The 72,089-nt window shown below is 39.8% G+C and overlaps 3 protein-coding genes across 3 annotated transcripts in view; all 3 read right to left on the bottom strand.

Moving 5' to 3' along the window:
- The window catches only part of LOC140943961 (uncharacterized), a 1,546-nt gene extending 1,341 nt beyond the window's left edge, over positions 1–205 (bottom strand). The window contains exon 1 of the mRNA XM_073393071.1: positions 1–205. This exon is cut by the window's left edge and continues 1,341 nt beyond it. Coding sequence (XP_073249172.1) covers positions 1–129 — 129 coding nt within the window. The 5' untranslated portion in view covers positions 130–205.
- Positions 206–26,464: 26,259 nt separating this feature from the next.
- Positions 26,465–50,784, bottom strand: LOC140943978 (uncharacterized). The gene is made up of 19 exons (XM_073393086.1): positions 50,149–50,784; positions 48,686–48,907; positions 46,668–46,820; positions 45,858–46,001; positions 44,781–44,951; positions 44,138–44,187; positions 43,442–43,571; positions 42,691–42,828; positions 42,320–42,429; positions 41,945–42,045; positions 39,674–40,128; positions 38,022–38,713; positions 37,411–37,660; positions 34,990–35,793; positions 34,193–34,229; positions 33,026–33,268; positions 32,216–32,347; positions 30,598–30,768; positions 26,465–28,652 (listed from the first exon to the last, which is right to left on the bottom strand). Exons 1-18 carry the CDS (start codon positions 50,638–50,640, stop codon positions 30,614–30,616), a joined length of 4,479 nt encoding a protein of 1,492 aa, XP_073249187.1. The 5' UTR covers positions 50,641–50,784; the 3' UTR covers positions 26,465–28,652; positions 30,598–30,613.
- A 1,330-nt stretch (positions 50,785–52,114) lies between these two features.
- LOC140944428 (uncharacterized) lies at positions 52,115–63,522 on the bottom strand. Its single transcript, XM_073393572.1, has 5 exons — positions 63,390–63,522; positions 54,821–55,222; positions 53,592–53,970; positions 52,823–52,926; positions 52,115–52,128 (listed from the first exon to the last, which is right to left on the bottom strand). The coding sequence occupies exons 2-5, from the start codon at positions 55,203–55,205 to the stop codon at positions 52,115–52,117; spliced, it is 882 nt and encodes a 293-aa protein (XP_073249673.1). The 5' UTR covers positions 55,206–55,222; positions 63,390–63,522.
- Between the last annotated feature and the right edge of the window lie 8,567 nt (positions 63,523–72,089).

Below are 72,089 nucleotides of genomic sequence, written 5' to 3'. Positions count from 1 at the left end.
GTGTCCTGCCTGGCTAAAACACTTGCCACAATGTTTACATTCGTAAGGCTTTTCCCTAGTGTGAACTCTTTCATGTTTCCGTAGGTTTCCTGCCTGGCTAAAACACTTGCCACACTGTTTACATTTCATGAATCCTGCAACTTTCTTCTCGTGTAAAACACTTGCTACACTGTTTGCACTTTAAGGACATAGAGTGCAACTGCCTTTCATAAATCCTATTGTCATGAAATAAAAACAGTGTTTCTTTTTTATTTAAACGCTTTACTTTAAAAAGAAAAAGTCCAGCTACATAAAATGGCCACTGTCACGAGGTTACGGCTACTAGTGCAAAAGAAAAAAAGACCTCACTAAAAAATTTAACAAAACCTAAGAGACCACCTCGTCCCCAGTCACTCGTGATCGCGTATTTAGGGGTATTTAAGTGCATATCACCACAAATTTAGTACAATTTTGACGAATTCCACGCGCTTTCAGCTTTAAAACGAGTCAGGTACAATTTGCGTGAATCAGATAAAACCAGCGGTCTCCATGATCGTCTAAAAAATACCAAATCTATGAGTTTGAGCAGAACGGCCGCGTTGATAGTTCTCTGGGTCGAAGGAAAAGATGACGTATTTTAAGGGACGCCTGCCCTAAGAGCCGGTGTTTTTGCATAACGCCCACCATTTCCCCACTGATCCGATAACGTCGACTGGTAATAATGAAAATTCCATAATTCGCTTCTCAGACTAGGAGTGTTCTGTTTCTACGACCGCTATTCAGGCAAGACCATAGTCTTGTTTATTCAAATGTCGCGTTTGCTGAGCAAATCTAACTCCGAAAACGGTAAAACTGTTCTGACTTGGTCGAATATAATTTCCGGTTAACAAAAGGATGTCTGATGTTTTACCCACGATTAGGAGCGCTCCCTCCTTCTGATTGGTCACGTATTGTCTAGCCTGCTAGCAAGCTCTCCCTTCCCCCCCACCCCTGGGGACTTACTTACTTCCGGCGGTAACATGTATTTTGCTCTTTATGTGGTTCCTGAGCCAATTTATAGCCAATATTATTATGGTTATAAGATATATTTAAAATGAAAAGGGTGTCCAAAATGAAACGAAAAAAGATTTCTCGAACTAAACTGGTCCCAGAGGTTTTTCTTGATATTTTTCTCTACAAGAGAGAGTCGCGAGAGCGTCACGAGTCACGTTTGCCGATTCTCGGCTCTCTCATACAGAGAAAAAAAAATCAAGAAAAACCTCTGCGACCAGGTTGTCTCAAACTTGACTAGAGACTAAAAATTGACTCGGGCTCGAACTTGACTCATGCTGCAAGAAAACTCATTCCAACCCGTTTTAATTGTGCAGATCCACAGAGTTTAAATTTAGGAGAAATTTTGATGATCCTAGAAATTTAAAAATTCAGTGGATTACTGATTTATCAGAAACATTGTGAAATAATTGAACCCAGGAGTCATGTCAGTGAGTGTTGTCCTGAATGGGACTGTTCGTGACTCTGAAGACGACTTTCACACAGGTTGTCGGAACGCCAGTCACTGTCACCAACAGTACTAATCATTACTAATAGTCAACTATTATCAATGCTGCGTTCTGATTAGTTAACTACTACTAGGCTATATGTTATAGCCTACTAGTAGCGAAAAGCGTCCGCTTTTTGGCTGCAAAAAAGGATTAAAGTCTAGCTTTAACTAGCTAAAGTTGTTTTATCTCGATATTTTTGACCAACTAGTTGGATTTTACTAAAAAAAATTATTCCTCTCGCCCTCATGGCCTCTTAGTCAATAGCCCCTCTGCCTTCGGCCTCATGGGCTATTGACTCAGAGCCAATTCGTGCTGGAGGAATAATTGTCTCATTAATTAAACTACAATCACCTGGACAATCATATTTCACAAAAACTATAATTTATCAGTCTTTTGAAGTTTGGTTTAGCAGGGTGCAAAGAAAGTCATTTTAAAAGCATGCCATTCGGGCAAGCTGAAGCTAGCATATACTGCCCCAAATGTCATATTTCAACTAGCCGAAAACATTTTGATTAGCAGAATTGGTTTTTGCAGTTCTTCTGTGTTTTGAATTCCTCAATAAACTTCAATTGCCTGTTGGGCAAGTTAAGAACAAAATTCACTAGCCCAATAGCAAAATCCACTAGCTCCGGGCTATCGGACATTATTTTCTTTACGCTGGTTCAGGCCATGTTGCAGCGGTGATGGGGTTTAGGGCGGGGGATGGACTTCAATATGACAAAGACAGGGATGTGTGAAGTCAGAATATTAGAATTAAACCCCTAAAGAGACCAATCTGGATATCACTCAAGCTTTATTTCACACCTAAATAAGTCTATAATAAAATAAGTCATAACCAAAATAAGAACTAGTGTTGGTGTTAAAAATCAGTGCTAGAGATGCGGGCATTGAATGCAGTCTTCAACACAGTACAAATGTATTAAATCCCTTAGTTTGTTTTGTATAAATACCTTTTTATGTAAAACCCTAACAATACCTTTATGGGTAAAAATATTGGATTTCTGTCCTGAAAAGTTTATGTGAGACCAAAAAGGAATTAAACAAAATCCACACCCCCAATTGAGGTGATATGAATCTCCGTCTTTTTCATATGGTGCCCTCCCACCAGGGGTTAGGCTATTCAGGTTTCGCCACAGTCAAATAATCCTAAAAAAATGAAAAATGCTGCGGGTAAATCTTACTGATTCATGAATCTTCTAAGGGAGTTTATTTGTTTTAGGCGATGTTGCAATGGAGAGGTTGTGGTATTGGGGTTTGACATACTGCGGTACAAATAGCCTGCATGGCAAGCTTTTGACTGGAAATGGAAAAGGAGGAATTAAGGTACAGAAATACATGAAGAATGAGGGAGGAGGGAAGGAAATGCCTGCAAAAACTCTATTGTTTTTGCCATTCAGCCTATTATTGAATCCACAAATTTAGCTATCTGTGTAAAGCCTACAGTTGTTACATAACGTCCAATCTTAACCTTGGGGCTCACCTCACTTGGGGTTGTAAATTCATTCAAATTCCTGCCAACCAGGCCACGGCAAAACAAGAGACGATTGCAAAAGCTATGCAAAGTACTTCAGACCTAAAGTTGTTACTTTTGCTGTTCCTAGATTAATATATTGTTACTAATATGCAGGGCCCAAAGTTTATTTTTCGCTTTGGGAGCAACTGTGCTACCAGGTGTAAATTTCTGGGTGCACAGCTAAAAACTGTTAGGAGCACAGCTTAAAATACTGGTGGTGTCAAAAAGAAAAATCGGAAAGCCTCAGACATTGTATAAGTAATCATTTTTCTGTAAGTTTTCTTTTATTTGAATCCCTTGTTTGTTCCATTTGGGCTCTTACTGTAGGTTGACGATAATGGTAATATTGTTATGTTTTTAAGCCAACGAAAGTGGTTTTGCTTTTCTCATTTCTGTCAAGAAGGTACATGAAATACGAGATGTGGTTTGTATGCTGTAATATTTCCACAAAGAAACTGAAGGTTTTGATTGGATGATATGTGACCACTAGGCATAATTTACACAGATAGTTATTAAATTTGTGGATTCAACGAGGGGTGGAATGGTGATAACAATAGAGTTTTTGAAGTTATGAATATATGAAAATCATCTATGTGAACTGTGGAGTAAAGAATTATATAAAGGAAGATCATCGCAGTTATATACGCAACTTTTGCAGTTGCAAAAAGAAAGGCTGAAAAAAAAATTCAGGCTTGTACCGGATTCATACTCTTGAGCTCTGCGATACAGGTGCAGCGCTCTACCAATTAAGCTAACAAGCCAACTGGGAGCAGGTCATTGAATTGGTTCATTATAAACCCATGAAAAGATGATGATGAAGTTATGAATATATGAAATTCATATATCATAATAAAGTTTTTGCAGGGGTTTTCTTCCCTCCTCCCTCATCCTTTATGTACTCCTGTGTCTTAATTCTTCCTTTTCCTTTCCCAGTCAAAAGCTTGCCACGCAGGCTAGTTACAATGCAGTATATCAAACCATAATACCCCAACCCTCCCCCCCCCCCCACCCCTAATTGCAACACCAACTAAAACAGACCCATACAGGTATTGTTATAAGGTTTTACATAAAAAGAAACTAAGGGCCTTAATAGTGTGTTGAAGACTGATGATAATGACAATGACCGTCATGTTATGAGAAACAACAGAAGTGTCCACTTTACATGTGCGAAGTAGGCTTGGACGTCAGCTTATTAAAGGTGCCACTGGCTGCCGCTATCAGTCCATTTTGGGAGCCTACTTTGACCCTCCCAACCCATGAAAATTTAAATTTCTAGGATCAGTTAAACTTCCCCTAAATTGAAATATGTGGAACTGCATAATAATATCAAAATGGGTTTAGATGACTTTTCTCATAGCACAAGTCAAGTTCGAGCCTGAGTCAAGTTTGATTAAGTCATGAATCAAGTTAGAGACACCCTTTTCATTTTATATATATATGACCATAATAATAATGTTATTGTCACAAAAATAAAATAATTGTCCTTTAGGTTTGACATGGAACATGAGAAATTCCCCTTACGAGGGAGATAAAACCAGTTCAAAAAACAACCATTAAATGGCTAAAAATCAGCTCAAGAAACACACAAGGAGTAAGACATATGTAACTGCATGAATAACTCGGTTAATTCAATTTTGAGACGGCATTACAGCTTTATATTGACAGCTTGTTGGGAGAAAATAATATATATTCCTGTATTGGGCGGAACCAGGAAGCAAGAGATAATATGTTTTCTCCCATACTGAGCTCTACGAATGCTAAATATCATTATTCTTACTTATTTTTCTATAAAATGAGTGAAGGAGACTTACCTTGGATGTATTCCTGTGTTTTTTGGTGTGAATTCGACGATTAAGTTGTTTTTTTTTGGATGTTATTTTTTGACCCCTGTCACTCTCTTCATAAATTATAGGAAGTAAAGGCAGCACAGAAAAACAGCCGGGGGTCGGGACCTTGTGTACTCGAAAACGGGTTCAGCCAGAAAAACCATCGAATCGCAGATTTTTTTGACCAGAGCAAACTTCCATCATCGCTGCACTGCAGTAAACGTTTAAAAGCGCAATATCCCCACGCATGTTGCTGGAAATGAACATTTCCTTAAGCCAATTGCCATGTCCAAAATACCTTCTTTCTCTGGACTCTGTGATACGGCAACTGGACACAGGGCGTTGGCTCCGAGGTCAAATTTTCCTTGACCGAGGGTAGCTCAGTCAACAAAGAAAACCCGCAACAAATGTTTCCTGTTGTTGTTGTAGTTTGGATATCAATAACAGTTTTACCTGTTAAAATTATAAACCCAAAGAATGATCATTCTCACATGAAAATGAGTTAACGTTAAATTTCAATTTAATTGCTAAATTTCAATCAAATGCTAAAGAAAAGTGAAATCTCAATTAATTTGACTGAGCTACCCTCAGTCGCGTGACATTTGACCTCGAAGCCAAAGCCCCATGTCCAGTTGCCATATCACAGAGTCTGGAGAAAGAAGGTATCTTGGACATGGCTCAAGGAAATGTTCATTTCCAGCAACACGCATGGGGATATTACGCTTTTAAACATTTCGTGATGTGCAGTGATGATGGAAGTTTGCCTCTGGTTTAAAAAATCTGTGATTTGATGGGTTTCCGGGCTGCAAACCGCCTTCGAGTAGACAAAGTCCAGACCGCCAGTTGTTTTTCTGTGCTGCCATTACTTCCTATTATGAAGAGAGTGACAGGGGTCAAACAATAACAGCCAAAGAAAAACGACTAAATTGACGAATTCACACCAAAAAACACAGGAATACATCCACGGTAAGTCTCCCCTATTTATTTTATAGAAAAATAAGTAAGAATGATAATATATGCCGTTTGCAGACCTCAGACCTCAGTATTTTCTTCCTCATACAAAGTCTTAACGGTTGCTTGTAAATCGACACCCCCTCTCATTTACATAACACACTCGTAACGTGAGTTTGGGACACCTGTGGGAAAATGAACATTTTATACGTGCAAGCCAGTAAATTAGCGCAGGAACTATTCAATCAATCAAACACCGTTATTTTGACAAGACAGTATCGGTTGATATCGCGGTCTAAAACGCAATGAAAAGAGACACTTGGATCGCGATAAACCCTAACACATTTTCCAAGGTTACGCAACAATATGTTCATATTTCGAGCTTGAGGTACCTTTACAAACTAATTAGGTTACTTCTTCTTATTATTAACCGCTCTCGCAATATGCAGTGAAAAAAACAGTCAAATCTTGCTGTTGTTGTACCTCCTTCAGTATAGTACGTTATTTTTAGATAGCGATTAAACCAAAAAGACAAGTAACAAACTAGACCAAAGTTTAGAAAAATTGAACTTCGACTCGACCTCTTGTAGTATGACTCCTGCTCTGATAAAACTCTGCTCTTAAAAGTTTCTTCTTTCGACTCGATCAATCCCAGCGCTTTAAATCATTTTAATATGTGTATACAATGTACTAAAAACCTTTTCTTACCTTAAGTAATAAGAGTTCAGCGCTCTCAATCAATACAGACGCCAGTTACACCAGCAACAAAGCCAGTGAATGAAAGCAGCCTCGAGCAGTAGTGACCAGTCTCCCTCAGACAAAACATCAACGGCCTGCACAGTCGGTACTTCATGTAAGCCTTACGTATAATGTCCTGAGACATACAAGGCCCCACATGTCTAAGTTGTGACAGATACGATACTATTACACTGATTATAGTTAGTTACCGTTGTTAATACAGTTCCTGTAGTTGCTGTAGTTATTGTAGTTCTTGTAGTTGCTGTAGTTGTTGTAGTTGTGTAGTTCCTGTAGTTGTGTAGTTATTGTAGTTCTTGTAGTTACTGTAGTTGTGAAGTTATTGTAGTTCTTGTAGTTACTGTAGTTGGGTAGTTATTGTAGTTGTGTAGTTCCTGTAGTTGTGTAGTTGCTGTAGTTGTTGTAGTTGTGTAGTTTCTGTAGTTGTTGTAGTTACCGTAGTTCCTGTAGTTGTGTAGTTCCTGTAGTTGTTGTAGTTGCTGTAGTTGTGTAGTTATTGTAGTTGTTGTAGTTGCTGTAGTTATGTAGTTGCTGTAGTTGTGTAGTTGTTGTAGTTGCTGTAGTTCCTGTAGTTGCTGTAGTTGTACCGAACCCAATAATGCAGCGCTGTGCTTTTTTAAAACCCATCTGTGTCTCTTAATCAAATTTATACACTGGGACACCGGGCCAATATAAAAAATGCTACACTTAAAAAATAAGTTCCTTTCAACCGAGTTAATAGATTAAAAAAACAAAGAATATAAATACGCCCAACATATCGTCCATAAACGTGAAAGCAACCTGTTGAGTTGGAAAAACAAGATTATTTGGAGTCCAGAAGGGCGTTACTTAATTCGGGTTAATTGGAGGGGGAAATAATAGAAATAAACGTAAAGGAAATCAAAGCAACCACAATCACTAAAAAAACTAAAGTAACTACAGTAACTACATCAGCTACAACAACTACGCAACTACAAAGGCCACGTAAGTACAACAACTACAGGAACTAGAAAAACTACAGCAGCTACACACCTACAGCAACTACACAACTACAGCAACTACAACAACTACAATAACCACAAGAACTACAATAACTACACAACTACAGCAACTACTCAACTACAGCAACTACACAACTACAGCAACTACACAACTACAGCAACTACAATAACTACACAACTACAGCAACTACACAACTACAGCAACTACAACAACTACAGCAACTACAACAACTACAGCAACTACATAACTACAACAACTACTCAACTACAGCAACTACACAACTACAGCAACTACTCAACTATAGCAACTACACAACTACAGCAACTACATAACTACAGGAACTACTCAACTACAGCAACTACACAACTACAGCAACTACACAACTACAGCAACTACTTAACTACAGCAACTACACAACTACAGCAACTACATAACTACAGGAACTACTCAACTACAGCAACTACAGCAACTACAGTAACTACAAGAACTACAATAACTACACAACTACAAGAACTACAAGAACTACAATAACTACACAACTACAGGAACTACACAACTACAGCAACTACAACAACTACAGTAACTACAAGAACTACAATAACTACACAACTACAGGAACTACACAACTACAACAACTACAGCAACTACAAGAACTACAATAACTACACAACTACAGGAACTACAACAACTACAGCAACTACAGTAACTACAATAACTACAATAACTACACAACTACAACAACTACAAGAACTACAATAATTACACAACTACAGGAACTACAGGAACTACAATAACTACAGGAACTACACAACTACAACAACTACAGTAACTACAAGAACTACAATAACTACACAGCTACAGGAACTACAACAACTACAGCAACTACAACAACTATAGCAACTACAGCAACTACAACAACCACAGAAGTTACACACTCATTCCACGCTAAGTGGGTAAAATGTGCCAAGGATTTTCGAAAAATCCTAGGTCAACAAATCAGACAAGTAGTTAGTTTAACCGAAAGATATATTACTGAAGGGTGAGAAACCAAAATTTGGTCAACATATCTTTTATCTATAAAAAGTTATAGCCTGTTATTTAATAGCATGTAGTGTGATATTTTGTATGGCTTGAAACAGCACAGTGTTGCATTATATCTATGTCTTTTTAATTTTAGCGTACTTTAAAATGTTTAAAATGAGGTCCGTGGCAGGCTAAGGTCTGAGTTTTGCATTTTAGTCAAGTCAGTGGCTCAAAGAATGAAAAAGTCTAGTTGTTCTGCGATGGTGTACTTTGGTCTAACGTAACAAAATATTGAGAATTTAAAATTGCTGTGTTTTTTTTAATGTTTTTTCTTTAAAAAAGCCGTCAGACTAAACATTATTTTGCTAAATGTGAAGGAAAGAAAGTGTTGTTCACCTTTATTATAGTTTGGAAACATGTGATCTAGTAGAAAACGAGTGATTATCAAATAAATTTCGGTAACGGAAGTTACAGAAGGAAGTTCATATTTCATTTTTCTTCCAAATACTTACTTTTGGGATTACAGACCATCTTAAATAACAATACATATGAGTTATTCTATTGAATTGAATTAATGCTAAACAATTTTGGATGAAATTTTGGAATTTTGGGTGGAATGAGGTTAAAAGCAACAAAATGAGCAAAATAAATTGAATTGAAAGAAAAAAAAATAGATACATGGTAATCTGTTAGAATTCGTACAAGAATTTTAATACATGAATATTGTAAAGTCCATTCACAGAAAAGAGGGTTTAACTAGCGAAACAGCTTCAGATAATCCACTTCCTGTTTCGTGTAACCTCCGTTACTTTAAAAAAAAAATTAAAATGATCAAGATGCCTGTCCCATTTTCATCTTATATTCCTAAATTGCCTAGAAATACTTCAAAGAAAAATAAACTTTTTTAAACTATGCAAAAAAACTCCGCGAACCATAAAATCAGCTAAAATTCCCTTATCACACTTGACAGAGAGGTATCTCACCAATGGATCACGTATGAGGGTGTACTTATGACGAAATCTTCACCAGATGTCATCAAGGGTTGAGTTGTTTGATGGGGCAATCGTGTGACAGCATTTCCCGAAATTTACCTGACGTTTATCCCATGTTTTAGAGACCGGACAAATTCTTGGTAACGGAAGTTACAGTAACGGAAGTTAAAATTCTACCTTTTCTGTTACATCTTCAAGTGAAATTAATAACTCGGAAAAACCAAACATACTCCAGAATAATCCTCACTAGCTCCTCCGTCACCACAAAAATCAGCACGACCCACTTTTCATTTTTTCCTACTGTAATCTTAGTAACGGAAGTTACAACCTTAACTGTTCACCCTAAATCCTGCTATTGTGAGATGCAATTTCTTTCCACAGGCTTTTGCTGTTCATTTTATGTATTGCGTATCAAAAAGAGCAAACTTAAGTAATATTTATCCGATGTAAATCATTCGCAATACTTCTTTCTAGGCCATTTGTGATCTGCCCTCAGATCGGTAACGGAAGTTTCAAAAAAAAAAAAGGACACCAGTTCACTGTAGTTAAAAGCAACAAAACTGACCTGCAGTGAGAAATGATCATGGAGGACTTTAGTTTAGGTCCTTCCCGAGACATTGGATTGATTAGTTTCCACAGTATAAGGCGAAAAGCACAAATATACCGTAACCTTCTATACCCACCCTCTCTGCGGACATAGCAAAATTGCATTTTTTGGACACTTTTGGCCTTGATTCCCTCAAAGTAACTGTCTATAGGAGCACAAAGGGGTACTGTCGTTATTTATTTGGGCATATTTCAAGTATTTTTCAGGGAAATGATTATGGGAAAACAATTTGAGTCCTCAAAACTTGCAACTACAACAACTACAGCAACTACAGCAACTACAACAACTACAGAAGCTATGACAGCAACGACAACAACTACAATAACTACACAACTACAGCAACTACACAACTACAGCAACTACAACAACTACAATAACTACACAACTACAGCAACTACAACAACTACAGAAACTACAGCAACTACAATAACTACACAACTACAGGAACTACAAAACTACAGCAACTACACAACTACAGCAACTACAACAACTACAGTAACTACAAGAACTACAATAACTACACAACTACAACAACTACCAGAACTACAATAACTACACAACTACAGTAACTACAGCAACTACAACAACTAAAGGAACTACACAACTACAACAACTACAGTAACTACACAACTACAACAACTACAGCAACTACAGCAACTACAACAACTACAACAACTACAATAACTACACAACTACAGCAACTACAACAACTACAGAAACTACAGCAACTACAATAACTACACAACTACAGGAACTACACAACTCTAGCAACTACACAACTACAGCAACTACAAGAACTACAGTAACTACAAGAACTACAATAACTACACAACTACAAGAACTACAATAACCACAGCAACTACAGGAGCTGTATTAACAACGGTAACTAACTATAATCAGTGTAATAGTATCGTATCTGTCACAACTTAGACATGTGGGGACTTATATGTCTCAGGACATTATACGTAAGGCTTACATAAAGTACCGACCGCCTGCACTGAGTTCTTACATGGTTCTGACTTGAAACTTTAAAGGGGCTGTGTCACGGCAGTCCAGTACATTTGGTTTAATTTTGCCAATTACTCACCCTCAATCGCTATGGAACTTAAAGTAAGCAAAGAAATTACATGTAAATGCAAAATCAGATATCTGAGACAAACAAATATGTCTCCTGCACATTTTTTTTTTTTTTGAAGTTGCAAGCAGCAGGGATCAACTTTGAAAAACTGTTAGGCTGAACAGTTTTCAAAAACCCTAATTTCAATCCGTTTCAATCTTTTTCAGTTTTGCCCATCCGTGGCATCTGTTGTTTCTGTTATGTTATTTTAACCTTCCTTTAAAGCTTTGAGAGGTTATTTTTCATGTTTCGCTTAATTTAACGGGCATTTTGTAATTTCCTAATTTGGCTGAATTTCGTGACACAGCTCCTTTAATCAAAGTGACAAAATCTCCTCTCCCTGCCCCCCTATTTTTGACAAAAAGACTCCAGCCAAGCAGCAAGACGCCAAACCCCCTGGGTTTTTTTTCCGGCTACACTGACGATGCAAGTGTTCAAGGAAGCAAAAACTTAGCGGGTCCCTTTTAGCAAAATCACACACATATATCTGTCTGGATTTGCAAAAACATGGCTACAGAAATCTCTCTTGTATACCCTATGACTGAGCCTTGTAGTGGACCATGTTTTTTTTTCTTTTCATAGTTTTTTATTTATTTAATCGGTACCGGATAGGCCACAGTAGATAGACTTTGATGAGTTTCTCGCTGGCTATTAACCTATTACCCACCCCCCCCCCCCCCTCAAAAAAATGTTTTTCATAACTTCCCGTAATTCTCTCTGTATGTCAGTTTGAAATCAGCGCGCGAATTAGACTGAACTCGGCTCTCATAGTGGGTTGTCTCAGTTTTTTATTTGGGTGCATTTAGTAAAGTTTTCCGCATCATAGACCTATTCGGCTAACTCAATGTTGTACCCAATTCAAATCTCCCGGGGTTAAGATTCTTTGTGTATCGTATTTGCATTATAATGTAGCATTCTCATTTAAATGCATGGAAATTCCTGAAACAAAAAGTTTTAGTCCCAAAGGGTTTGAATTGGGTACAACATTGAGTTAGCCGAATAGGTCTATCAAGCCTTATAGGAACAAAAGAACCATTGGAATAGGGTGCTTTTCTATTGGTAGCAATCGTACCATTGGTACCAATGGAGACCCTTACTATCACCACTAACACTAATGGATTCAATTTGTGAGTATTGGACAACCCTCCAATTCTCACGTCTGGCAAAGTCTGCTGCGTCCAATATTCTAGTATTTCGTCTCATCTCGGGCTACACGGGTGAAAGACTGATCCCGGGCTTGAGACGGAAAGATTGGATATTGCGAACTTTGTTGTTGGCAGTAACAAGTCTTTGGCCTCACAAAGTAGGTTCTAGGGTTGAAATCTATTAGGCAAGATGGAAATTCATGGTGATTTCTGACCAGGCCAAAGACCTGTGTGGAAGGCGGGGGCTGTATGTCTCCTTTTCAAACGCTGGTTTACATCCGGGATCTTGAATAAATCGACTGTCAGTGAGTCGAGAAAAGTTCCATGTGACGATTTATGTGGAGAAAGCGAGAGTTTTACGGAGTAATTTGACGATGTTTCGGCCGGGTTAAGTGTGGAAATATAATGTGTGGTTTTGGGAACTGTTGTGATTGCCGCGAAAGTCATTTATTGTTTGATCAGTTACCGATAGTGTTGACAGACAAATCTCAGGTATGTGCGTTTGAGCTCGTGTTACTAGAATATACTTTGTGTCAAGCATAAAAACGCTTCGTGAGTGTTTAGTTCAGGTGATTTTGTCTTAGAAAGCCTGTGCTCAGAGATTGTGGATTCTTAGTCTGTTTTCGGCCGACACTGAGCTGTGGACCTCACGGTTTGACTGACTAAAATATTACAATTTCTCGACGTTTCAAACGTTGTTTATTTCATCGTAAAATCCTGTCACTTTTGCGAGAGAACTTTACTGTCTATTGCCAGTGACTTTTAACTGCTTCCCCGATTCCACTTAGATGTCAAATAGCTAAAATGCACTTGAAATTTCTTTAGCCACGTTTTAACAAATCCAGAGAGATAAAATTGCTAAAAAAAGAGGGAAAATTGGCTTACTGTATGCGCATACGCCAAGACAGAACTTATCTTCATTACACCCAATTAGAAGAATTTTCGCAGACATAATTGAAAATATAATACTTTTTTGTTTGTATTATGCTAATTGGCGGGAAAACGGTCCAAAGAGGAGAGTTTGGAAAGTGCCGCAATACCGGCAATGAGATAACTAGAAGTGTACATTGTACCCAAATTTATTGTGCTATGCAATAATTTTTTCGACTTATTGTGTATCCACGATTTAGCCTGTGAAACTGGGAATAGAGGACCGGTGTTCCTATCAATTGGAAAAGGTCAAATAGTAAAATTGTGTCAATCAAAAAATGCATCCAGAATTGAATGAATTGTAGGCCATACCCGAAGAATAGCCTCTGCCTTCATCGATAGGTTGTGTCTCTCCTGTTTCAGTTTCAGACATGTATCATATTAAAATTTTCTAAATATTTTGTCCTTTTGGTTCTAATTCATGTTTTCGTTCTTTAATTTTTGGTTCTTTGAAATCATAGTTACGCTTAACCTTTTCAACTATTTATTGCAAAAAGCAGCGTTAATGAAAGACAGCAAGCAGGCAGTATTCATAAAAAAATAAACGCCTTGCCCCGGTGACACAAATGAACAAAACATAATAACGGATAAAATGTGATCCAAAACCATTAAATGTTGATAATCAAAGGAATTATTACTATTCTATAGTAAAAATTTTAAAGTCTAACTATTCTCTCAGCAACAGGACTTTAAAGAAACTGACGTCTGTAGGTTTTGCCGTCGAAAGAAACCCTCAAAAGTCTCATGTAAAGTATAAAGTTTTGCATTCAAAGGTCAGCATGGTTGTTTTTAAATTACAGGAACGGGTGATGAACTTACAAATACATCAGGCAAATTTTTTTTGATCATATCAACAGGTAACGGGGCTTAGGCCAACCCAGCCCCACTTCCTCCGCCTTCCCTGAGGTGAATTACTTGAAAAGAGGAAAAAAATACGAATCACTTATTATGACTAAGCTAAAGTGCAATGACGTCAGCAGCAATAAGACGTTTCATTGGTCCTAATCTTACACAGATATTAATTTTGTCCAATACGATCCCTCGGAATCGATGAAAAGTTTTTAATAACCAAGCAACTCTTTTTTAGATAAAGTAGAAGCCTGCCGGTTTAAAGGATGCATGGGTAACCACTGTCTCGGGAAGTTAAGTAAAGGCAGAACTGTTCAGGGACCAGCATGCAGTTATTAAAAGTTGTTTTCATGCTTTTGATATTCAACAAAGCAAAGTGTCAGTTTGACGATTTAGAAGCAGATTCTATAGATTTTTGTCAAACGAAAGTGATTGAAGAATGTTCAGAACATTCGAAGGGGCTTTTGAAAGCTATCGAAAGTGGAAGTGGGCGACCGTTGAAGGAAGAGTGTGACTCGCTGCAAGTAAGTAAACTTGCCCTCAAATGAAACTATAGAAAGTTTTTATTCAGTACTTAGCAAAAATATAGAAATTTACATATAAACTAGCTTAATTTTAGTGTAACAATGGTGTTTTCGGGACTTGTTGGAAAATCGAATTAATTTAAAAACATACGCAGCAGCAAAGCCGAACGAGAACATCTTGTAAAATTTCTCCTTTTTATTAACAGATATACTGAAAAGGTTTTTCCACTGCGTGGAGTGTTGTTCAGACTTCATCCGTGGTAAAATCTTCCTTTTCTTCACTCGTCTGTATACTCGCTTTAATGAATTTTCGTTTGCGGGAAAACTCTAGGACATAACGTAGCCTAGAAATAAAATCACCTGCTTCTCTTGAACTTAAACTCACTGGCAGTCGAAGCAGAGTCAGACTCGAAACCTTAAAGATAAAAATTTCATTTTTACTAAACTGACTGACTGAAGATACCAGTAACTTTGCTTATATATTTAAGGTTTAAATCTGAATTTGGAAGACATTGCGCAGATAGAAAAACAAAAACATTAACCAAATTTCCTGCGACAAAAAAGAGTGTGTAAATAGCTCGGCCACTACTAGACCTTTGTGAGCATCACTTAATAAACGAAATGGCGCCACGCCTAGTATTCATTGTTCTGTTTTCTCTATATCTTTGATTTTAACCGTTGCTTTTGGCAGCTGCCTGATGATTGCGTTGCAGGAAGCATGAAACTCTGAGTAGCAATAAATGTTTAAGACCACTTAATCCAGCTCATTAGTCTACTCGAAGCATACTGTATAATAAGGTAGTTACAGAGTATGCTGGCCAAAAGCGCCACTTCTCATTCACGAGAAGTTCAGTCTGTGAGAGTTTTTGGATTCGAAACAAGAACGGGCGGAGGGCAAAATGGTATGACTAAGATTTCGTGGGATCTTAAGATCCAGACTTGTTGTCCTCGACAAGCTGTTAAGATCACCTCTGATAATAGATATAGCCTACCCATTCGCTACCAGGGTAAAGAGGTGAAGCGTCTGTGGAACTGTTAAAAAGTTGTGCCTGTACCGATCGTTATTGTTGCCCTCGGAACAGTCAGCAAAAGATTCCATCTGTATCGAAAGAAAGCAGGACTTGACGGAAGAAAGCAGCCATCAAAGAAAGCTTGTTTACTGGGAACAGCAAGAATTATAAGAAAAGTAATGGATACCAAAGGAGACGGGTGGTCACCTGGTACCAGGAAATGAACCGGTTGTAAGACACAGGGCATAGAGATTGTTAATTTCTTACTCACAGGTCGGTTGTCCAGGCGACGTAATCTTGGGGTTGAATTTTAGTTGAATCTTCCTTAATTCTCTTTTATTCAAATAAAACAACCCAAAACAGGTTTTTGTGCCACGCTGTGGATACAGCATGGCAAAGTGGTTAGAGCGCTGGCTGGATTGGTTCTTGGAAGTCTTAGCTGAGTTCAAATCCTCTGCCACGCTGTAAAAAGCTAACTGGTTTGCCTGCTGCCAGTTGGGTTTCTTAAACTTATTATGTTCTATTTGAATTACTGTTTCATTATCCCTGAAACCCATGAGGGGAGTGCCTTAGTTAGGTATTTACTATTATTATTATTATTATTATTATTACATTATTCTTTAAATATTATTCTTTATTGTTTGCCTAACAACATAGTCACAGCTGTGTTAACACTTCTGCGTTTGCGGCTGTAATAAATGACCGAGGTCAGTGATACTGGCTTAGACAACCCAAGTTGATCTGTCATCAATACATTCAACAAAAAATAAGTACTACTCAAAAGCTCCGGCTCCTCCCGCAATACGTTGAAAAAACGGTAAAAACGAGACTGCTCTACGAATATAGCCAATGTATAAAGAAATACTGAGTTGTGATAGACGTGCAAAGGAAAAGACCTGTCAATTTATTAAAAACAAAATAGAAAAATATCGCCATTTTGATCTTTCTGACTGTCTGTCGCTATGATGAAAGTTATTACTAGTTTGGTACACGTTGTTTAATCCTCTCGAATGAAAAAGTGCAAACGCATTTCGGGTATAACATAACACAATCCTGGAAAAACGCAAAGTGATATTTCTACCATTTCATTTCAATTGTAAATCTCTTGGACGGTGTGAAAGTGAGTAATTGCACACTTATTAAAGGCGGGCTCCGCTTTACAAAGAATTTATTCGAGTGCAACGTTTTTCATCATACCTTTAGGGCCTGTTTACATGAAGGTGGGGTACCCCAGGTAGGTGAGGTAACCACCCTGTCCACCATATAATCTCCCATTTTAATTTGATCATGCTTACATGATAGGTGACCCGCCACATGTGTTACCTCACCTATCTGGGGTCCCTCACCTCCATGTAAACAGGCCCTAAGACTGATTTGACTGATCTGACTGCGCGCGACGGCCAATCAGTTTCACTCAAAGCGTTGTCTAATAGCAAAAAAAATGAGCGGAACACCTGCTTTTGGTTCATCATTGTGTTTCAGTTTCGATAAATAAACCGGTCAAAGCAGCTCATATTAAAGGCACTCTTTTGTACTCGATTGGTTTGTGCACTCCATGCGTTGGTCGCGGATTTAAAAATAACAAAGTTTTTTTTTCCTATATTTATGACGATGTAAGTGAAGTAAATGCAAGGTATATGACATTTCCCTTTGACATCCCTCGTCGGTTATCGTGTAAACAGGGGCACCCAACAACCGAGTGTTTCTAAATACGCCAGAAGTGTCTCAGATGGTTTTCTCTGTGCTTTAGAAGCCTGAGTTGCCCCAAAAACTATTTATCTGTTCGGATGCCTTAGGGGGGCTTTGGTCGTCACGAAAGTTTTAGGTGGCTTTTTCGTTTCATCCGAAAGTGTTAGCTACCCTTATGGGTCCAGTCGAAAGTTCTAGGGCATGAAGTAGCCTTGCTTTCATTAGAAAATTATACGGGACGTTTTGTCTTTTAACCGAAAATTTTAGGGGACCTTTTTAAACAATAATCGCAATATCTTGGTATAAAAATGTGAATACCACAACCTCAGAAAACCTTCGAATATTTTAGACGAACGGAACGGTTATCCAGAAATTTTTAGCTTTTCTCAAGCTTAGAAATTTCTAGGCAATATTTGCTCCTTTGAACAGTTATTTTACTGAAAAAAAGTCGATGGGTGCCCCTGATGTAATAAGCAACCGACGTGTCTTTTTAAACGCTTGGGGAACATTGTGTGAGATAATCATGTCAAAAAGCCAGAACTTCCAAACAACGTAATCGTACCAAACTTTCAGAGAGTCTTCCTTATTTGTCAAACTAACATAACCATATGATGACACATGAATAAAGTGACTTGCCGAAAACAAATATTTAGCCTCAAACGTGACCTCCCATATAAAATAGTGACTAAAGTAGCCAATTTTCAAAGTGAAAAAGTCGGAACGTCTACAAGGTCTACAAAGTCAGCAGTGGTTTTGTGTTTTTTTTTATTGACGTCTCTTCTACAAAATTCATACTCTAAATATTCTTATACAATTAGAGCGAAAACGTGAAAAGCGTGAGCCACTCTGAAAGTTTGGGTTGTTTCTTTCTTTGTTTCGGCCTCGGTTCGCTGATGATCATCATGGGTTTCAAATTTGGCGCTCGGAGTGCGCTTAAAGTTCCCAGATATGTGGTGTAGTTCTGGGCGATGTGAGCAAAACCAAGACAAATTACTGAGTTTACCTTAGTCAACTTTTTTGGGTCAAATTTCCTTCTCTAGGAAAAACGCCAGCAGAGATTTTTTTTAATCAATGGCTTTTTTTTATGGAGATGAACGAGTGGAGGCGAGGTAAAATAAATTTCATGGGCTGATTAAGGATTGGCCCCTACATTTTGAACGTTTTTGTGGAGGCAGCGTAGCCGAGCGGTTAGAACGCCGGATTTGTAATCCGCTAGTCTGCTACACAGTCGTTTTTAGTGTCGTCACGCAACGCCCCTCACCGGAGCGTTGCGTGACGACCCAAAAAACGGCTGTGTAGCAGACTAGTAATCCGCAGGCCCCCAGTTCAAGTCCCTCCCTGATAACCTGCGTTACAGACGATACTAAACTCTAGTTAAGTGCGTCTGCGCAACAGCGCTGATATCCTTGTTCCTGACCCTTACCTATGAACCAGGATTTGAGTACGCGCCATGATAGGTCTGTTTGGCAGTACGTTGATGTCCTTTGGGGGAACACAGTACAAGGATCTCGGCGCTGCTTCGCAGACGTTACTTTTACCGAGGTTAAATTACGTCTGCAACACAGGCTACCCTCCCTGGCCGCTAGCTGGGTTTGTTCTTGGTAGTGCCGTGTTCAAATCTCCGGCCACGCATGTAAACATTCACTGGTTCGCCTCCAACAGTTGGGATTCTGAGCCATGTTATGTTTCATTTGAATTATTGGCTCACTATCCCTGAAAAGCCCCATAAGGGGAGAGAACAATTAAGTATTCATTTCTTTTCTCGATCCGCCCCTGGAACAGCTTCTTTATCTTAGGGCCTGTTTACATGGAGGTGGGGGCCCCTTGTACAGGTGAGGTAATCCGCAATGGTCACCCCATCTATCACGTAAACGTGATCAAATTAAAACGAGAGATTATATGGAGGGGGTTTACCCCACTCAAGAGGGTTACCTCACCTGCCTGGGGTCCCTCAGCTCCCTGTTAATAGGCCCTTACTGTAGAACCAGCGAGAGTCTTTTGAATACTCTTAACCTCCTCTCAGACCGGATGGTGCCTTTCACACCGAAGTAAAGAGAAAAAAACCAAGAATATTTCTTGCACGCATTCAAGCGTAAAAACATCATAATTTGACAGGCCTAATTACCTTCTTGACATTTTATTGACATACTTGCTCCAGGATAAATGCAAGCGGGCGAAACCAAGACTTCAGGCTACCCCGCCTTTTTTTCTACCCTAGGCCACGCTCAGCTCGGTTCGCTCTCCGATTTTTTTTTTCGCCCCGCTCTTCTTGGGAGTCTGTTTGACGGCTAAAGTTTGTCTATTTTGTTTGTGTTTACTGCCTTTACAGGCCACCATTGATTGTATATCTGTCCCTCGTTGCACTGGCAACCTATTGCAAGGATTTCGCTACTTGGTTTTAATGACAGCAACCACCCTGAAGAAAAGTTCACATTCCTGTCACAAACTTGACGTAAAAATGTTAGAGCGTTATGTGAAAGGTATGTTGTTGACTTCTTTTGTGAGTGAGATAAATCAAAAGAATATTATATGGATGAGGTTTAAGGTTTCATAAGCTAGCAGGGCGTGGTGTTTAGCAGTGTAGGGTAATTAATCTGACAGAGGCAGGTCTAGCTCAGTCGCTACAGTGCGTAGCATTAACTACATTGTATAAACTCTGATCAAGACGACCAATCACAGCGCTCGTAGGATTAACTAAATTGCATGACCTCTAATAGATCATGGGCAACGAGCAATCACAGCGCTTGTAGCATTTACTACATTGTATACACTCTTATCCTCCATAGCTCTCCACCAATCAGCACACGAAAAATCACTCAGTTACTGTTAAAAGTAAGTTCGAATATTAATTGACCCATCAAATTCCTAATTTTCTTGCGGAACTTGCCCACCTGGAGCCCATTTTTGTAGGGTATGAAGTGGCATCTTTTGCGCTGTTCATACATCGTCTTTTTATGTCCGTAGAAACTGTAGGCGAGGGGAAGGAGAGCTCTAGAAAGGAGTGCCTTGGGCAACCAGTATTTCTCTTGGTATTAAGGGTATTTTGGACGTTCATAATGGAGAGCTTAAGCAACAACGACGGCGACGGCGACGGCGACGGCTACGAAAACGTCACTTAAAAAGTGAAGTCGCGCTGCTTCAATTTTTATCGCGCTTATTCCATCTCGTCCATTTCGTCAAATGTTGGCAATTTTTTCTGGAGTTGAATTCTAAAAGACTGCATTAAAGTTCAGTAAAAGCAAGAGGAAGTCGTTGACATATGTTCACGTCCTCCGAAAAACGTGAAATTAGGCAGTTTCACATCGTAGTCGTGCACTGACTCGAACTGACGGTAAAGAAATGTACAAAAAAGCGTGATTCACGTGCGAAGTTGTTGTTTTGCCAATCTAAACCAATTGCTATTTTGCCGTTCTCGTTGCATTTGACGCCGACGTCCTCGTTGCTTAAGCTCCCTATTAAAGGAACTGTGTCATGGTTGTCTAGTTTCTTTTTGTTCTATTTTCAGCTTTTCGTTATGCGCTATGGAACTTAATATAAGAGAAGAAATTACTTTTAAATGACAAAATCACAACTTCTCATCCTAACAAGTATACCCCCTAAGCATTATATTAAACGTTACAATGGAAAAAAAAATGAACAGAAACTGAACTTTGAAAAACTATTAGGCTAACACGTATTCAGAAACCCACAATTGCAATCCGTGTAAGTCTTGTTCAAGTTTGTCCACCCATGCCTTTTTTGGATTTGCTCTGTTATTTATTTCTTTTATTTATTCTTTTAATGTTTTGAGTTTTTTTATGTTTTAATCAATGTGGTGGCAGTTCCAGCGGTTAAAATGTTGAAAAATTTTGTGACTTACAGACAGCTGTCAGCATAGGGTATCTGTTAACCAGTGTCATGTCCACATCGCAGGTTACATTGTAATAGACAGTGGTAGAGAAGGAGGAAGTCATGAGCTAACTTAGTATGGGACATCCATTTTAACTAAACTAACTAGTTCTCGGTTGACCAGTCGTATACTTTTCCATTGGATCCCGGGCCCCCGTCTCCTTCAAAGCCGCGTCCTCACGGAGGGAATTTGAAACACGGATATTGAGAATAACGTGCCTGTGTATTTTTTTCTCCCAGGTTTGAGTACCGCATGCGACGAAAACAAAATTATAAAAGACACATGTGATAGAAAATGTAAATGTGTGAATGGCGACCTACAGACCTGCTCCAGAGTACGAAAAGAGTTTACTAAAATGAGTCTTGAAGAACGAACACGCTTCATAAATGCTTTCAAGCTGGTTTCGAGTGATCCACACTACAAAGACGACTATCGGAAACTAACAATAATGCATTCACAAATACCAAGCAATATACTCACTCAAACGCCTCACATATTCTTACCATGGTACAGAGGGTACCTGTTAGAGCTTGAGAACATTCTTCGCCAGATCGATTGCCGGATAACAATGCCTTACTGGGATTCGAGTATAGACGCCGCGCATTGGACCCGAGAGTCTGAGATCGAAGATGTGTGGAATTCAGGTCCCCACGGTCTGGGAGGCAATGGCGTCTTCCCCGACATGTGCGTAATGGATGGTCCGTTTAAAAAGGGTGAATTCTTCCTACCCTGGTATGCCAGTGGAGGTTGCTTGAAAAGAAATTTTAATCAATCTTGCAACTTACCAAACGCAGAAGATGTCCAAACTCTCGAAGAAAAGGAAAACTTTACTGTCTTTGAGGAAGTAATTCGTGAAGTTTTCCTTTGGAAAATTCGGGACTGTATTGGTGAGAGTATGCAGAGTATTTTGACGGCCACTTTCACTCCAGAGTTCTGGCTTCATCATACTTTTATCGACAAGCTTTGGGCAAAGTGGGCGCGTCATATAACTGACAGGGAGCTTGCGCATTACCGAAATACAACCTTTAAAATGCCGGGGTTAGAAAGGTTTGCGTGGGAATATATGTCACTCATCATGTTGCCGGGTGGTGTAATCGTGGTGTATGAAGAATAAATTTAAAATGGATGGTTGAATTACGATCTTTGATCACGTATTAGTGGGAAATAATCACTAAATAGAGTTCAGACAGGTAAAAGTTTATGACAAATGTATTTGACAAAGCCGATAATCACTCGGCTCGAGTAATCCCTTAAAGGTGATGTTACACGGGACGATTTGCAACGACGATTTTTAGCGCAACACAGCGTTACAACATTGTTGCGACATCGTTTCGAAAGGCTGCAACATTGTTCCAACATTTGCACCCTGTGTTGCTAAAAATCGTCGTTGCGAATCGTCTCGAGTAACATCACCTTAAGGGAATTCAGCAGTCTAACGGAACATGAAAATTAACCATATTAAGTGAATAAACTGATAAGTTTGAAACTGATCTAAGATAATAATGGGGATGTTAACTATTACCAACACACTTCCTTCTTCTAGTGATAATCCCGGGGGGGGGGTACCTCCTTAGAAGAGGCTAATGGGGATACGCCGCTGGATGGGGTCGCATTTTCACGGCTGGAATGATTATAATGGGGTGGCATTTTCAATAGAGTTACTATAATGGTGGCGCACATTTTCGGATTTTTGGGATACGACAGTTCTTCATATTTAAGCAAACTTACCAGAATGTTTGCACCATGGAAGTGTGAAAGTGTTCTTCATTCGATACAAGGTAGATACATATATAGAAAGTGACTAAAATGGGATCTCGAAAATTACATATTTGCCTAAAAGTCACTAAGATGGGGTCTATAATTTGTCACCGAATAGACTATAATGGGGTAGGGGCTCTGAGAAGCCAGCGGCACATACCCAGTGAAATTGAACCCAAGTACCACCCCCCCCCCCCCCCCCCCCACGGTGATAATGCGGTAAATATCTCTCTTGTTCAGTTGCAGTTTTGATACCATGTCAGCTTTAGCGAACAGTTTACACCAATTTGGTCCCACCCAAGGTTTTTGAAAGAGTGTTTTCAATGATTTATAGTATGTACTCAAAAACAAAAAAAACTTCGTGTAATGCTGAACGGCGACGGCAATGAGAATTGTAACAAAATCAATAGATCAAATTAGCCAAAAAACAAATTTGCATGAGCAGCAAACTTTTTTGAAAATTCCTTTGCCGTTGTTTTGCAGGACTACAATGCCGTTTTGTACGACTTAAACGTGAAATTTTTTAGTTACACACTATTTTTTTATGGAATTGTCGTAAGTGCTCACGAAAAGTTTTGTTGTTTGTGTTTTCGTTGTCTTTTGTTTTTTTTTCTTTCGCTGCCGCCCATTTTTACCGCGTTGCTGGCCGCTGGCATTTCTCATTTTCTCACCACAGCTATGAAATTCTTATGTTTTTCTTCCAACGAAATTCATCTCCTTCGTTTTTAATCACTCGCTCTAGCTCTTTCTCTGTTATCCACGTGAATGTAGACATCAAAAATAACGTCGAAAAAGACTCGACTTTCTTTTTGTTTTTTTTTTTTTCTCTAAAAGTCCAGGTGGCCATGCGATTTCCCGCCAGAAACACCTCTAGTTGTCTGTGGCGTCATACCTGTTAATCGAGTTATTTTACATTGTATGCCTGTGGTGCGGATGGCGGACGGTCGTGCGTACGGTCACGTAATTACCAAAATTTCTCGAATGGATGGATTTCCAAATTTTCTTAGGTATGGGGCTCTACTCGCGCGCGTTTCCGCTCGGAGTCGAGCTCCAAATGTTAGGTCGTGGGGGTTCCCACGTTCCGCAAAAATGCCTGCATGGTTGTGGCCTCATTGTGGCAATCATCTTCATGCCTGCAGATCTTTCGAAGCGATAAGAACTGGACATTTTACCCTTTGATGGGTGTGACGACCCAAAATTGAGATAAGAATAGCCACCAGTGCCTTTGTAATAGATGAACGTTGATATGTGGTCTTCACGGGCAATCGTGTAAATGTCCAGGAGTTTATCGCATGACATAGACCACATTTAAGCAAGCTTAGAATGGTAATTCGAAGCAAAAATCCGGAAACTGCTATTTGCCATGTTCGCTAAAATAGGCTGCGCCCGCTAAGTCGTCCATATATCACTTATTCAGCACGGGCCTCCACCTGGTTTACTCTTCCAACATCCTCTCTTCCACGTAGCCTAAGAGTGTTTTTTTTTTAATAACTGATTTGTTATCTCATGTCTGAAGTTTTTATAATTTTTGTTTGTTTGTTTTTTGCACTTTTTAATATTTTCATATTTGTATATGGACCACAATGAAAACTACTAGAATTTCAGTAATAAGTCCTTGTTATTATCATTATTACTAGTCTGCTACCCATTGCCACGCCACCCACGGAGCTTGCAATATTCGCCCTTACACTCGAGGTGTTGAGGGTCAGCACCATTTCAGCCATGCTGACAAGAGTATTGGTGTGTGGGTCTTTCCTCTTTCCTCTTGTCTTGAAAATACCTCACCGCCACCAAACCTTCATCATAGGTCATTTGCACCAAGTGGTCATGTGACATCGTTTTTATGAAAACGAAAGTTATATGATTTTGCCTTCGAAAAACGACTAGTGGGTCATATCTTAAACAAAATAATAGTGATTTGGTTCAGTTTCAAACCCGCACCATTTTGAAAATGAGTAAGTTCGTAGCCGGTCACATGACCAAAATGTGATTTTTAAAATTATGAATTACTTCTTTCTGTACACAAATTTTGCACTTAAACTTCAAGTAAAATGTTGAAAAGATGATGTGGTAACGTTTACAGCACATCTGAGCGTAATTGTCAAACGTTTAACAAGGTACAAGCAAAAAGTAGTTTCGGCCGCCAAGTTGAAGGGCAAGAGTATGCCCTCCAACATGGCAGCCAATACAAATCATATAACTTTGTTGAAAAATCACAGTGCCATAAAATATCTCCCTTAAATGCGTTTCCTCTCCAATTTTGGGGGTAAGATAATTTTTTATGTGCTCTGTCAATTTTTGGCATCAGCAAGATTTCAACACATTGTTTAAAGGAAGCATTGGTCATGTGACCTCTTAGTGCTAGTGGCCTATTGGATAGATTAAGTATCGCGTTTACGGCGAACGGCAAACGTGAGATTCCAGTTGAGAAAGTTTCAAAATGAGACATAAGCAGATAAAAACAGCTTAAAACAATGTTATGGAACCGATAGAATTGGCGTGAATCTAACAATTTTTGTGTAGTTATAATAAATAGTAAACGGTAAGTAAATGGAAAACTTGGTCACGTGGTATAAATTCACGTTTGCAGTAAATGTGATGCTTAATCTCTCTAATAGTAATGACGATGTAAAGTCATTTGATGCCCGTCGTTAACACCAAGCGGAGCCATAGTCAGGGGTACGCAACGAGAATATAGTTCAAAACCACTTTAACATAGCATCGTTAAACGTATTTTAGTATTTACACGGTAGATATAGGCATATTTTTATCCCCTAAAAATTTTTCATCTGTTCGGATTTCCTACCTGAAAGTCTAGTGATCCGAAAATTATAGGGATCAGAACTCACCTTTTCGAAAATTTCAGCCAGAAAAAAGGCTTCCTAAAATTCTAGGTGACCTTTATAGGGTAAAAATCCGTTAAAAATGAGCAATTATACCATGTTTTAGATGTTCGAAAATCCTAGGAGAGGCAGGCAAGCAAGAAATTTTACAACAAATGTTCGAAAATTCTAGATCTCAAATCGTCTTCTGAACAGATATTTTTCGAAAAGTGACGTTGGGTGCCCCTTCACAGTTAACGATAAGTAAGGGAAAGCTTGGATACGTGGCACAAATTGACGTTTGCCGCTTGCCATAAACCTGATTCTAAATCTCTCTATTACGGTCCAGAGACAGTCAGACACTGCTCTTTCGTAGCCTGAGAAAACAGCCCACATTTCTCCACGCCACCACTGGTTTCCCCACGAAATGACGTCTGAGGAACGTGCGCAGAAATTCCACACCGCTGACGTGTCACTACCCAGATCTGGCTAGTATTTCTGTTTGGTTGAAGCAATTTTCACATGCGGCACGGCCAATCACAAGTATTACCCAGATCCCAGATAGGGGAAGTGACACATCAACAGTATGGGATTTCTGCCCTCATTCAATCCTTAGACGTTATTTTACGGAGAAAACCAGAGGTAGTGTCGCGAAATGTGCGCTGTTTTTTCAGGCTACGTGCCCAGGAGCCACCATCACAAGTGAAATAGAGAGTGCAGGGAGCCATGAGAAGGATGAAAAGGCGAATCGCCCAGGAAGAGTCAACATGCAAGAGAGGATAAAGGGGACAGAGAAGGCATCCCTCATACACACCCTATTCCATAGGTAATTCGTCTCGAGTTATTTTTAGAATCGGGATAAAGTTACCTCGCGCGCTGCGTGGATGTTTCGTGGAGGTTTCGCATGACTATACGCCGTGCAAAACATGTCGGACGAAAAGCAATGAAAGCGTAAAGAGTTCAAGAGCATTCCTGAATATTGACGCGAAATGAGTCGGCGCTCACCTGGGAAAAGGGAATCGATAGACTCTTTGACAACCCGTGAAATCAGTTTAACTCGAAGTTGTCGTAACCTCAGTGCTTTAATAAAATGAAAAATTTTGCCGGTCGATTGAAACCGGTCGTTTGTATAAAGCAAATAGGACGCCAAGTGTTATTTTTGTTGAATAATAAAGGACTAATAAAAGAATAAATATTAAACCAGAAATTGCTCTCTTCAAACTGTAAATTATAAATGATCCTGAGAGAATATTCAGTGTGTTAAGGATTTCCCTGCTGTACTGTTAGCTCTATACAAGAGAGGAAGGGCGATTCTCTTTTTATTTCCGTTTCGCTGACACAGCTTTAGCAGAAATCTCTCTGTAGTAGTTTTCGTCGACAAAACGAATAGAAATATCGCTCTCCGCGTCTTCCGCCATTTTGTTCTGCGTCAATTCGCAAAGAACGCGTGGCTCTGAGCGTGGGTCATCCACGCGGAACACATTCGCGCTATGTGATTGGCTGTTGTCTTATCCCCTTTGGGATCTGTGGTCTTAAAAATAACTCGAGACAAATTACCTATGGAATAGGGTGTGTATGGGGAATGCCTTCTCTGTCCCCTTTATCCTCTCTTGTCAACATGTTATTACAGCTGAGAAGAAGCTCCGATACCTTATGAACCCTACCCTAAGAAAACGTTACTTTAAAATAAGGGTGTAAGAAAAGAGACGAATGTAAGGAAAATAAGGAAGCCTTGAACCCGCTTGTGATGTCTAACCCTACACTAAAGTAGCAATCGGCATTAACTGCCGTAAAACGCCATTTTTTAGTTACCCAAAGCGAGGCTAAGTGCAAAGCTAATGACATATATTTATCCTGAAACAGTACTTAACCCTATTTTCTATTTTCCCTCTTCATTTCCTACCACCTTGGCTTCCCTAATTCTTAGTTTTTTTACTTATGTGTCCTATCATCCTTTTTCGTTATGAAATCTAGATCTAGCCATCGAGTGAAGCGCATCCCCCCCATGATAACACTTTACTACCTTAATGCACAGGGGGGAAAATAGTTCTGTTTTCATTCACAGCCAACCAAGGACGCCAACAGTGACATTTCACAAGTGAAAAAATCATCGTTCGCGTCGTCTGATACTTAAAAATCGCTCTTTCTGAAGAAACGCCAACTCGTGAATAAAATTCGTACGCGGTTACCAATCATGAAGTAATCTCATTTGCCCACTTATTAATCTTTGTACCTTGCTATAATTTAAGTTGAGAAAATTCTGATTCAAGACCAAGTTCAAAGGAGTAATAAAAACAAAAACAGATTCTAACTTTTGCACCGGGTGGTGTACACCAGCAGAATTACAACCGTATCCCTACTTCACATTAATTTTTTTTCTACAAATATATGTATATCTATGAAGGCAATGCCAAGTATCTTAAGGTTAATTAAAAAATAGTAGAAGTTCTTTGGAGGTTTGTATTTCAAAACGTCTTTTCTACATTGCTGTAGGCATATTTCTGTGTTTCTTGGTGTTGCGGAAACCATTGTAGGTTCGTTTGTGTGTTGTGGTGTGGGTACAATTCTGAACAAAGCAGCCAATAATTTTTTTTTTGTCAGCCTTATGTACGGAAGCCGGGCAAAGATCAAGCTTGCTCATCTCACCATCCAGAGACATTGCCAAACAGCAGAGGAACAACAGGCTTAAAGACACGGTCGGCCATCACGAGCTGCTGCTGAAACGAGTTTGATTTATCTCAGATGAACACCTGTATAGGGATAAAAAGGGAGCGTAAGCAACGACGAAGGGGACGCCAACGAAAACGGCCAATTAAAAGCAATAGGTTTAGACTGGCAAAACAACAACTCTGGCAAAACAACAACTCTGCAAAACAACAACTCTGCACGTTCATCACGCTTTTTTGTACATTTGTATATTTCTTTGCCGCCACTGCACGACTACGACGAGAAAAACTCTAATTTCACGTTTTGTGTGGACGTGAACACAAGACAGTGACTTCCTTTTTCTTTTCCTGAACTTCGATAAAGTCTTTCAGAATTCAACTCCAGAAAAAAATCGCAAAAATTGGACGAATTGAACGAGATGGAATAAGCTCGATAAAGTTTGAAACAGTGCGAATTCACTTTTTAAAAGACGTGTTTGAAGCCGTCGCTATCGATAGTGAGAACTGCAGCCTTCAAAGGCGATTACATTCGTTCTTGTGCTGAAGAAGAAACTACAAGCGAGCCCGTATCTTTGTTCAAATGCTTTGCCACTTTGGCATATGCTCATCACTCTCTCTGGTTAAGCGACTGAAATGGACACTGTGAACATTGAAAGCTCATAGCAGAATTTAAGCTATCGCTGAAAATTTCAGCCACGCACACAATCAACATGCACTTTTCGGGAAAATTTGCCTGGAAATCTCATAATTTGTCACTGAATTTACGGTTTAGTGATTTTTGCCTCCTGCATTTCTGCAGTTTTGGTGGCTTACGAATCTTTAACTATTGCTCAATTTTTATACAGCTTTATAAGGTGCTTGCCCTATATGTCTTATTGAGTCGCTAAGGTATAAAAAAAACCCCCTTAATACACGCATGGCCGTGCGTATACATGATGACGTGTTTAGTTGTTTATTGGACTTAGATTTCTCATCTCTTGGGCCCCGTTTATATGGACCTGCGAAAAGTCGAAAAGTCGGGCAGAAGTGTTACTCATCCAGCCTTGCCAACTTAAGCGAGCGTTTATATGAGAAGTTTGACCTCTTGGCTTGAGCCATCAGCGCTCGCACATGCTCTAAAAAGCACTCGCGCATGCTCTGATTGTCTTACCTTTACCCAGATGACCCGGGTGGGTACGCCAACGTATATGGAGAAAAGTTGGCCCAAGTAGGAGGGTCACCCTACCATCACAAAAGGGTAACCCAACTTGGCGGATCACCCTTAAGTCTAGCCGAGCCAACGTTTTTTTCTGATGTTAACGATTCGCCACGTCAACTTTTTATTGAAGAGTTGGCTTGCCCAGGGTAGCTCAGTTGGGCGGGTCAACCTTTCTCCATGTATAATAAACAGGGCCTAACTTTGAACACAGTGTCCAATTATCGACGACAATGAAGGGGAATTATCAGCAATGGCGAAAATTTATGCACTGTAAATAACCCAACAATCCGAGGCGGGAAAATTTCCCTTGCAATAAGAAGACAAACAAGCAGGAGAGCTTTGCTTCTTGGCTGAATTTGGTAATTTCTTTCTAAACAAATTACTCATGTTGCTTTGTGGTCTAGTCGCGTATACTTTTTCCCAAACTTGGGAACGCAGGTACTTCCTACAATTAAATGGGGTATGTCATTGACGTGTTTTTCGCATCAACTGGATTCCAAAAATAATGGTCCAGTTCTGTTACTTAAGACTGTAATTAGGTACGAAAACTTTTTCCCGTCGTCTTTGCTACGGATGGCAAGGATAGAGATGGATTTAAACTTGAAAAAGTTGGCCTACCTTTTTTAAGTCGTGCTTTGCCAGCAAAAATTAACAAAAAAATATTATTGTCAGTGTTCGCTGTTGAAATTTGTTTGACATCTTCTTTATGACTCTAAGGGACACGACAGGAGCATTTTATGTATGTGTAAGGGAACTAATAATGACTTAAGCACAAAACGGACCTAAACAGCAATATTCTTGTAACATTATCCTCCTTTAAAACAGACTTACTTTGCACGCTTGAACTTCAAGTCTCTTCCTTCCATAACACAGACTCCCTGTCTTTCATGTCACCACTGTTTAAGGAACATTGCAATCCCACTTCTTTGTTGTTCTTTACCATATCGACTGAGTCCTGCGGGCCGCTCAGGTGTGAATCTGTCTTCTGTGCGGCGACATTTTCTAACATTAGATATAAGAACTTACAGTCAGTGATTAACAGTCTCAAAACGAGACCACAACGACTCTGACAATGACGACTTTTGGTTATAAATTCGGCAAATTCGTCTTCGGAAAGCCGTGAACTCTTTAGCCGGTTTGTTTGAGTTCATTAATGCATAAACAGCTAGGCTGCCGCGCCGCTGCCTGGAAACGAGGTTGCGATCTTATCGATTGTATTTTGCCTGCATCTTCCAAATATGGTCAGCGCCGACACAGTTATGAAGAATTAGCTGGGGGAATAATAATTTAAGCTTTTTAAAATTAAAACATTATTATTTATTCAAAATATTTGAACTTTTGTTAGTATGTGTAATCAAATGGTGACAAGTGAAATTAGGGAATAATTTCACGCGCGTTTTGTCCAAATTCTATTAATTATTAGGATTTGGACAAAACGCAAGTGAAATTATTCCCTAATTTCACGAGTATACCATTTGATTACCTATTAATATCATGGGTGACGAATTACGTTAGTAATCTTGGATTTTTGACATGTTTATCCTGGATCGTATCGATCGAGAACTCTACTCTTTCAAATGTTTAGACCTTAAATTTGGCTTATAAAGTTCAGAATTTTTCAGACTTTTTCGGCAAAATACCTGTTAGAATCCTTCTTGATGTTCTCTTGTGTATTCAAGTTTTCTAAAGCGTCTTTTTGTGCCCTGACATCTTCATTCACGGCATTTTAAAACTTCGTCGCTATCTTGACACTGAGACGTACGGAAAGGTTGCCATGGCAATTTTGCAATTTCACATGTGAAATTACAAATTAACGCTGAAATTTCGCGCCAAAATTAAGGAGTAATTCGTCACCTATGATATTAAGGTTATAATTAACTGGTAACCGAACTTCGTGTCTCCCAGTTGGCATGGGACTGAAATAAAACTCGCGATGAAACAATTTTAATCATTCTTATGATTAAATACCGTATAGCACGGCGTAAAAATGACGTCACAGTGAGTAACTTGCAATGTTCGTCTGACTTTTTTTTGTCATTTTTGTCATTTTGTCAGGCAAACATGACATTATAAATGACAAACTAGAACAAATATCATGAATTCGCTAATGTTAATTTCAATTTGTTTTTTTGCTTGTCTAAGTTTCAGTTTCATAAATAGTTACTGTGTGCAGTGCTATTGGACTCTACTCAGCCCTATTGTCATTGTTAATCAGAAGGAAGAGAAACCGCATTGGCGCGAACACCTCACTAAACACCATACTCAAAGTGGACATTACACTGGTCAAGGGGTCTCGCTCGCTTTTCATTTTCTCCTTTCAACTCTCCATATCTCCGTCTCTTTAAGGCCAGGCATTTTGAGCCGGAAGGTCCTTACGTGTGTGGCTCAGATAGACTTCTTTTAACACTAGGATAATCAGTAAATTGAGTCACACAAAACCTGCTCTCACCTTTCTCCCTGAATGAATGACAATACTTGGTTGCCAATTCTGATTTTCCTACAATAGGATGCTGTAAGGCTTGAGCCAGGCACTCATACGATGCGGCGGGTCCGACTGTTTGTATCCACTTGTTTAACACAGCTGTAAATTGGACAGTGTGTTGAAAAGAGCTGTTTAGCGTTAATGTATATTGATCGGGAGAAAGGTAGAAGCCTTGTTCACTACATAGTTTTCTCAATATAATGGCATTACAAGGAAAATTAAAAGGACCGCTTGAAATGATCGAGAAAAATATAACGTTTCTTGGCAAAATCCAACGGTAGGTAAAAATTCTACTAGTTCACGGATGCATAGCTGAGTGACAGGACGTCTGGACATCTTCCACATTTCTGTATGTTGAATGCCTGGATGGTAAAATATGATCAATAACTGGCCAACTGATCCTAGACACTAAGTTTCTACATATCGAAAACAATTCTATACCAGTTTGCTGCTGCCTATACTGACAACGTTAAAATCAAGTGGGAGAATTTTGCACAGTTCCCTCTGTTCCAAATAAAGGATTCAATCGTCTGTCTTTTTTCGTTCCTCCTGCTTGTCTTTCGATGAGTTATTCATGCTACCTTGCAAGAAAACCATCCATAACAAAGGGAAAATAAAAATTGCGCACAGGAGTAAAAAAATCACCAAAAAGCGAGAACTGAAACCTTTTTACTTCAATTTATTATTAACCGAGCCTCATATCACCCTATTTAGTCTGTAATCATACTTATTTAATGGGATCTCAACCCATCTTATTATTATTTATTCTGTACCCACCGTAGCACCTTTCAGGCAGATGGCGCTCGTCCTCCTCGATCTGTTCTAAAACAGGATTAGGAAGGCACAGGATTCGACCAAGCATCTTCCAGGATTTACCAAGCTCTGAAGCAATGAGGAGAATGTCACTGGACGATGGTACGCCAGACTTGAAAGACATGGCACGATCCACGACTACGTCGTCTTCTACTGAGGTACTTGCTGCGAAGCTACCAACAATGGGAGGATCCAAGACAGAAGAAGCTGTTTCAAAGCAACAAATCTGATTCACAAATTTATCATAAACATCTTAAATAACACATGGGCGTCCAAAATGGTGGTAGCTTAAGCCCATCAGGTCTAGAATACTTGTGATTGTTCCATACAGTGGATAAAAACTAATAAGAAATTTGTTAGGATTTTCTAGATTACAACTACAGTAGACTTCAGGCCGGAACAAGCACCCTCGGTAGTTCAAATCGCGCTAGCACGAACCACAATTGATTTCCACTAGATTTGCTTATTCCATACATTAACCGCTGTAATTTTACCTTTGAGGTTGATTTCCACTGACGCATTTTTGGCTACGCACGTTAACGCACGTAAATTTTAATCACGTAAATAAAATAGAGGCAAGATAAAAAGTGCTGAGCTTAAACGACAAGTTGACTGAGGTTCAACTTTTACGCTTACGCGCGATATTTCATGCATTGAATCTATTTTATTTGCGAAAGTAAATTTAACGCACGTACGCACGTAGAAATTACGCAACACTGGAAATCAGCCCTTAGTAACTCGAACCCTACGATAAAAACTGCCGCCCACTTTGCTTAGTAAGAAGAGCGCCGGACACTTTAGCTGTAGGTCGCAGGTTCAAAACCCGGCTTGACCACGAACCAGGCGTGACTTTAAAAAAAATAAGACCATGCTGGCCGTCCTTTAAGACTTTTGACTCGTATCAGATGATCGCGTGTTTTGGGGGCTGAAGGTAAAACCGCGGGCATTGTCTCATTCTCTCCCCTTCTACTTAAAAACAAGGGCTAAGAACCCATGCAATGTTTAAAGGAATAGCTAACGTAGAGAAACCTGACTGTTACATGTATCTCGAGAAACAATCAGGTCAATCGACTTCAATTCAATAGTAAATCGAAGCCGAATCAGTAAAATTGAAATGTACACATACCATACCTTTCGCTGTCCCGTTTTCCATTTTCGCTTCATCGGCCTGTCAGAAAGACAAGTCATCGTATTTTAAAGCAGAATAACACAAGAAAAAAGGGTTTAACAGAAAAAGCATGCTGGCAGTGAACTAAATGCGGTGCCACACAATAAATCACATTCCTTGAAAACTTACAAGCGTCGAGATCAAACGCTGAAATTGAAACTAAATTGTGCTAGCTTGAATGTCAGAATTAGTTCCACATTTGGCACAAGAGAACACAGCAGACCGTATCAGGATTTTATGTCTTCTATCCGTCTACTTTGGAGGAACATAAGGGCGTGGACCCACCATTTTTTTCTAGCATATGAAGTTCAACATTTGTACTAAACCCACTCTTTAAATCATCCACTTTAGGAGTATCTACGGCGAGTTGCCATGCTTGAAACCTTTAGTTTGACCCCAGTAGACAAATCCTAAGGCGTCAAATTTTATATCTCCTCTTCTGCGAATTCAAAGCAATTGTAGGGTACAAACAGGTTACACGGAGCTTCAGTAACTTGTTATGGTGTTTGTCAATCTCGTAAAGCAAATTAGATACAATGCAGCCCATTATTGCGTTCGACGAAGGAGAACGACATCTTAATCAACACAAACTTGGAGTAACAAACCATGATTCGTTATGAAGTCGAGCGCTTGACTGGTTATCGTAAGAAGGAGCTGCGTGCATGTGCAATTAGTTTCACTGCAGTATTTCTCGTATTTCGGATCGGGGTACATGCATGCCTTTTACTGAATAGGTAAAAAAGGCTAGTCCTTTAATTACCTCAGTGAGATGAAACCATTTCTCCAATCCATGAACGTTCACTGTGTTATCACCGAAACTCCTCAAACAAAACAGCTCCTCCCCTGGTAGTACCTGCAGAAGATGCTGACAATCGTCGTGATCACTCGATACTAAGCCATGCTTTCTACACTGCTCACTGCTTTGCAAGCAAGAAGTGCATAAAACACATAGTTCATAGCGAAGGTTGCATAACCAGGATAGTTCACGAGACAAACTTTGCAAAGTTTCTTCGAGAGAGTCTCGAACCTTATTAGCCATCAATCGAGTAGCACATGTTCCGGCCGAAGAATTGGAAGTAGTTTTTTTCTTTAACAAGACCTTGATGAATCTCTTTCTGCAGAGAAGAGTAAGCTCAAAAATGTCATGTGCTCCGATGAGAAGCCTTGCGCCATTTTGGAATAACTGGGGTGGTCCTTTTAACCTCTGTTTTGAACACCAATGAATACATTTGGACAAAAGCTGAGGGAAGAAACCGTTAGGAACAAAGCCGTCAAGAAAGTGCAGGTACAACGGACATGGATCGCTTTCAGAAGGATTCAATTCGCAGAGACCTGGCGGAGATGATCTTAGCTGAGAGGGAACAAAGAACTCAGTTTGCTCCTGTCCGCTTTCTGCAGATGAACAAGAGAATTTGGTGATCAATCCATAGACCTCCATCATGTCCAAAATATCCTGCTTACTCAGGCCTTTCTGGATGAATTCTGCAAAAATGTGATCAACCAAAGCCATCCTCAGAATGCCGCTTTGCTCAAGCTCAAGCCAGCACTCTGAAAACAGAGGATCCTAAATACAAAGAAAAAAGAAGCTTAATTTATACAACTCGTCTAAAATAAAAAAAAAGCAACAACAAGAACAAACAAACGGGCAAAGAAACAAAAAAATTGGCCATGCTACGTTTAGACAAGAAAGGGCCAAAGCTAACAATGTTGTCATTAATACTAAACGACGATCACTTTTTTTAGACGCTGAGGGTTTGCGAAGATTTCGCAATAGATACGGCATTCTCAATAATAATACAACAAAACAATCTTGCGGATTTTCTGACCGTGTTAAACATTCATAAACGGAATGATAAACATTAGCGTCGAGTAAGGTCTAAATTGATCCCATCGAGCCTAAACATCTTGGACACCTTATGAAACTTACACAACGTAGTATGTTTTATTGCTTCTACACTACACTTGGATGAAATTTCTAAGTTTCTTGACATTTCTGCTCAGGAAATGTTCATGAAAGTGTAAGTCTCTTCAATTTTTAAGGGAAAAAATTCAGAACAGCGAGAGTAAGAACCGAACCCGGAGCTTAGTGTCTGCAGTCCATCACCTATACCACTACGCCACTGAGGATTTGCTGGCAAGCATGATTTGATTTGAAGCTATATAGCAACAACCCTAACCCTAAATAGAAGCTAACCGTTTTGGAGTCAGTGCTTAACCATAATTACTATTTTCAGTGCTTCACCCTAATCAGTATTGTTGCTTAACCTTAATCACAATACCGAAGCGATAAGGAATACTAGGTTGTGCAAACTTCATAAGGTGTCTAAGGGGGTTTAGGCCGATGGGTCTAATGCTTACCGTCTAAATTCGTCACTTATGAAACTAGAGGGAGACTGGATCGAACGAACTTTCGCAAAGACGTCTGGGAATGTTACCGGGGACAGGGGGAAAATAGCCAATAGCTGACCGGCGAGTCCCCAGTAACGATCCCAGAAACAACTGCGAGAGGCATTTCGGCTCCGGTTCCATTCTTGCTTCTCAAGGGGCGAATGGCAATGACACCACTGGATGGAGTTACATTTCACCATTCTTCTTTCAAAAGTCAACTCTACTTCGCTGTGTAACAAATGCGTTCAGAATTTCCTCTTATTGTTACATAAGAGATAAGAGTTTGTTTTTCATTCATTTTCCTGCTAATATGAATTATCTATTTTCACTCCGGTCCTCTTCCTATGATCTTAGTGGCAACTACATTCTTTCATTTAGTAAACCTAATACAACTATCAGAAAGATCTTAACTCCTTTTCTTACTTTTCAGCTAGACAGTGGAATGCACTGCCAGACTTTTTTCGTACTAGCTTTTTGCAGCCGGACTTTAAAAATAAAATGCAGATGCAGGGTGTTACCTTAATGTAGATTCTTTTGCTTGTACATACTTATACTTAAAATTGTAAATAATATTTTTCTATTATTATTATTATTATTATTCATAATGCATTCAAAATATTTTTCTTTTTTACGTAGTGTCAGCTCGAAGATATTAGCTTGTTGGCTACTCTAAATTCGAGTATAAATAAAGTTTTTGTTATGTTATGTTATGTCAGTGTAACAAAAACATCAAAGCTATAAGAATCACTTTAAAGTTTGTATTGTAATTTCGTTATCAACAGACATAACTTACAACTTCATCAAAAGGCCGCACAGTTATCAGTTGTTTGAAAAGATCAATCAACCACTGCGCCTGCAATACCACAGTCTGGCCGTGTTTAACAATCACGCCAAGGTCGTGATAGAAATTCAGCATGGCTGTCAACTCATCCTCGTCAGAGATGCGGCAAACCTGTCTTGTGACAGTCAGGAGCTGATTTAGATCCATGTAATAGGTTCCCTTGGCCACTAATGCTTCTACAACTTTTTCGAAGTTAAACCATCTGAGGAATGGACCATGCAAACTTTTACACGTCATCTGCTTTTACACCCTCCAAGAAACATGAAAAAAACTGCTATTTCTCGTAAAGTGCCTAAAGACAGTTAATGAAATTAAATAATATTTTCTAAATTTGAGAAAGCCCCTACTACATCGATTTCCAAGAATTAATTAAGATTTTTGCCGTTGACAGCTAAGAATAAGAAAGAATTTAATGGCTTTAACTAGATTTAGTGCAGCTTCCGCTTACGCTATCATCACGTTACCACAGACTACTGGTAGTTTTTTTGTTTTCAAGTGCTTGAGTAAACAGGCCTTGAAAAAGGTTGGTATAACATTTTTAAGGAAATACGGCAGCATTTTACCTCAGCGGTACCTCCTCTCCCATGTACGGCTCTTGATTCAAAACTTCAACGATTTTCCGTCGCAGTTCTTGAACTCCTAAATCTTTGTTCGACTTGGTGTTATCAACAGCAAAGAATGGCCTGATCACGTGCTTCTCGTATGTTTTGCCCGAGACACTTCTCTGGATGCACTTTTCCGTGGCTCTGGGATCTTCAAACGGTTGATCGGCATTGGTACCCACAATGATCACAGGAGGACGTAGATAAGGTACACTCGTCGCTTGGCTATCGAGGTCTTTGCCGACTTGATCCGCTTGGGGCACAATGGCGTGCACAGATACCAACCAAGACAAAAGATGATCTAGATTGGTCTCATTGTTTGGGTTGTCCAGAACAACATCATGAGTGCCTTGCCTGACACGAGGTTCTGCTTTGGCACATATACTCTTGTGAAGATTGTACACTAAGATGTAAATTGCACGCCGGGAAAGAAACACAGAATGGGATGCATAGTAAAGGTGTTGACCTGCAAAATCCCAGAGCATTAAAACCACTTCCTTCGCTTTGATGTCTTCTTCTAATTTCAGATTCTTTAGGTACCGGACAACCAATTCGGTAACGTCATTTGGTACGACTGAGGTGCTGCCGATATTGAGCTCAGCTTGATACCTATTTTCCAGATCACTATCGTCAGAAGATTCCTCTTCCATCTCCTTAACCATGATGGTATCTGGCGTTGACTCAGTAGCAGTAGTAGCAGCAGCAGCAGCAGCATTAGGCAGGTTGTTATGCAGTAACTACAATAAATGTAAACCGCGGTAATTAAAGATTATTCTACTCATATATATGACGAAAAGTCCTGGAGTACGTTGTAGTAGACATGTTCATAAATAGTCTACCATGTAATTTGTAGCTGACTACAAAGATGATCTTCTGAACATTGCAAACTTAATTTCTTTAAAGATGTCAATAGAACACCGACTCGGATTTGGCTCTACTGTCCCTTTTTTTTCAGTTTTCGCAAAAATAATTGGTATGCGAATTTGAATCCGCAACTTTTTCTTTCCGGATTCAAAAATTTCCATGTCCACAAGTATCCGTAATCAAATCGGATTTACCCGTCCACACGTATCCGGATTCACTCTAGTACCCAAGACTCCACTGGGAATATTGGCAACAGAGCATGCGTCGTAAAGCGCCCGAACTTTGCATCTTACCTTACATTGAGAGAACCTGGGAACAAGCTTGCCATCTTGAATACAGTATTCAAGGTAAAAACCTGGCTCGATCTTGTTACCTCACCGGATGAAAAAATTTTTATATATCCGGATTTAGCGCACACACGATTCCGGATTCATACCGCATTCAAAAATTTCAACTCCGGAGAGCGGATTAGTATGCCGGATGCATCTGATACGTGTGGACCGAAGCCGTATCCGGAAAAGAAAGAAAAAGGTCCGAAAAAGGTGCGGATTCAAAAATATCTGGATACGAGTGGACGTGGCCTTAGACACAAGCAATTGAAGAAAGTTATTATTAATTATTTTACCGCTTAACAACTACATTAAAGCAAAATCACTCTTTATTTAATGCTACTTCCTCCAGCCAGGCAGTATACCTCGTAATGGGATTTTTAAGCGTATTTTAGATGATTCGCATGAAAAGAACACTACCTCCTTTTGTAAAGGTGAACCCGCAGTCGAAACATTTTCTTCATCAACTGTGTCATCCAAATCTCTAGCGACTAACTTTGCCACGTCTTCAGCAAAATCAGAGACATTTTCTTGATCAACTGTTTGGTTCAAATCTCTGGCGACTAACTTTGCCATGTCTTCAGCAAAATCAGAGACATCAAGCTTCTTCCGTTCTGTAGGTTCCCAGTTCTTTATTTGAGCGACTTCCAGTTCACATCTGGAAGGATCAACTTCCACTCCTATTGTGCTGTTTTCTTGAGGGTTAAACGGCAAACCAAGCAGGGATTTCTTCAAGCTTGTCTTGCCCGCACGGTCTTGACCAAGGATCATGATGCGGCCGCGGTATACTTTCACTTTCCCGATCTGCAAAGCTCTTTCGTAAGCACGCTGAGCCCTAGGTCCTCGGGCAAGAATCTCTGGTGGCACAGATGAATCTGTGGAACGAAAATGCCTTTTAGAATTTTAAATTTCTTTTTGTTTGTTACACAAGTAAAAATACTGGCATAAGGATGCAAAGTCGGGTGATTTGCATGTTTCCCCACAATTTGAAACTACGGATGCATCACTTACTGTACTAGAAATCATTCGCAACCTCGTCCCCAGGGCTTTTCCCTTAAAAAATGGATGGGGCGGGAAAAGGCCCTGGCATCGGCTGGTCACGTGCACAGCCTAAATATTCCTGAAAAGCTAATTTATATGCAACCTGCTGGTTTTGCGCTGGCAGAAGTCGAACGACGCAACAATGGAAAATAATAATATCGCGAACTGTATGTCAATATTTTCGCGTCTCTGTGATTCAAAAGCTTAAGATCCATTTAATTGCGTATTATTCAAAGGCTACAAGTTTATGAAAGGGCGTACCGGCTCTACGTTGTCACGTACAAAATATGTCAAATGCTTCAGAGTTGAGACAAGCTGTTATCGAGTAGTACTTCGACTGAAATTCATCGTGACTGTGGAATTACTGTACGATCATCAAGCGGAAGGTGATTTTGTCCAATGTCAAACAAAAATGCGGGCCTTTGCCTCTAGGATCTGCAGTGAATTTAAACAAATTGAACTTAATTGAAATAGAATTGTTCATCAAAATGCTTTATGGAGTCTGATCTTCTCTACAACCCGACCATGAAACAAACAAATCTCCGCGCCGGATGCAAGTCAGCCCTCCAGCCAGGAACGATGACAGGTCGCCGATCTGAAACATTTGAAGATCTCTTATATCTTTTCTCTTCCGAGGATAAGTATAAAGGATTTTTCTTATATTCGATTGGGATCAACTACGGCTATGTCAAATTTAAATGGACCCAAGTCTTTCTTTGTTACCAGTTGTTTGATACCCTGGTTGCCAGAGACTTTTCATGCGCGGTTTCCGGTTTCGGTTAAGTCTCGCAGAGGTCAATGAATTTTTTAAAAATACAGGTCATACAAGATAAGTCTAAACCAACGCGTATCGCTATGATGATATGGCTGAGAGTTAAGGTGAATGGAATTAGGTTGTGTACGGCGGTCCACTTCGCAAGAAATAAAATAAAATATCAAAAGAGTCGCGAAAGCGAACTTTTCCAGTACAAACTTTATGCATGTACGATAGCTTGTTTGTCATTTATATCGCTCTTTAAAGGAAGTTTTACAAATGTTACCGCTCGCTGTCCCCTTCATAGAAATCGGAGGAAAGCAAAAAATTACCATAGCCAGTATCTGTGACAAAAAGGAAACCTTGTAAGACTTTTCGTTAATCGTCAAGAGATGTAAAAGGCCGCCCAAGATCGCGCGCTGTGAGGTTACGCATAATTTTAGCTTTTCACATAGCGCTAATTTATTACACCCAGGATTTTAGGGTGTACGAGGGGACACGTGACCAGCCGATGCCAGGGCCTTTTCCCGCCCCACCCATTTTTTAAGGGAAAAGCCCTGGGGACGAGGTTGAATCATTCGGGCATTACTAGTCAAGAAACTAATGCGACAACACAGGTCATGTGTGTGACTTATTCCCTTCAGAGATGCGACGTTGCTATAGAGGGTTTTCACGCACGTCTATGCTAATTTATTTGGACAAAAAAAGCGTTTACATAAAACAAGAGTTCAACTCGCAGAGGATTGGTTTGGACACCAACAAGGCCGCCTTTTATCGTTTTGTAACACAAAAAAACACTCTATAAGAGATTTTTGCTTTAAATTCGAAGAAAGATCATACATTGAACTAATAACACGAAAGATTTATTTTCATTGCTACGCATTTTGTCCTCGCACCTTCTGTTAGCTCAGAGACAGGAACTTCCTCTACATTTTCTGCTGTGAAAAACCCAACTTCCTTGCTTTGTGTTTCACCCAGCCATACATTCTTTTCTTCTCTTAAACTAGACATACACAGAAAAATATTTACATCAGTAAAACTAAACAACTTCCTCTTCAGTTGGTGGTGTTCATTCCTTCATAAAGCGATAATTTTCAGGATAGGAGAAAGTTAGAAAATACAATCACAGTTTGCCTTTAATAGGTATGTTTTATCTGTTGAAAACTCATGGCTTTTATGTCCAAATCAGTTTAAACAAAAACACAAGGACTTGTCGAAAGTGCTATCAAAGAAAACAAAAACTAATGATTTTATGACGAATTGGAGCAAACCTGTGACGGTCCTTGGAAATGAGAGTTATCAATTCCCCCGTCTCGCCTCTAAGAAACCCCGCTGATTCTGCATTGAAGCTTCTTTTCACTTTGACTTTTAAAGGATTTTCCTGAATAAATTAAACATTCAAGTAAAAGCAAATATTGAGAAATGCTGTATATCCTCAAGTCTACTTTAAAATGTACTGTCAAATAATACTATGTACATTGTGAATGCATAGTTAAGTTGTGTCTTAAAGTGTTTTTTGTTTTGCGCTAAAAGGGGTTTTCTTGTTATGACTTCGATTCTTTTGGTTCTTCTTGTATTTTACTAGCTACATAAGAGAAGAACACGCCTGAGGGTCAATTTAAATAATTTACTTTTGACTTACTATCGCCATCAGAGATTGACTGATCTCAGAGAAGGACGGTCTCTCTTTCGGGTTATCTCGTAGACAACGATCAAACACTTCACAGAAGTGCGAGGGGCAGAGATAACCATGCTTACTTCGAAGGTTTTGAGATGTATCCTAAAACGTTGGAAAAAAAAGAAAAAGAAAAAAAGAAGGATTGACTGTAACGGTGGTCATAGCCGAGACCCTTTGTAGTTAGCGCACAGCTATGGAGCCTAGGATCAAAACCGTATCCTTGCAATATGCCGCGCATGCTCAAAAATGATCTTCCTCGATTCATTTATATACAGAGTCTTTCTCGAGTACGCAGAATTGAGAGAGCGCAGGGGCGGATCCAGGATTTTTCTCAGGAGGGGGTGGACCACTAAGAAACTACAAATTTAACTACCATTTTCACGGCGTTTAACATAAATTTTTCAACCTCGTCTCGTGTTCTACTTCAACCGACAGAATACCAGCTGTATTAGAAAGCTTAAAGTCATCTCGGGGGGAGGTGGAGGGGCGTGTGCACCCCCTGGACTCTCCTCCTAGATCCACCCCTAAAGCGAAAGAAAGGCTTTGCTGGCAGGATGTCCTTTGGGATGATCCGCGATCAGGATTCATGATCCAACACCACTGCGATCTCAACGCACCAAAGGAACCGCTAAATCCCATCTGGACAAAGGAATATATAACGCTCAGTTTTCTGGTCTTCATGACTGATACTACCATATTTGGATCAAAAACTTACCATAACAGCCTCAGCTGCTTCAAATCCGGGCGCTTGGTTCTGATAATTGATAAAAGCGGTTGAAAATAGCTTTGCAAAAAAATAAACCACTTCCTCAGGCAGAGAATATGGACTTCCTGACTCGCGTTTCCTGCAAAATTGAATAGGCAATTGAATTTACAATTCCTTTTAACCGTTGAGCCTAGAGATCGTGTGCAAATGATGATACGGGTGGCCATATTGGTGTGCAATACATTGAACGGGCGGCCATGTTGGTGAAAACAAAAAAAATTCTTTGGGGATTGAAGGAGCAGTGGTATGGAACGTTTCAATCTTATATGGATTGAAACTATGATTTGCCATTGTTCACGCATGAATAAACCCGTTAATCAAACTAACCGTTTTAAAATGGTCCCTTTGCATGTATGAATACCATCATACTAATAAATGCTAAATGTAACAAATGCTTCCTTTTTAACCCAAAGTTGTTCAATAGCCGGAAAACGCTGTCCATTGGACAAATCTCTTTCCAGTAGAGAACACAATTGGTTTCCCAAATACTTATTCACTGGATAGTGATTTATCCGTTGGATAGTGAACAACCCGGGTCTGTTGTCATTATCAAAACTAAGAATATGAGATGTTCATAAGCACCGCACTGGAAAGATTAGAAATTATTATAAATAAACCTTACTAAAAGCACATTACAACGCTTACCTCCTCGCGTCGTTTAGAAACTCACAATACCCAATACCAGCAAGCTTCAGCTAATGAGAAAAAAACAATAACTTACAGCACTTATTACTAGCACCAACTGTGCGACCCAGAAAAATTGTCCCTGGCAGAAGATTACTCGCCTATCCGAGCTAACCTGGGCAAGCCAACGTTTCATACATTTCCTTACAAAACGTGGCGACGAACCGTTTAAACGAGAAGAAAAGGCTGGTTCGGCTGGAAGAGTACCGGGGTAACCCTTTTCTGATGGTAGGATCACCCTCAAAGCCAGGCCTACTTTTCTCTGTAAACACTTTGGCAAGCCCAGCCGGGTCAACTCAGTCAAGGCGAGAAAAGCAGAGCATTCGCGAGCGCCGTTGGCTCAGGCAAGGGACCGAGGTCAATTTTTTTGTATAAATGCTCTTTAAAGTTGACTCGGCTGGAAGGGTTAAACCTTCTTCCCGGGACAGATTCTCTCTTCAAGGGGGCCTGAGACACGGAAATATTTGTGGGATCAAAACTCGTGCTACCAATATCAGAGCTACAAATAACAGTGGGTTATCGGATAATGCCTGACTAAATATTGTGTCTTTGATTGAGCCCGACCAGTTAACCTCTATAACATAAGCAGAGAAGTTCAGATTACCTGACAATCAGAAACTACCATGCAGTAAAGCTGGAGTAACTGATGAACGACGTTCTTCGACTCAAGGTATTCTAACGCGGACGCAGCCTGAACTGTGAATCTACAAAGCCGTTCTACACTGTGGTGTTCGGACGCTTTGTCAAGGTTTCCATACTCGGCAAATTCCTCCACCTTTGGGTGACAGTAAATACAATCTGTCAGTCCTAATAAAGCAGTCACAAACGAAGCCGGCCGTGCTTTAGGGACATGTGGCTACAACATTGGCAAGATCAAAAATACACTATACTATTTCTATTTTTTTCTTTTCTCAGAACAGGTTTTGAGGGCTGTTCTTAGCTACAATCTTGGCCAAAAGGTCTTGCGACACCTCCCCTTTTTCACTTGGTTTTGTATGGAGTTTGTAGCTAACCTGTGATACACACTCATAAACACGGCCTTAACAAGATTTTTCCCCCACCCGCCCCCCCTAAACAAAGTTGAGGTCCTTAAAGTGTACAAGATATGCAAAAGGTGTTTGACTTGTGATACTCAACACTGTTTAGGGGGGGAGGGGGGTCAACTTGAATTACATTTCCTCACCTAAAACACGAAGTGTCCCATACGTTTTGACCAGGATTGTAAGTCGTGGCTTATTTCAGACGGACTGTGCCGTTTACACGGGACAGTTTGCGTCTCTTTTGGGACGCGTCTTATTTTTCCTTGTATAAATGGCCCTAGTGTAAACATTCATAAATCTAGCGATAACTGCATCTTTACCTACAATTCAATGTAAAATATTTTTTAGATAATTTCGATTAACCGTCAGTCGTGAAAACAACAGTAACTATAACAAATCAAAATACATACGACGTTGTTTGCAACTGACTGACAGCAGGTTAATAAAGTAATTTAACAGTCAAACTTTCTTTGAATAGAACATGAGGGAACCAAGAAAAAAAGCCTTCCTTTATGATGGAAGGCTTAAACACGGGCAAAGAAAGAGAGATGGAGAACTGTTTCAGACAGAAAAACATCGCCATCCACATCCTTCTTTTTTCTTTATTATTACTTTTTAATGTAAAAAGCAGGAATACTTACTAAAGCCACGTACGGTGAATATGAGCTGGCAATGACCACTCCATGGAAATCGAGGATGTACTTGTGACGGAACCTATTCGCCATTTCTGCTTCATGTAAAAATAGTTGTTTCTCAGTTTCTCCATAACGAAGACACACTTTTTCCTACAGAGAGAAAACGCCATTTAAGCTTCAGAATGCGCAGCGGTAAATCCCCCTCCCCCCTTCCCTCCGTACGCAAAAGGAGCTTGCGCGTATACACAAATGCAAAATAAAACCAACGAAAATTGCACGTACCGTCAAGTTTAAAAATTAGCACCGGTATGGCATTTCATGTATGCACCGTGTTTTATTTTCTTGAATATTTAGTGCCGCTGTGTTTGAGGTTGACAGGCTTAACGGGATCACGAATGCGCAGTTAACAACCAAATTCATCATCAGTTTTACACACAATCGAATGAATTCTTCAGCAAAAAGTAGATAGATCTTTCCGCACATATTCTAGAAAGAGGGGTCATCTTACATGAGGATTCAGTTCCTCCCTGATGGCAGCCTTTTTGTATTGATTATTACAAATGAAGTTGTTATAAATAAATAAATAAATAAATAAATAAATATTCTAGAAAGAGATTTCTGTACTATGACTCTTCTTAGCGACCACTAAATCTTCGCATTTTGGTCGAACGCTTACGGAGGGTTCGACTGATTTGAAAAATTGCAAAGATGACACAAAATTCAGCCAAAAAAGTTATCGACCAGCCGATGCTCAAAAGAAAAAGTCGTAATTATAATAATCCTTACGAGTACATAAAAACCCTCTATAGAGCAAACCTTTATTCCACCAGGCTTTGTCCACTCTGCTTCGCATACATATCCAGCCATTTGGCCGCAAGTTATGGTCCGTGTAACAACAATGTCTTGTTTTCTGATCACCGGTATTCCTTTCATTTGACATGTTTTCACAACATTACTTTGCTGGTATTTCTGCAAATGCATCAATTATCAAGAGATAAATAAATCGAAATATATGTAGCAGCTCTGTTACGGTGGATTTCCACTGTGGCATAATTTGTACGAGCGTATGCACGCAAATTTATGCGCGTAAATAAAATGGAGGTAATGTATGAAAGCTGCGTGGAAACGTGAAAGTTGAGCCACTCGCCTCAACATGCATGGGTCAGCATTAGATCCCATCGGCGGTAGCCCCTTTCTCCCATTATGAAATTTACACAAGGTAGAACTGTTTTCTGCTCTTATATCACACTTCGGTGATATTTCAAGCCGGATGTTCATGAAAGTGCAAGTCTCTTCAATTTGAAAGACAGCAGGATTCGAAACCAAGGCCCAGATGACCCAGTATACCACACTAACCAATAGATCACGGAGGATTTGCTGGACGGAGTAGTAATAATCTAAGTCGATATAGCATCAACCTCAACCCAAAAAAAGAACCTAACCAGTTTCGAAACAGTGCTTGACCCTAATCAGTGAAAGCAGTGCCTAGCCCTAAAAAGTAAAAGGGAAAGCTACGATGTGTAAAGTTAATGAGGTGCCCCAAGGGTCGATGGGATCTAGTGATCCTCCCCCCCCCCCTCCCCCCTCGAGGGCCCATGAGTAATAGATAATTGCAGCTCACAGGTTCCGACACCTTTTATCCTTTGAAATTTCTTGCGAAGTTTGTCAAAAGGTGCCCTTCCTCACAAGCGTCATGGTTCCTTCTTGGGAATCGACAATTAAAAATCATCTATTCAGTGATCACCTTTTTTACGCGATTCGGGTGAGACAAGGTGTAGACAAATCATAAGCAGTCACTCAACTTTCACGCAAAATCGTGGAAGTATTTAATAATCACAAGTAACAATGTAAAGAAGATTTTTTTAAGTGCAAGCGTTTTTCTCGATGTACAAAACTAGTACAGTCAAACCTGTATTAAGCGGAATGACCCTAATGGGAAGCTCAAGTGCCAACTAATCGCTTAATACAGGTTGACTGTCTTATACATGTTTGACCAACCTAAGAGTTTATGAAGAAAATGAAGATGGCAAGCGAGATATTCATAACACGACAAATTGACCTCAGATTTTTTCTACCTGTTCTTGCACTAAAAGAAAAAAAGTCACAGATCACTGAATGCTATGCAGACCATATCTGCTGCACTTGCAGGCTATATCTTGACAAAGAGACCGTTCAATGGAGGTGAAGACAATGAAAAAATAGCTCGTTGGGACCACGGAAATAGTGACCGCAACCGCTCTTAATAACTACATTTCAGTTTTACTGTTACAGTAATCAAGGGAAATGATTCTGGGAACTTGAGCAAGTGATCGCTCAATAGGTGATTGACTGCTTATTAATGCAGGTCGACTTAATTCAGGTTTTATGATAGTAAGGAAAGAAAAGTTTATATCTAATGCAAAAGGGCCCTTGTGTTGACCGAGGTAAATTAAACCGCTGCCTCGTCAAATACAAACTTACAGCAAATCTCAGCACACTTACAGACATACCGTAAAATTCCAAGAATAAGCCCCGGGGCTTGTATTTATCAAAGGCCCTTTTTAAGGGGCTTATTTTTGGAGGGGCTTATATTCGGAGGGAAATTTGCGTTTCAAAATCGATTGGTCTAGCCTTATTAATGGAAGGAGATTTACCGTTTTTGCTTTGTTTTACTTTGTATTTGAGGGCCCTCCGGGGGGCTTATATTTGGAGGGCCGATTAAACGGAGGGTGTTTTGCGTTACCAGTTTTTTTTTTTCTTTTTTTTGAGGGGGGGGGGGGGGTGGGGGGCTATATTTGGAGGGGCTTATACATGGAAGGGCTTATTTTCGGAATTTTACGGTAGTACTATGATACCTGAGCGAGCTGATCAAATTTGAAGCTTGTGTTGACAAGTTTCTTTTTTATGGTGTTGATCTCATCAGGATGCAGTATGACGCTGTCTTTTAAATTGTAATCCTTCAATGCCTTGATACTGGTGATACCTAGACTGTATACCAATATGTTGAAATTCAATTCTGTACCAACTTCCGCCATTGCTAGGTAGAGTTTGTCCAGATCAGTCAAAAAGTCAGCCTCCTGAAAAAGAAAAATCGTGTCATATTCCTTTATTCTCTGAATCAATTTTGGAGAAATCAGGACTCAAAATAGTTTTCGAACTGTAGCTGGTCACGATGGCCGGCCAATGAATTTTTTGCTCGGTCAAGTCTCGTTTTCTAACCGGTCAAAAAAATTGAAAAAAGTGAACTTATTCTTCTTTCTTCTATGATTAAATGTGATTTTATTTTTACAAAGACAAAAAAATGTACGATTTACAGGTAAGGATTTGACTGTTTGTTCGAGAATGAGAGTCTGCCTGGCCGGTCAACATGACCGGCGAATGAAGCTTTTGGCCGGTCAAGATACCCTTATGGCCGGACGTTGCCTGTTGAGCGGCCGTTGTATTGAGCCCTGGAAATGTACCATACTGCATGGAAACGTTTGAGTCTGTAGATGAAATACTAAGGCGTTACTAAAGGAACAAACCTACCCATATTACTTCCACCCGGTGCCATTTGTTCGTCAATTTGTTTGTTTGTTTTCTTTCTCTTTTTGAATTAATTTTTGGCACCTTCCTGTGTTAAAAGTCTCCCTCTATCGACCTTCCTCTTTCCACGATTTCGCCCTTCACCTTTAAGGGCACATAATATTTTTATTAAAGAACCTGGATGAAGGTCCCTCCTTGGTGGTGTTCGAGGCTTACCATACAAATCTCTTACGATTCTTGCATAAATACTAACCTTAAATTGATGAAACTGAGAACTGCGATTTTGTTCCACGCTCTTGTAAGAAAGAGATTTTTGAGAAAAGATATGCGCTCAGGAAGAGATTTCCCCCAAGAAAACTGAAAGCCCTATGGAACTTGTTGGAATAGGCTATTTCCAGGTTCCAAACACTCTCACTTTCAAAACGAGCCTACGTGCAAAACCTTTCTTGAATTTAAATGAGAATAAAAAATCATTACTGGGCCTCGTTTTTCAGGTGCAAAGAAAGTCAGTTTTACAGCTTGCCATTCGGGCAAGCTGTGGCTAGCATTTACTTGCCCAAAATTCATTTCAACTAGCCCCAAAAACGTTTTGATGAGCAGGATTGATTACACAGTTCTTCTGTAATTTGAACTCCTCAAAAAACTTCACTTGCCCATCGGCCAAGTTAAGAACAGAATTCACTAGCCCGATTGCAAAATCCACTAGTCCCGGGCTATCGGACATTACTACCTTTGCACGCTGTTTTTGCAATCGAGTGTATACAAAGTATCTAGACAATACTACTAAACCAACCTGATGATTCTCCCCAATAAGCGAGTCTCTTTTAGCCTGGTTCAGCTTTTCCAACTTTTGAGGGACGTTCTTCAACCTGGGATTTCCGGCTACATCTAACAACTGCAGAGAAGCCATCTTCTCGATCCAGGGCGGCAGATAGTACAAGTTATTTCTTGCTACGTGAAGAGAGGTCAACTTCGCCTTTGCCATGCTCTTGGGTAGTGTCTGCAATAAGTTATCATTCAAATCGAGTGTCTTGAGAGACGAACTCCAATCGCACTGCTTGGGTAATTCCTCGATTTTGTTTTCTGACAGCCAAAGATTACAAAGACTTGGCATCTCGAGTAAACATACCGGAATCGTTTTCAATTGATTTTTGCTTAAGTCTAAACAACTCAGTTTGTCCAGAATGTGAATGTTATCCGGAACTCTCTGTAGGAAATTTGAAACAAGAAGAATTGTTTCTACCCATTTAATGTTTTCTAGCCACGCAGGTTCAATTTCACCCATCGCAAGGTTCCCCCAATCAACTTGACGTCGTTGTCGATCACAGTCAGTACTCAGTAAAATTATCTCAGCAGCTTCCTTTTTTCTGTGCTGTAAAGCCAGTTCAAGGGGAACAGCGGTTGGAAAGACTTCCTTGTTCGCAATAAATAACCTAAAAAAGAGGTAGAGACTGGTTCGCACAATGGTGCTGGGCACAGTTACTATTTCTAAAACTGAAGGTCAGACAAACAAATTTTACCCTTTAAGCCCCAATATCCACATACAAATTCTCCAAACTGATCTCCATTTATCTTGTTAAAGAATGTGTTGAGAGAATTTGATAAAAGATCAAGGTATTTTCTCTTTGGGGATTAATTCTCCTAACCTTTTCTCTTGATGATGTATGAATATTGATAGGAGAAAATTGTTGTTGGTCAACATTGGGACTTAAACGGCTAAGGCCCCCTCCACACGAATCCGGATACTCTTGAAAATGCAAACGTTTTTCATGCGAATCGGGCTTCCTTCCAAATGAAACCAGTCAATCCGGACACCGGAGCCGCATTGTTTTGAAACCGCTCGCCGGGGCGGTTTAACGCCTCGTCTTCACGAATCCGGATAAAAAATATGCGGTTTCAAAAATGTCTGGATTCGTGGGGACATGGCTTAAAAATTAGCATTCGCGAATTCCTCACTTTCGTTTGTCTGTTGTTATTAAAATGCTGTGTTTGTCTGACTAATGATAGAAGTCAGACAGACGTTGCAAATAGACCTTTCCACGGTTTTTTTTTAACTTTTGACACCGATAAGTTAAGGAAAATCAGCCAATTCCAAAGATCGTTGCCACGTTTGAAATAAATTTGTTGAAAACTAAAGAAGACTAGCTTCTCGAATTCGCGAAATTTTTCAGAGGTTTGTATGGTGGGGGCAAGTTTGTGCCCCCACCATACAAACGACTGTAAAATTTCCCAACTCTTCGGAGCTACCGTTATCTTCTCTCGCTTAAGACGTATCACTTTCAAACTTGACAATTGTAATAATTTTAAGGCACTCTTTCCATTGGCGTCGACGGATTTTCCCTAACTGGTACATGTCAAAAGTTGAAAAAAAAAGAAAACCGTGGAAGGGTCTTTTAGCCGCTGTGACGTCATTTGCGCGCTTTGGTGTTGATTCGACACCGCACAGGCCAGGTTCGCTTAGTCTGAAGTGCCAGCCGTCTCTTCGCCCCAACCTTCCCCCAATGGGCGTAGCCGGGGGGGGGGGGGTGGGGCAAAGAGGTCGTTTCTAAGTTGGATCAACACTCGGGGTCTTCTTCATTTAACTGTGGAGAAGGTGCACCCTGCGAGTCGCGTAGCCCGAACCGAACGTCTGGACTGGTCAATCCTGCTTTCTACCGTCAATAATAATAATTTAATAACTTTCTAATAATAATATAGAATATTTATAATAATGATAATAAATTTAATTAGTAATACGAATAAAGTGAATGTCAAACAGGTTACGTTGTAAAAGCTGCACGAAATAAATAAGTTTTCAGCTTACATTTAAAAACAGCTAATGACTGAACATCACGTAATTCAGTCGGCAAACTATTTCATAAATATGGGGCAGCAGCAGAGAAAGATCTGTCATGTGACAAGCATTTTCCCTTTAGGAGGGTCTAGCAATAAACTTTGATTTGATCTAAGATTACATATAGACCTAGGCTTAATGTTTATTACTTCTAAGAAGGCTCAATGTTAATTAGTTCTATGAGAACTAACTGGAGAACTGACAATTTGACTAACAATAGACGACTGTTTAACTGTGACAATAGACGGATCGAAACGCACCAATCACTGATTACGAGTCTTCATAGCCAATAACATCACGGCGTAACTGACAGACGACCAAAAACATCGCGACATAATTGACCAATCAGATCAATAACCAGAGTATAATACCATCAACTGACTTGATACAACTCACTTTGACTCTGAAGATGACTACCGCACAGGTTGTCAAAACGTCAGTCACTGTCAACAACAACAGTCCTATTCAGGACTACGTTCACCCGGACGATCAAACTCAACCTTTTCTATGATATACTTAGGCGCCAATCCATGAATAGCTTTAAATGTTAAAATTAAGATCTTAAAATGAACACGATGTTGTACTGGTAACCAGTGAAGTTGATAAAGCGCAAGAGAAATATGCGAGCACTTACTTAAGCTCAGTACAAGTCTCGCCGCAGCATTCTGCACACGTTGCAATTTAACTATTTGCGAGTTAGGAAGGCCATACAGAAGTCCATTACAATAGTCTAAACGACTAGTGATAAAAGCATGAATAAGCGTTAGTAACGAATCGCGAGATAGATTCTGAGACGAGGACGACTACGATTACGAGATTTCCTCAATACCGAGTATTGCTCACGTGTGAACCAACATCATTTTGGCGGGAAAACGTGATAGCCGTCGTCAATCTACTACGAGTTTTCATTACCGAGAATGTGGTTGTGGCGGGAACAAGTTATCAAATGTAAGAAGTTTTATCTGTTTGCTATCGAGAGAGGGCTTACCCTCCTTCATTATAAATGACCGCACTAACTTTTTTGGTGAAAAAAAGTAAAATGAAGCTTTCCGGGGTGTCTTTTTTCTAGAACACACGCAAAAAATTAAAAGTTAATCTCGTACTCGTACTAGTTCTCGTCCTCAAATCTGAAGCCCTCTATTGATAGATCGATGGTTATAACTGAACCCGCCATACAAAGCGTACGGCTATAGGGCCTTCGAGGATTCAAAACGGTATTTCAGCAACATGCAACAACTCGAGTGTAAATGCTGTTGGCGAAAACTTTTCATGAAATATTCTACATATTAATACTGATACATCACACACAAAGGAAACAAGTGAGAAAAAGTCAGTCCCCACAGCGATATACACTGTCACTAGAAAAACGACGTCAATTCCAAAGTAAAAAAAATAAACTGTACCTTACACCCTCCAAAGTGTTACGTGGAACACTTGGACAAGGTAATTCTAAAATGGCTTGTTCTTCTTCCTCTCTGCTCGTCTCTTCACTCATCAAATATTTTAGAAGCCGTCTTTTGTCGTGTTTCGCCGCATAGCACATCAACAATGTCGCAGCAGCCTCACAAAAGTCCAACCTTAGTGCTTGAATAATGCAGTCTTTGAGATACAAAGGCATTTTGGCACCCGCGATGACCAACGAACAGATTGCATCCACATGTCCGTAGCTTGATGCCTCCAACAGGGCTTCCTTGAAGCCTGATGGTAATATATCCTGACCGGATATTGACGCTAACAAGTCCTTCAAATTTGGGCTATTTTCCCGGGCTGCCCTCTTGATCTCTAGAGAGCAAATAAATGATTGCAAAATATAAGAATGAGTTCATGGCGGGCTGGTTCATGGCGTGCGAGGATCGTGAAAAGAAGAACGGAATATAATCAGGATCATGGATATTGCATGATAGCTGGTATATAATCAGCCTGTCCGCAGACATTTTTTTTTTCGACGAAATTTGCGATCGCGCGCTCGACAATCTCTTAAGAGAAAATAGGTCTGTGAACGTGCTGGTATATAGCATGTGGAGTCTGTTTAGTGTTACACAGACGCGCAAGCTGTTAATTCAGGGGTGGGGAGGGAGGCCCTTGCGCTTCACAAACTCCCTTTGCTACCAAACCCCCCACCCCACCCCACCCGACCTCCGCCCAGTCGAGAGTTTATGGTAGCTACATACATGAAGCACAGTTCAACGTCCACATCCCCTCATATAAAATCTACGTTTGGAAAAAAACGTCACCAGACTGTTTGCCTGTTTGCATTGACGTTATCAATCTAGCAGAGTGACAGGGCATGGAGAAGGACGTCTGTAGCAACTGAAATCAATGCTGTTATGCCCAGCTGTCTGTAGCTACTGGGTTCTACATCTCCTGCTTTTTACAGGGAGTGTTCTTTTAGTTCCACTGACAAGAGAAGGAGGAGGAGAATAAAATAGAATGGCATTTTGTCACTACCCAATGATATGATCACCTATTGAAAAAAAAGCATTAGGTCTGTATCAACAGTCTCGTAAAGAACCTGGTTGTTGTCGGACAGGAACAAAAATTTGTCACCTCCTGCTTGCCTGTGGCCACCCAGTGTTCTTCTAACTGAAAGAAACTGAGCTCGCAAAGTTGAATAGAAATTGAATCCACCTACCTTCGGTCTTGAGTATTTGCGCTGCTTTCTTGCACTTCATAATCATGGCTGTCCTGTAAGGTGTTTTATCAAACTCATCTTTCTTAGTTACATCAGCATTGTGCTTCAAAAGCTCAACCACACAATCTACATTGTCCATTGATGCTGCAATGTGCAGAGGTGTGTACTGGCCATTGGCCTCGGCATTTGCATTGGCGCCGTTCTCGAGCAACAGCCTGACAATATCGATTCGACCTTCGTTGGCTGCTTCATGGAGCGGAGTGTAGCCAAGGAAACCGATACGTTCTTCTAACTTGTTATGAATATCTTCAGCTTCCTCCAGGAAAGATTGGATTTTGGAGACACTGCCTTGCCGACAGAGACTATGCAGATGACCAGTTGTCATTGCTCTCTCCGTTAATACTAAACAACAACAACAATTTATTATTTACCAAGAAGACTAAACAAGAAAAGAAAGACAAAAAGAAAATCACCAACAAACAAACAAAATATAAACAATTATTTAATTTCACTGGCAGAAAAGATCAGTCACTCATTTTTTTTCTAACAAAACCATGCCACCCCCTCCGAGGCAAATGATAGGCAAAACATTATTATGTTAAGCTTAACATGTTTTTTGGTATTACAGGTCAAAACAGAGATTAGTTAGGGATAATCTTCATAAGATTTTATATGTCCAGCTTTAACTTTAAAAGTTAAGTTAGTATTATTGAACTTTCCGGCTCAAAGGCTTTTTACTGAAAGTAGGAGAACCTCGGGTGAGCTTTACGTAGATATGCTCTATACCCAAAACGACAATTTTACGAAAAGATAGCTTATGGCCTTATTAAAAGATTTTGTGAAAATAAAATGTCCAGTCCATCTGTATTTGCCAGTAAACGAGGAAAGTTTCTCGTCACACAATTAAAATTTTGCGCTACAGCTTGAAACCGGAAATGACATAGAAAGAAGATCCAACGATAGCTTAGTTCCTAGGCTTAAACATGAAACTCAATAATAAAAGCAGATCCTGTTCCAACATTTAAACGTGGGCCACCAGAAACTAAAAAGCTAAGACGTGAAACGGAAAAATCCCCGCAGCATCTCAGGATACTCAAGATAAAGGCAAATCACCATAATAAAATTATATTAATTGCTTATATGGCGAATAGTCTCTGTTCTCATTACTCGTCTGCAAAGCAAAATCCCTCGAACACAAAGTCATCCATTTTCATTGCCTCTTTAGTGGGGGAGGAAAGTGAGCCCCAATGTAACAAACAGCGCAAGATAGCAGGACAACGCGAACTTTTCCTAAAATGCCCGAGCACCACCTCGCCAGCTACCTTTAAGCTATGTGACTGTTTGTTTGCGTGTTGGGCCTTCGTAGGAGTCGCGGTACTGCTGTTTGCATTAATACCAGGCCGTCTGAAGAACCCAGCGATTCAAGAAAACGGCTTGGAATCCCGGGTGTTGTGTTATGCAAACAGGCGGAGTCCTTCTGTCTCAATCGCTTCATTGTTTTAGCGACAAAGGCAACCCAGTCAATCTCTGAGCAGCAGACACACTCTTGAAATTGACTCAGACCTTGACAAAATCGCATTGACAACTAAAATTGTGAGGGTAGTGGCTTTTTCTTAGGTCGACAACCTTTATATAATTTATCCAAGCACAAATATGTTCATAACATGAAATTACTGAATTTGCCGGGAAAATTGCCTTGTACGCATACACGGTTTTTAAACCGGTCAGTATAAAACACGGACTGCGGACTACGGACTGCGGACTGGGTATAAAATGCGGACTAGGTATAAAACGCGGACTGGAAAACACGGACTGGGTATAAAACACGGACAAGGTATAAAACGCGGACTGCGGACTGGGTATAAAATACGGACTACGGACTACTTTGGTAAAAACGGTGCTATTTGGTTCTAGGTAAGGAAAAATAAGACCAAAAGATCGCTAAACAGCAAGACACGTGAGTTAAAGTTGTAAATACTCCTATAAATCAGTCTTGGTGGAGGTGGGCCGCGTGGTTCTCTGAATCATGAGCCGGATCAAAATGCTATTTTCTTAAACCCATTTTTAGACCTTGTCTCAGTCTCTGACAATCATGAAAGGGGTCAGGATCTGGGGTGGTACTCCCTTATATAGCTACTAGTGTCCACTAGTGTGCAATTTGTGTTATGATTCTGAATTATTTGGATAAAGTCAATGTACATAGGACTGTATAAGACTCCAAATAAATAAAGCATTGTCATTGTCATTATCATTATATAATGGAAGGGTAGGGGCTTGGGGCCTTTTTGGTCTGAAAAAACTTGCCCATTTTGGTGTGGAATCGGGTATGGTTTTCGAGGGAACTTCGGGAGCGTACATGAATGGACGTATTTATCGTTTCAATTCCAAATGAATAAGAACGAAATAGAAATGTGCGAATTCGAAATGCATTTGGAGACTTTTTTTGTTTCCCCTCTAACTTGGTAATGATGACATAATTTCTGCCTAATTAGACCTAAACTGTTCCAGGCTCTGAGATAGTTGGGTCCGCTGAATTGAGAAAGCGCGAACACGAAAATAAATCGGGACAAAACTGGGGAGTATCTCCAACTATCTGAGAGCCTGGAACAGGCTAAATTAGGCCAGATCCGAAAATGGGTATGGATTTTAGAGATCTGGTCTGAAAACGGATGTGAAAAATGACATTTTTTGGTCTGCAATAAGGTCAGGATTCGGAGAACCGGGCGCCACACCCCCACCAAGAATTCCCAGTAGTACCACTGTCCGGGGATCAGGAGCAGGGTGTAAATCATGCCATCATAATCATCGCTTAGAATATAACGTTGGATGACTCATTTCGGTTATTATTCACGTATGAAAGTAATCCCTTCCCCCTAAATACTGCTTTTGTGCATCGCGGAATGCCCCTACATTGACCTTCTCGTCTGAGTTCTTCATTCAGTCCTCGTATTCCCAAGGCTTTCTTTGAAACGGAATTATGGCATCCGATACGAATTTTACTGATCTGACTAACACCAGCACTATTTTTTAAAATTCGGTGCTTCTTATTGGCTTAAAACTGCAAATTGAAATCTCTTCTAACTCCCTCTTTTTATAAAATTCAGAGTTTAATTTCAGTTGCCTTGAGTACCGGCATGACCTTCCTTCTCCGTGGGAAGAATAGACTAAGTGAACAGCTAAGGGAATGTTAAAGCTGGGGCTACTGTTTTTGCTAGTCCGCTTTCCATTTCTCTCAGTTTTACCTTTTTAAAGCCGTAGTCCGCGTTTTATACCTAGTCCGTGTTTTATACTCAGTCCGGAGTCCACATTTTATACCTAGTCCGTATTTTATACCCAGTCCGCAGTCCGTGTTTTATACTACTGACCGGTTTTTAAACCGTGTATGCGTAATAAGTAATTAAGGGCAATAACTTGAATAAGTAATTAAAATTACTTATTCAAGACGGCTTTAGATCGTAATATTAAGTGTCATTGTCTGAGAAAGTGTTCCAGGGGCCAAAAGTTGTGGTCAACCGATTTGGCTGAAACTTGGCACAGAAGTTGGGTATAATGAGATATTTCAAAAGCCACTTTGGCTCACTTCTCTCAGTTTTAGTTTTGGAGTTACAGGGGGGGGGGGGGGTCTCATTTTTAACCCTTTAAGCACCAAAAATCCAGCCTTCCGGGGGGCATTTTGAAAGTGTGATAAGACCCCACTGGTAAATTGTGCTGCCAAATGAATTTGACCATGAACTCTACTATAATAGAGCTTTCAGTTCATGCATTTAACTTTGTCCTCAACGTATTGCACAGAGAGGAGCCTGGGGCTAGAGTTTGGCCAAAATTGATGTTTAAATTACAACCCAAAATAGCCATTTTTCAAAATTTCACTGTATTCACCTGCCTTCTTGCATAACTTCCAAACCTATACCACTGTTTACTTTAGTCACCCAGTTATCAAAATCAGTTGAGAAAAATTTGGCTTATTATGGTTTATTGAATTTTTGGAACAAACACTTCATGCCCCTCTAAGGCGATGCAAAATGGAATTTTGAGCCTAATTCAGGCCATAAACAAACCAAATTGTTGACAAGAAGCCCTTATTCTGTATTAATATTTTTTATTTTGGTAAGTGAAAATGAATTGTCAAAGCCAAAATCAGTTTCGCTGTTTAGAAATACACCAATTCTTACCTTAAAATTGATCTAAAACGGGCCTCTGATTAGCGCAACAAACACATAATTTAGCAAAACATAGGTAATTTTATTCTTTGAAAACCTAGTAACCACCATAGAACACAAATGATGATGTTCTGATGTACATATAACAATCTTTTTACACGATGCTTAAATTTTTCTTTGATTTATAGTCAGTTTCACGTCATATTTCCAAGCATTACTCCAAGCATGGAAAGTCTCCATATTTTGTCAGGCCCATTTTTTTTATATTTTTACCAGAAAAATTTAGCTTATCAAAAGATTCGTTTTAAAAAACATATAATCTTCGTCTGACCTTGTAATAGCCTGAATAGTTGTTTTAAATACCCATCAGCAAAGGAGCATGACCATACATACGTAGATTACACAGACATATACGAGCTTCAGTGAGCAGTATCGAGGTGAACTGTGATTTTCCGAGTCCTTTAGAGCTGAAAAAATGAAACCATCCATCCACGGTTAGGAGAGCTGGATAACAAAAAGCTTGTTTTGCTTTTATAAAGAAAATAACCCAAACAAAGCCTTGCATTGAGATGATGCACTTGTCATTACATCAAGCTAGCTGGCCCGCCATTTTGGACTTGAAGAGTGTGGGGACTGGACTGAGTTCCCGTCCAATCCTTCTCCCGTTTCGCGGGAATTTTTTCTGTTTTTCGTCAGGTTTGTTCGAAATTCTAGAAAGCGATCTGTTTCAGGATAATTTTTCGATGGCACTTTATTCCTTTGGAGGGGTAAATGACCAGTGCAGTGTCATGTCATGGGCTGTGCAAGAAACAGGAATGCTTCCTTTGTTGTCTTGCGGTAGTGACATGACTGCATGGTTAAAGCACAAGTAGAAGGGTTCAGGTGTGTCTAGGGAAGAAGCGGAAGAACTGGTGATGCCAAAGCTACAGGTGATTCAAAATATTAGTAAGGGATCATACACGCACACAAATGATTTTAATCGCAGTTTACGGGACTCTTTTGCTTGAAGAAAGACAATGATATATAATTTACGATGTTGTCGTCTCAAATTGTTGTTCACATGGTTGATTGATTCCCATGTTAATTTCCTGGGTCCTTACGAAGAGCACTAAACATTCAACAAACTCATTGCAGCAATATCTTTATAAAAAAAAATAACAATAACAATAATAGAAATAACTTGAAGGCTGTTTTTGTCACGTGGGCACGCTTATCAAGCAAGGCTAAGTTTGGCAATGCACAATTCGAGCCAGCTTGCATTGAAACTCCACCGGTCTCCTTTATTTGCCTGTTTCGTCGAAGAGAAGTCAATTTAAAATAGGCTTAGCTACATAATTCCGCAGGAATTGTTTTGGGAATTTTGGACATGAAAAAGAATTTTAGAAAATCTCAAGAATATTGAATAGCACCATTTCACAGGCAAAAACGTTGAAAAAACGTTTTTATTTTTCTGTATTCCTACCAACCAAGTGAGGGCTCAGTCCACCTACATGCTACAACAGTGTCTAGAGTACTGTTCACTGAGCACAACAAATCAGCAGTTTTTCATCAGAGTCATCTAAACTACAACTAATCAGCGGTTATTCCCCAAAAGAGGCCCTCGCTATCAAAAAAGAATACAAATTTTATGAGTTTTTTTAGGGAATTTTAGAGAGTTTTAGCAGATAACACTCTTATTTAGGTAAATTTTTTCATTATTCTTTTAATTATATAGTTAAAATTATTTTAAATACTTTTTTAATTAAATAATGAAACAATTTTTTCTACAAATATACACAAATCTTCTGTGCTCTTCCAGAACGATTCAGAGTCAGTTCCCATTCAAGTACGACATATGTGTGTTCATTGCCTATGCATTATTCCAAGCAAATCCAATAATATCAACTAATTCGGTCGATTTTGTGAAGACGTTTTAGTGACATTTTCTCCCTGAAAATGTCAATTTCGTCGAAAAACTTAGATGCAGCATGCATATGTTTGCAAAGATCTTTGACGAAAAGGGTAAATAATGGAAACCGGTAACTGAATTGTGCATTGCATGATAAGCGTGTGCACGTGACAAGCTTAATGTAAACAAGCAGCTCGAGCAGACAAAAAAACAGCCTTTAAGTGTTATTCTTATCGTACTTGTTTTTTTTTTTTTTTGGACAAATCTGATGAATGTTTAGTACTCTTCCTAAGGACCCAGGATATTAACATGGGAATCAATCACCATAAACAAACAATTTGGGACGACAATATCGTAATTTACATATCGTCGTCTCTAAATCACTATTCAGTCAGAAGAGTGCCCTAGATCACGATAAATGCCATTTGTGCTCGTATATGATCCCTAACTGATATTTTGAATCACCTGTAGCTTTGGCATCACCAGTTCTTCTGCTTCTTCCCTAGACACACCTGAACCCTTCTACTTGTGCTTTAACCATGCAGTCATGTCACTACCGCAAGACAACAAAGGAAGCATTCCTGTTTCTTGCACAGCCCATGACGTGACACTGCACTGGTCATTTACCCCTCCAAAGGAATAAAGTGCCATCGAAAAATTATCCTGAAACAGATCACTTTCAAGAATTTCGAACAAACCTGACGAAAAACAGAAAAAATGGATGGTTTCATTTTTTCAGCTCTAAAGGACTCGGAAAATCACAGTTCACCTCGATACTGCTCACTGAAGCTCGTATATGTCTGTGTAATCTACGTATGTATGGTCATGCTCCTTTGCTGATGGGTATTTAAAACAACTATTCAGGCTATTACAAGGTCAGACGAAGATTATATGTTTTTTAAAACGAATCTTTTGATAAGCTAAATTTTTCTGGTAAAAATATAAAAAAAATGGGCCTGACAAAATATGGAGACTTTCCATCCTTGGAGTAATGCCTGGAAATATGACGTGAAACTGACTATAAATCAAAGAAAAATTTAAGCATCGTGTAAAAAGATTGTTATATGTACATCAGAACATCATCATTTGTGTTCTATGGTGGTTACTAGGTTTTCAAAGAATAAAATTACCTATGTTTTGCTAAATTATGTGTTTGTTGCGCTAATCAGAGGCCCGTTTTAGATCAATTTTAAGGTAAGAATTGGTGTATTTCTAAACAGTGAAACTGATTTTGGCTTTGACAATTCATTTTCACTTACCAAATACAGAATAAGGGCTTCTTGTCAACAATTTGGTTTGTTTATGGCCTGAATTAGGCTCAAAATTCCATTTTGCATCGCCTTAGAGGGGCATGAAGTGTTTGTTCCAAAAATTCAATAAACCATAATAAGCCAAATTTTTCTCAACTGATTTTGATAACTGGGTGACTAAAGTAAACAGTGGTATAGGTTTGGAAGTTATGCAAGAAGGCAGGTGAATATAGTGAAATTTTGAAAAATGGCTATTTTGGGTTGTAATTTAAACATCAATTTTGGCCAAACTCTAGCCCCAGGCTCCTCTCTGTGCAATACGTTGAGGACAAAGTTAAATGCATGAACTGAAAGCTCTATTATAGTAGAGTTCATGGTCAAATTCATTTGGCAGCACAATTTACCAGTGGGGTCTTATCACACTTTCAAAATGCCCCCCGGAAGGCTGGATTTTTGGTGCTTAAAGGGCAAAAAATGAGACCCCCCCTGTAACTCCAAAACTAAAACTGAGAGAAGTGAGCCAAAGTGGCTTTTGAAATATCTCATTATACCCAACTTCTGTGCCAAGTTTCAGCCAAATCGGTTGACCACAACTTTTGGCCCCTGGAACACTTTCTCAGACAATGACACTTAAATGCTCAAACAAAACATTGCCACTCCATCGGAAAAGAAATGTATGGCTAGAATTATTTTATTTTAACGAAAGTGTAATCACACCGTCGATCAGTAACGAACAGAATTTGCGGTGCAGCATATTTGCTTTATTACCGTTCCACGTCGAACTCGCTTGTCGAGTCAGTATCCGATCGCTGTCATACGGTTTTAACAAGTAAGTCTGTGCTCCCTCACACGCTGATAAACTCAATTTGTCGCCTATACTTTTGTTTGAAGGACGAGAAGAAAGGGAAGAACCATCCTCACTCCACAATCTCTTCAGTCACACTGAAAAGATTTTTCTTTGTACGTTAATTATAGTCAAGCGCCCTAAACAAATCGGCGATTTCACTTCCGGTCCTGAAAGGGCTGAAATTTCGCTTTTCTCCAACGATTTTCGGGATTTTACTTTTGCTTTTCGATTGTTTTTTTGTCATTTTTCCCGCAATAATAGTGCAAATACTATCTTTTGAGCAAAAGTTGCTCTTAGGTATAGAGTATCCCTTTGAGGAAACCGTACAAAATTCTCAAGTCGATCACACAACGACACCGCTTACAATTCAATCAAGACATTTTAGGCAGGATTTAGTTATGAAAAGAAGTAAACCACGTCTTACCTGCTGCGTGTGTTAAGTTCAGTTACTGTTTAGAAAGCAGAAATCGTGCTGCTATATCAAGAAACTCTTGTCGCGCTGAAAGAAAACCAGTGTTAACAATAATGATCACTAGTATATACTTCATGGTTGGAAGCCATAAATGCACCGTTGATATATACTCTGTGTAACATAAAGAATTGTGTCTACTAACTAATAGTGGTAGTAACTGGTAGTTATTAGTAGTTACTAGTAGTTACGGGTATAGCTGCTGGTACGGTTACTAGCAGTTACTACTAGTTACTGGTAGTTACTAGTAGTTACTAGTTGTTACTTAGCAATTAAATGAATGAGTAGGATACGAAGAATTAAGCAGATCGAGGAGGGTGTTATCCACCCAGGGGCACCCAACGGATCTGTTCCTCACAATATCTGTTCTACAGAGAAAATTTTGCTGGCTGGGAACTGAGGTTTCGGCTGTTCTGCTGGGAAGTAAAGTCTTAAATCTGCGGTCGAGAATTTATCAAAAGTATCAAAAATTCTTGCTGGAAAGAAATTTTTCTTGGGTGTATATCCAGCTGGGTATCAGGAGTAATCGGCTCCTCTCAGGTGGCTCCTCTATGTGCGCGAATTGTGCGCGCGGAGTCGCGCGCTTATGATTTATTTACCGCTGATCCAAAAATCTGCACGTGGGCACCGTTGTTAGAAATTCGAAATCAGGCTACGCTCCGCCACTGGATAACTGGCAACGGTTCACTGGCGGTTAGGACGATTCATAAGATTCATGTTTATGCAAAAGGTAAGGTTTCTTTGAATATACTGAATATATTGTCTACTATTATGCATGCATGTTATTTTTAATTCCCTTGTCTTACTTATCTGCATGTCACTAAATGCCATTAAAATCGCTTCTCGGTCTCGGTGAAGGCCTTGGCGCGCAGCCGTTAGATAGCTTTTCAAAACGATTCTTCTTTTCTTAGTCTTATTTTTACTCAAGGGTTGGCTTAGTTTCAGTGTGTATTGGTGGTTTTCGGATGAAACCATTTCGAAAAGCGCGAACGAGATACTTGGGATAAAAAGGATAAGTAATGAATTCAAATTCTTTAACTGTAAAATGTGCCTCGCTCTTCGCCGCTGGGAACGTTTCGCGCGATTCCCCAGCGGCCAAGAGCGAGGAGAAACGGATGTCTTCGCAGGCTATGTACATCGAGTCTTCTGAGGAGTGTGTTGTGAAAGAATTATTTCGGTGCATAATAATTGGTGTCGTTTCTTTATTTTGCTTTTAATTATTTACAGTGGTTTTTATACTGAACCCTGAGCTGTAATATTTTCTGATAATGCTTGATAACGTCAACAAAACATTTTGAAAAAGCTAACAAAACAGCCAGCATGTACTACCACGAGTTTTAACAGCAATTCAAAATCCGACTCATTGTGTTCTTGAAAAGTTGCATTTTTTCGATTCCAGAATATCATCTTTTCTTTGTTTTTTTTTTTTATCTTGGATTTTAGCCCAGTTAATAATTAAACTTTTTATTGTGTTCTACTTCTACTTGTTGCAAAGATTTTGTCTCAATTCAAATGCTGTGTAGTTGTACATGTAAATATATTTATTTCATTTTTCCTAATGCTCAGTCAATTCCAAGCATACCCATTCTCCCTGGGAATTTTTCTGGCATTTTGTTCCTACAGTGGGCATTTTTAATTGACAAAAGCGTCATTGGGGTTGGAAAGTTTTCATTGTTTAATTAACCTTACCCCCTTAAGGGGTACCATCTAAGCTTGTACTTATGTATGTACTCTGTATATGCCATACTGTTTGCCAAGTCTACCCTGGAAAGTTTATCTTATTAAGTAATTTTGGGTTGTAAAGTTGTCCTCTTTGCAGTGTCTTTGGGGTCTGTATGGATATCAGGAAAACTGTAAGGGTGCTGATTTAAGTTGTTAAGTATGTTTACTGTGAAACTCACAATACCGTGAACACCAGAAATATTTATGGAATGTTATTGTGTTACGAGAATCAGGCAATAATTAGGCGTGAGATAACTTACACACAAACAGCAATGGTAATTAGTTTGTGGTTTAGAGTTTTGCTTGCATATTCCTATTGGCCAGTACACAATCAACAATCCTGAAAATTTTCAGGTGCTCACTGTTTTCGGAGTTTGACAGTAACAATTTTCAGCTTTTTACAAGGTGACGTACATGTAACTTTTGCTTTGATACTGGGGCATTTGTTCCAACTTTTATTTCCATGGTGGGGTTTTGTATGTATCTACTGGCCCCACAGTAGGGGCGGGCATTTGCAGCTTTCGAATTAAAAAATGATAAATGCCTGTGGAGGGGGGTGGGCATGTTTAGAATTGACTGAGTCATAAAGAAGCTCATCTTCTGTAATCCTTTTACCTATACAGCCCTATTTGTATATATAAAGAAGTTACATTATGATTTATTAACCCACCCCATGTACCCTCACATTAAAACAATATACTTCTAGAACAGTAGTATGTTATATGGAGAATTCATGTTTTTGTATTTGCTACCTATATATTTGCTAAATATTCTGCAGAATTAAACAATGGCTGCACCAGGTCAAGTTTGAAATAATACATCTAGGCTGATTAATATTAACTGAAAAACACAATATTCCATTGGTTTTCTCATTGTTATAGCTCTCATTGATATAAAAAGGAAATGCTGTGGAATAAGTTCTACATGTACATTCAAGAGATTAAAACTCAGCTTTTGAGTCCTAGTAGTGCTGCACACACTTTTCTCCCTGCAGTAATTTCAATACATAATTCTAAGAAACAGATCATAATAATAGGAATTTTGTAGGAAATTACATGTATGCAATTGTTATACCATGTTAACCAGTGGATATCCTGATATTTCATACATCATATTGAAGTTGGATGTGACCCTGGACGAACACTGACCTCTTTATGATTAGATTTGTCTGTTGTCTAAATTTAATTTTACCCATATTCATCATCAGAGGTAGAGTAATATTGTGCCATGTACATCAGGAATTAGTGCTGCACAAATGGGTGTGATAATGAAAATAATCATAATGTTTTTCTGTTTCTCTTTCCTAGGCTTGTAGTGACAGGAGGAAATATGACTTGAGCCCAGGTAAACATTTATTTTATGCGTAATTTTTGCTTTAGTTATATAATGTATGTTATGGTATTAATCAGAACATGAATGTCAACATAACATCTTTTTGTAGTCAATGGATCAGTCAACCATAATGATTAATCGTGAAATTTAATTTATCCTCGTACAAAGGAACAAAGGACAGAAAAGAACATTATGGAAACGTACACACGTAAAGAATGATAATTTAACTTTGATGCTGCTACAAAAACCTTTGAAAATTCCCCTTAAAAAACAATTTATTAATTTACTTATAAAAAGACATCCGTTTCTGTAGACATGAACCTGGTTGGTGTGAAGAGAATGCATCATTGAACTGTGTTGTATAGTGCATATTGGTAATCTTAGCAATGGATCTTTGATTTCCTTTTTGCATATAGCGGCAGACAGTCAACCACTTGGTCATGTTAAAACTTCTTTTACCTTAACCTGCCTGACAGTAGAGTAAGTCTATGTAAACAAAACACTATTCCTCTCACTAAAGGGCTTGCTCATGTTTGAGTATTCATTGGTCATTTTTCCTTGTGACCGTTTTTCCTGCTGTAGGTGGGGCTAGAGTTGTGACAACGAGCATTCTTTGTCTGTTCGTCCTTGCGACCCTCTCTCCTACCGTTAGGTGGGGCTAGAGTTGTGACAACGAGCATTCTTTGTTTGTTCGTCCTTGCGACCCTCTCTCCCGCTGTAGGTGGGGCTAGAGTTGTGACAACGAGCATTCTTTGGTTGTTCCTCCTTGCGACCCTCTCCTGCCATTAGGTGGGGCTAGAGTTGTGACAACGAGCATTCTTTGTTTGTTCGTCCTTGCGACCCTCTCTCCCGCTGTAGGTGGGGCTAGAGTTGTGACAACGAGCATTCTTTGTCTGTTCGTCCTTGCGACCCTCTCTCCTACCGTTAGGTGGGGCTAGAGTTGTGACAACGAGCATTCTTTGTTTGTTCGTCCTTGCGACCCTCTCTCCCGCTGTAGGTGGGGCTAGAGTTGTGACAACGAGCATTCTTTGGTTGTTCGTCCTTGCGACCCTCTCCTGCCATTAGGTGGGGCTAGAGTTGTGACAACGAGCATTCTTTGTTTGTTCGTCCTTGCGACCCTCTCTCCCGCTGTAGGTGGGGCTAGAGTTGTGACAACGAGCATTCTTTGTCTGTTCGTCCTTGCGACCCTCTCTCCTACCGTTAGGTGGGGCTAGAGTTGTGACAACGAGCATTCTTTGTTTGTTCGTCCTTGCGACCCTCTCTCCTACCGTTAGGTGGGGCTAGAGTTGTGACAACGAGCATTCTTTGTTTGTTCGTCCTTACGACCCTCTCTTCCCCTGTAGGTGGTGCTAGAGTTGTGACAACGAGCATTCTTTGTCTGTTCGTCCTTGCGACCCTTTCTCCTGTCGTAGGTGGGGCTAGAGTTGTGACAACGAGCATTCTTTGTCTGTTCGTCCTTGCGACCCTCTCTCCCGCTGTAGGTGGGGCTAGAGTTGTGACAACGAGCATTCTTTGGTTGTTCGTCCTTGCGACCCTCTCCTGCCATTAGGTGGGGCTAGAGTTGTGACAACGAGCATTCTTTGTTTGTTCGTCCTTGCGACCCTCTCTCCCGCTGTAGGTGGGGCTAGAGTTGTGACAACGAGCATTCTTTGTCTGTTCGTCCTTGCGACCCTCTCTCCTACCGTTAGGTGGGGCTAGAGTTGTGACAACGAGCATTCTTTGTTTGTTCGTCCTTGCGACCCTCTCTCCTACCGTTAGGTGGGGCTAGAGTTGTGACAACGAGCGTTCTTTGTTTGTTCGTCCTTACGACCCTCTCTTCCCCTGTAGGTGGTGCTAGAGTTGTGACAACGAGCATTCTTTGTCTGTTCGTCCTTGCGACCCTTTCTCCTGTCGTAGGTGGGGCTAGAGTTGTGACAACGAGCATTCTTTGTTTGTTCGTCCTTGCGACCCTCTCTCCCGCTGTAGGTGGGGCTAGAGTTGTGACAACGAGCATTCTTTGTCTGTTCGTCCTTGCGACCCTCTCTCCTGCCGTTAGGTGGGGCTAGAGTTGTGACAACGAGCATTCTTTGTTTGTTCGTCCTTGCGACCCTCTCTCCTACCGTTAGGTGGGGCTAGAGTTGTGACAACGAGCATTCTTTGTTTGTTCGTCCTTGCGACCCTCTCTCCCGCTGTAGGTGGGGCTAGAGTTGTGACAACGAGCATTCTTTGTCTGTTCGTCCTTGCGACCCTCTCTCCTACCGTTAGGTGGGGCTGGAGTTGTGACAACGAGCATTCTTTGTTTGTTCGTCCTTGCGACCCTCTCTCCTACCGTTAGGTGGGGCTAGAGTTGTGACAACGAGCATTCTTTGTTTGTTCGTCCTTGAGACCCTCTCTTCCGCTGTAGGTGGTGCTAGAGTTGTGACAACGAGCATTCTTTGTTTGTTCGTCCTTGCGACCCTCTCTCCTGCCGTTAGGTGGGGCTAGAGTTGTGACAACGAGCATTCTTTGTTTGTTCGTCCTTGTGACCCTCTCTCCTGCCGTTAGGTGGGGCTAGAGTTGTGACAACGAGCATTCTTTGTTTGTTCGTCCTTGCGACCCTTTCTCCTGTCGTAGGTGGGGCTACAGTTGTGACAACGAGCATTCTTTGTTTGTTCGTCCTTGCGACCCTCTCTCCCGCTGTAGGTGGGGCTAGAGTTGTGACAACGAGCATTCTTTGTCTGTTCGTCCTTGCGACCCTCTCTCCTGCCGTTAGGTGGGGCTAGAGTTGTGACAACGAGCATTCTTTGTTTGTTCGTCCTTGCGACCCTCTCTCCCGCTGTAGGTGGGGCTAGAGTTGTGACAACGAGCATTCTTTGTTTGTTCGTCCTTGCGACCCTTTCTCCTGTCGTAGGTGGGGCTAGAGTTGTGACAACGAGCATTCTTTTACTGTTGGTTCTTTTGACCCTCTCTTCTTCCACATGTTGTGTAAGGCTTCTGACGATGGGTGCTGTTAGCTTGGCCTTATTATCAGTTATTTGTCCTTCTAAACTTTTTTTTAAAATCATTTACCCCTTTTTTGTTTTGTTTCAACTAGGGCAACCGTCTCAGAGCAGTTTTTTATAAATTCCTAAATAACTTTCTTGTTTAATTGGAAGACATGGTTATAAATTTACTGCTGATGTGTGTACAATTGTCTTCAATTTTTGTGCTATTTTACAATGATTGTTGTGCAGGTTGCAGATGTAGTGTGGATTGCAAATACTGATCCATGGTTTATGCGGTACATTTATGTAAATTTTTTTTAATCTTGACCAGAAATTGCATGTTTCAATTACAACTGTATTTAATGCGGTTAAAGTAGCTTAACCGTTTAGAACCAAGAAGTAAAATGTCCTAGCCCTTATTCAGTATGTGTATGTTTAGAAATTAAAAAAGTAAAGAGCAGTTAATGAGGAGCTCTGTTTTAAGGAAAAGGCTTTAACATACAGACAAGACACAATTTCAACCATGTTTAGAACCAAATTTGGGAAAAGTTGTTTTAATTAAACCTCTCTACATGCCCGTGATGGATGATGTCGATAGCAACATTCCATTCATTCTTAGGGAGAGAATATTTTTAAACCAAAAAAACACTTGTCTGTTGGAATTATTATATTTTTACCTCTTCCAGCTGGATTTAGTAGGTTTTCTTTAATATTCGTCTAATGGTTCTTTTTTTCCTTGTTTTTAGATTTAAGTGTGTTAGGTTTTTTGTGGAAGCACCAACTGCAGAACAAACTTATCGGGGTATAAAGGAAAGGTATCTTAAGGTTGCCAATAGTCACAATAAAGTGTTATATCTGCAGGTTCTTGGTAACTGCATTCTTTTCGTCCATCTTACATAATAGTGTTACACAACTGTTAAAAAATTCTTAATTAAAACATTCGGGTTTTGGCGGAGCGCGAGTTTACGGTTGTTAAAACCTATTAAACAGCCTGAAGTATTATATTCAAGTTGGACTGAATAGGATTCACAAAAGGTACATCTAGGGAAGGCTTAGTGACGTTCCTTTTTCATTACCATTGTAGTTGTTGTTATTCTTGGTTGACAAGCGAGAGATAAGGCTGTGTGTTATTTATTTTGACCGTATATACTCGAATCAGCAACGCAATTTCCAAGCAACCCTGCGGCGCTTATTTGAATACAGATTTTTTTAATTCTGCTGGCTGGCAAACATGGAGAAGACCGCTCTGCTGGCTGGGAGAATAGCCATCTAACCTGCTGGGAGTGAGGAACAGATAAATTCTTTCCAGCAACACAGAAAAGTGCTTGAAAATGCCTTAAAAGCATCTAAAGTTTGGTTTTCTGTAGTTAACGGCCCATTTTCAGAAAAATATTCGTTGGGTGCCCCTGTCCACCGAGGCCAAAATGGCAGATGTCGCCCTCCGAGTTGTTTTTTTTTTTTTCGCTGTTTTTGCCAGGTTTTTAGCTATTATTTCGCCTAGTTCCAGCTGTAGTTCTTACTCTTGAAACGAATGAAATGTCTGCCTTTTTTTTCACAACCAAAACAGCCAAACAACTCAACCTCGTCCCCAGGTCTTCTCGGTAACGGTGCCTTAACCTGAAGCGGGCTGCATTTTTGACGTCATTTCCTCGTTAAACTCAAAATTTGTCCAAAGTTGGTCATCAGTAACTGGTTATAGTAAATTATGGGTGTGCTTTTGACCAATCAGAAATGGGGAAATATTTTGAATGAATAATAATTAACAATCAATGAATGAGGCTGAGTATCTTATGAAGAATTCTGGAGATCGAGGTGGGAGTTATCCGTCGAGGCCGAAGGCCGAGGCGGATAACACCCTCCGAGATATCCATAATTCTTCATATGATAAGAAAGCCGAATTCAATAATTGTTTTATTATTCATTCAAAATAATTTCTAGTTTAAAAACATGGCTAAAATATGCTTACCTCCATCGATCCATCGATGTGAAGTTAATCTTCGATAGTGCACGTTTAGGGGTTGTTCAGCTCCGCAAATATTCTCTAAATAGCAGATGTCGCCCTTCGAGTTGTCTTCTTGTTGCGCTTGCCATGTTTTTAGCTATTTTTTCGCCCAGTTCTTACTCTTGAAAAGAGTGAAATGTCAGCCATTTTTCAAGTCCACTACCAAAACAACTCAACCTTGTCCCCAGGTCTTCTCAGTTAACGGTGTATTAACCTGCAAAAAAGCTGCATTTTTGACGTCATCGGTTCATTAAACGCAAAATTCTTCCAATTTCTTTCATGGTGAATTATGCGTGTGCTTTTAGTCAATCAGAGTCGGGGAAATATTTTGAATGAATGATAATACTATTTACTGGTAGTTAATAGTAGTTACTGGTAGTTACTATTAGTTACTGGTGGTTAATAGTAGTTACTGGTAGTTATTAGTAGTTACTAGTAGTCACTGGTAGTTAATAGTAGTTACCAGTAGTTCAGTCATAGTAGTTACTCATTGGTAGTTATTTCGTATTTGCATTCACTAATGAATGGTAAACTGTATCAATTTTCGTCCCTTTACGGGAACACCATTTTCTGCCAATCCTCTGGGTGTCAACACCAGTTAAGGTAACACAGGCTTGAGTTTTGTTTTGTTTTTTTGTTTTTTCTTTTAAAAAATCG

The sequence above is a fragment of the Porites lutea genome, chromosome 7 (genome assembly GCF_958299795.1).
Source record: "Porites lutea chromosome 7, jaPorLute2.1, whole genome shotgun sequence".
Classification (NCBI taxonomy): Eukaryota; Metazoa; Cnidaria; class Anthozoa; order Scleractinia; family Poritidae; genus Porites; species Porites lutea.
The sequence above is the reverse complement of the archived record's forward strand: the minus strand, read 5'-3'. Positions and strand labels throughout refer to the sequence as shown.

Excerpts from the sequence above, each read along its gene's own strand:
- LOC140943978 (XM_073393086.1), bottom strand. The coding sequence starts at position 50,640 with ATGGGTGAAATTGAACCTGCGTGGCTAGAAAACATTAAATGGGTAGAA. Across the intron at positions 40,129-41,944 it reads TGTCTCTGAGCTAACAGAAG|ATTCATCTGTGCCACCAGAG; the intron begins GTGCGAGGACAA and ends TTCGTTCCACAG. Across the intron at positions 34,230-34,989 it reads AATGGTTTCATCTCACTGAG|GCCGATGAAGCGAAAATGGA; the intron begins GTAATTAAAGGA and ends TCTTTCTGACAG.
- LOC140944428 (XM_073393572.1), bottom strand. The coding sequence starts at position 55,205 with ATGACAACTGGTCATCTGCATAGTCTCTGTCGGCAAGGCAGTGTCTCC. Across the intron at positions 53,971-54,820 it reads GCAAATACTCAAGACCGAAG|AGATCAAGAGGGCAGCCCGG; the intron begins GTAGGTGGATTC and ends TTTGCTCTCTAG. Across the intron at positions 52,927-53,591 it reads AACACTTTGGAGGGTGTAAG|TCGTTTAGACTATTGTAATG; the intron begins GTACAGTTTATT and ends TTTTATCACTAG.